At 41.1% G+C, this 72,089-nt stretch overlaps 1 protein-coding gene across 9 annotated transcripts; it reads right to left on the bottom strand.

Annotated features, from left to right (window-relative positions):
* Nucleotides 1–25,590: 25,590 nt before the first annotated feature.
* On the bottom strand, nt 25,591–69,457 carry Zfx (zinc finger protein X-linked). Of its 9 annotated transcripts, none has more exons than XM_048449791.3 (10): nt 69,314–69,453; nt 60,474–60,541; nt 56,644–56,718; nt 48,340–48,428; nt 45,976–46,545; nt 33,652–33,801; nt 33,168–33,311; nt 32,645–32,794; nt 31,817–31,957; nt 25,591–31,077 (listed from the first exon to the last, which is right to left on the bottom strand). In XM_048449791.3, exons 4-10 carry the CDS (start codon nt 48,398–48,400, stop codon nt 29,894–29,896), a joined length of 2,400 nt encoding a protein of 799 aa, XP_048305748.1. In that variant the 5' UTR covers nt 48,401–48,428; nt 56,644–56,718; nt 60,474–60,541; nt 69,314–69,453; the 3' UTR covers nt 25,591–29,893. The 9 variants fall into 9 exon arrangements, with proteins under 9 accessions (XP_048305748.1, XP_048305751.1, XP_085540741.1 ...); XM_048449794.3 differs by lacking the exon at nt 69,314–69,453 and adding an exon at nt 67,751–68,403; XM_085684615.2 differs by lacking the exon at nt 69,314–69,453 and adding an exon at nt 65,548–65,683.
* Between the last annotated feature and the right edge of the window lie 2,632 nt (nt 69,458–72,089).

Here is a 72,089-nt window from a genome sequence, read left to right as displayed (position 1 = left end):
ATGGTACATATACAAACACACAGGCAAACACACACATAAAATAATAAATAAATATTAAAATATAGGTAAATAAATAAAGTATACAGGAAGAAGTGACACATAAAATAATAAATAAATATTAAAATATAGATAACTACAATAAAGTATACAGGAAAGTGTGAATAGTGTCTTTACAAATATAGTTCCTAGGGGCTGGAGAGATGGCTCAGCAGTTAAGAGCACTGGCTGCTCTTTCAGAGGATCCAGGTTCAATTCCCACACCCACTGGGCAGTTCACAACTGTCTGTAACTCCTGTTCCCAAGAATCCGACACCCTCACACAGACACACATGCAGGTGAAACACCAATGCACATAAAGTACAAATAAACTATTTTCTAAAAAACACAAATACAGCCAGGCGGTAGTGGCGCATGCCTTTAATCCCAGCACTCGGGAGGCAGAGGCAGGTAGATCTCTGTGAGTTTGAAGCCAACCTGGTCTACAAGAGCTAGTTCCAGAACAGGCTCCAAAGCTACAGAGAAACCCTTCTCGAAAAACTATAAAAAGAAAAACAAACAAACAAAAAACACACAAATACAGTCCCATTTTCCATATGGAACTTGTGGTGATTTAAATGAGAAATGTTCCCCATAGTCTTGGCATTTGAATGCTCAGTCCCCAGTTGGTGGCACTGTTTGGGAAAGCTTAGGAAGTTGGCCTTATTAATGCAGAAATTGTGACTCTGAAGGTGGATTTTAAGAACTTAAAGATTTCAGCTGGAAATTCTGACTCACAAGGTGGATGGATAGACAGATAGATGATAGATAGATAGATGATAGATAGATAGATAGATAGATAGATAGATAGATAGATAGATAGATAAGTTTCATGCTTCCAGTTGAAGATGTGAGCTGTCAGCTTCACCATGCCTGCTGCTTACTGCCATGCCTCCCTGTCACCACAGACTCTAATTGCTGGAATCAGAAGCCTGAATGAATTCTTTCCCTTTGCTTTGGTAATGGTGTTTTATAGCAGCAATAAAAAGCGAACTCATGCAGGACTCAAGCATCCATAAATTTTGATATTCAAGTAGTCCCTGAAACCAATACCCCATGGTTACTGAAGAAAAACTGTAATAACACATTAATGCCCTATGAAGTTATTAAACTTACTAACGCATGGCTATGGAGGCATATGGAGAAATGGCTTAGCGGTTAAGAGCACTGCCTGCTCTTCCAAAGGTCCCGAGTTCAATTTCTAGCAACCACATGGTGGCTCACAACCATCTGTAATGAGATCTGATGCCCTCTTGAGGAACAGACCTGGTTAGTCATCCTCATCAACTTAGACCATGAAACCCAATATGGACAAGTTCAACAGAACCACCATATACGGGCTGCCCGTGCATGCTTCAGCATTGCAAGGACATAAATTTCATTCATTTCATGGAGGCATACAGTTCGGAGAAGGGGCTATAAATAGAGTGCTGCAGGGTCCTTGAATTGTCTGAGAAGTAGGCAAAAATGCCAGGCAACATTAAACTTGGGGGAATGAAAGGTGCACATTGTACTTTCTACTACAGCTACAAAGCAGCTCTTACTCCTGGGTGCATGCCGAAGAGACATGTGTGAACATTTGCGCCAAAGGGGAAATGCAAGAGCACTCCTAGCAGCTGTACTGGAGACAGCCCCAGAGGTCGATAACTAGCAGTGTGCTCAAGAAATGGAAGCAAACCCAGCCAAGGCCTTCCAGAGCACCTCCGCAGCTGGTAAAACTGGACAGTTGTCCCGTTCCCCAGCCCCCAGCGCTGCCTCGGGAATGAATAGACTTGCTTCACTCCATTTAGGATTAAAGGATTAAAAGTTCCAGAAGAATGAGTCACCCTCTCGTACTTTAGGCAACACGCTGGTACCTTGGCCCTATTGCAGAGATTAGAAGAAGAATCTGCCAGATGGCGTCTTCAGGGGCCTCTTTGGTTTCTGTAGTGGGAGTTCTGCCAGATTCTGGATTTATCATTCCACTGAGACTGCACACACCCTGGGAACTGCCCAGGAGCAATCATGCTTGTTCTTAGGAAGGATGAATGAACGAATGTGAAATAGTAACCCCCTCCCACAAAAGTTCCACCATTTCAGGATGGTCTTCTCATGTACATATGTCCGAGAACTCTGTTGTCTAAAGTGATGTGATTTCCCCTAGCAACATAAAATAGACTTACGTTTCTCAACATCTCCCCAGTTTCCACATCTAGCTCCAAGATAAAGATCTGTTTGGATTCGATCTGTTCTCCTAATTCCATAGCAATGCTGTAATCTAAGGTTCACCCAGCAAGTTTATATTCTCTTTATCTATATCAGGGAAAGGGAGCCAAAAAGATGAAAAAGTTTTTAAACACACAAGCATACATATTTGGGGGGAAAATTGAGGCTCAGATAGAGTCTTTATTTTTGTAGCTTGCTATCCATGATCCAATCCTTAACTGTGTTAATTTGCAGAGATGGGGTGTCAAAGAAACTAATCTCTGAAGGCCTTTGCCCGTCATGTCTGCTCAAACACCTAGTAGTTTTTCCTTTCAAGCAGAGGGACTTCCTGACTTCCAGCCCTAGCCTCGGTGTATTTTGCATCAATTAGAGACAAGCCTCTGCCTTTCACTTGGTCTTCCCCCTCTTGAATTGCTGGTCTACTGGATAAACCCAGTGACTCCCGCTGGATTAATGGTCTGTCTGAACCCAGCAGCTCCTCATCACCCCAGAGGGAGCCACAGGCTGCTCAGTCTCTTACAAGCTGTCCCGGTGCTATCAACACGAGGCAGCTGATGTTCTCAGAATGGGTATGGGACTTCCCTGAGTAGTTGGCACCAAGGCTGAAATCCCACTCCCTGCTCCCTCCCCTCCCACGTGGGCACATTAAATTCCTCGTCCCAGGCGTCCTCTAGAAAGGCAGAGGACCACCAGTAGATTTTTAAAAATTGCATTAAGAGGGGAATGCAGGCTAAAACAAGCTCTCAGTTTCACCTACTAGGAAAAACAGGACATCCCAGCTAGGCCTAAAGCTCTCAGGTACTTTCATTACTGCAGGAAGTATATATCGGCATGGCCACTATATATTGGATGAGCAACTTGACAGTTTATGTACGACTTTGGAAGGTACATACTATATGACTGAAAGTGTCTGCCGTAGAAAACCACTCTGGCACAGATAGGTGAGATGTGTTCCACTGAGGCATTGGGGAGAACGAGGAGAACCTAGAAATACCCCGACGGGTCACTAGTAGGAAACCAGCAAAATGTACGGTTCTCACTTGATAGTTAAGACAGAAGTTGTGTTTCGAGTTCCTATTTTTGGTAACCTAATCTCCAAATGGATATCTCATGATTTATGTAATATTCTGTTCAAAATTAGATGAGATGGCTACGTGGGAAAAAGCAATGAGTGAAGAAAGCGAATCTTATGGCAGGAGGGGCTCACATTTGCAAAAATAAACACAGGCATTTGCTTTGGGTATGGAAAGATTGACTCCAAATTCATACGTGCAGGCAAGGAGAGGTGGGAAGAAGAAGGCCCCAGATCAGGTTACTGTCAAAGAGGCTTCTATTTATAACATTCTTATTTCATAAAGAGAATGTGTTCGTGTTATATTCTTACAACTACGAATTAATCTAAAATTAATGTGTGCTGCTCTGGAAACAGGAAAATCCTCATTTGTACAATGTATGATAATGATTTGCCTTTTTATGTAGTGCTGTAAGAGAGTAATAGCTCACTGGCTTAATACTAATACAGCTCAGGCTGGTCTCAAATTCACAATCCTCCTGCCTCAGCCTCTCAAGTACTGATATTTCAGGTGTGTACTACCATGTTCAGCTAGACCTACCTTTTGACTCTTCCCAGGAACACAGACTGCGTGGCCCCAGAAACTTCTAGAATTACTTTTCTGGAAGTCTAGCAAGTTAAATAAGCGAGCACAGTGGAAAATCTTTCCTGAAGCTCATAAAGTCAAATTCCAGCAGGAAACGACGGGAGCGCTTGAAATCTTTTGTCTAAAAAAAAAATAAATAATAAGTGAGCTGATAGTGGTCCCTGGGTTACCTATTTATATTATCTGCACAAGAACTAATTCTAAAACGGAATAGAACAAAATGATGCAGTTTTCTCAGTTTCTGTGACTCAAGTATCAGGGTCTCGCACTGCAGAGTCACCATCAGAGTATTGGCAAGGGCTATGGTCTCATCCAAAGGCACCACGGGGGAAGGAAGGTTCCGAGTTCACTCGTGTAACTGTTGGCTGGATATTGTTTCACAGAAGCCATGGGTCCCCCAAGAGCCTCAGGTTCTCATGGACTGATGAGCACAGCTGGCTGTCCTCAGCATGGACATCTCCATAAAATAGGTGGTGGCAACAGGGAAGCTAACCCCACTCAAGACAAGCAAGCAAGCAACTCATGAGCCAGACAGAAGTTCTTGTATTTTGTAATCTAATCTCAGAAGGGACGTCTCATGACTTTTATCGTCTTGGGTTCATTAGAGTCAAATCATTAATGTCATTCACATTCCAGGGATCACTGGAATCCGGCCCAAAAACTTCCTGCCACAGCCTCGTGGGAATGCTGCCCTCTGCTTACACCATTAAAATGGAGCCTGTGGGGTAGGGAGAAGGAAATGCCCTATGAATACAGGAAATATTAGCACCCAAAAGCAACTGAAAGGGAATTCCAGGTGCTGTTAGAATACTAGCCCATCCCCTAGGAGGCATCCTTCTTGTGAGCTGATCCCTGCCTCTTCAGAAACAGCACAGGCTGGGAAGAAAATCATGTGGTGCCAAACATTCTAGTTAATGGGAATGGCTAGATCCAGTGCTGACGATTAATTTGCAAAAAGATACACTTCCACTATCATCCTGAGCAATTGGTATGATTTTCTTTTCTAACGAATCATGGATTTGGAGATGGTGACAAATTATGTCATAACAACATGTACACTCTTTTACACGATCCCGTGTGACCCAGTGAGCATCCATGTGAAAGGGAAAGCCCTCTCGGGCAGCATCACCACTGATAGACTCAAAAAGCATTGTACTATCTGTGCCTAATCAAATGCCACGCTTGCCCGTGGGTGGATCATTCACAATATTTCAGCAATCAACTTTTTAACCCTTTCTTCCTATTACAAATAAACTATTTGAGCAGTTAGAAATATTAATTACCACCTAGAGGTCCTTTTCATTTTAAAGTAGGTGTCATATTAGTGGGCCAGAAGATTAATTTGGTAAGTTGTGATAAATGCATATTTCAAGTATTATTTAACCATCGCCATTATCTGTTTAGAGAACAGATACCCAAGTATTTGGTATCTCATTAACCCAAGTAGAAACTGTAGCTTAAGCAGAAACTTCCTATTATCCCCTTACTTGGCCCCCAGCCCCTGATACCCTCCTTTTTGAGTGGAAGAGGGAGTTATTGTGAGGTTTTGTTGTAACAGGGTTTTATTCTGTACCCCAGGGCTAAATTTCTTTGTGTGGCCCAAATTAATCTTTACTAAGTCACTGCAATTCTCTTGCCTCAGGCTTCTGAGCTCCCGGTTGGTTATAGGTACACCCCACCGCCATGACTTGCAGTGATCTCTTATTCATTTTGAGTCTCTGTCTCATATAACTAAATAATGGTATTTGTCCTTCCTTACACCTGGCTTGCTTCACTTGGCAGGACATCTCAAGGTTAATTTACATTGGACAATGTACCAGAATTTCATTATTAACAATATTACAGAATATGGAAAGATCCCATCTTTCGATCCATCCATTTGCCCATCATTTGATTTTTTTTCAGCTGAGAGTATTGCTGCCATCAATGCTGGCGTACAAGTATCTATTTGGGCCCTGGCTTCAATTCTCTGGGCTATCTACCTACTAGTAGAATCACTGGATCATATGGCAATTCTATGTTTAACTTTTTAGAGCCATGGAGCTGGCTTCCACAGCAGCTGTACCGTTTTACATTCCTATCACCAAAGCCCGGGGGTTCCAATTTCTCCATGTCCTTCCAAACACTTGTTATCTCCCAGGCTTTGGATGATGGCCATCCTGGAAAGTATGAAGGAGGCTCTCACTGTGGTTTTGATTTGCATTTTCTTAATGACTAATGATGTTGAGCATCTTTCCATGCGCCTATTGGCCATTTGCATATTGCCTTCCGAAAATGACTAAGTCTTTGCCCGTTTTTAAATTGGGTTGTTGACTTGCTTATCATTGAGTTCTTAACTTTCTTTGTTTCCTTTTTTACTGAAGAAATTTTTTTTCCAGACGGTAAATCCTGACTGCAGTTTCCTCTCCCCCAACTCCTTCCAAATCATGGAAGATGAGGAGGATCTAAGAGTCTCTATTTTGTATGTTAATTCTCATCAGATCTATGATTTGCAAATACTTTTCTCATTTTGTGAGGTGTCATTTCTCTCTCTCTGATAGAGTCGGACTGACCTTGAATCTCAGTGTAACAGAATGACCTTGAACTTCTGAACTTCTTGCTTACACGTACCCAGTTTCTGTGATGAGGAGGATTGAACCCAGGACCTTGTGCATGTGAGGCAAGCATTCTACTAACTGAGCTACAACTCAGCCTTTCTGTTTCTTGATAGTGTCCTTTCCGCAATACGTTTGAATTTCTATTCAGTCCAGTTTACCTATTTCATCTTTTGTTTCCTGTGATTTTTGTGTCACATTTAGACAAATAGGTGACCTAATGAAACAATAGAAAAGTCACAGTTGGCCACACAGGATAAGCGTTAATGAAGCTCCTGTTTCAGTATATCTGATATGTGTATCATAGAATGTACTTTCACAGGGGCTGGAGAGATGGAGATGGAAAGAGGTTAAGAGCATTGCCTGCTCTTCCAAAGGTCCTGAGTTCAATTCCCAGCAACCACACAGTGGCTCACAACCATCTGTAATGAGGTCTGGTGCCCTCTTCTGGCCTGCAGGCATACAGACAGACAGAATATTGTATACATAATAAATAAATATTTTTTTAAAAAAAATAATGTATTTTCATGATAACTGCAGTTGTTTGGCTAGGCCATAGTCAAAAGTGTGTGAAGTTCATTGATGGAGAACAATTCTGTACCACACACTTGAATATTCTCCATCTCCCCTCTATTTAAACATAAAAGCTTGTATTGACAGGAGCTTATTCCCTTTCGAGGCATTCTCCTAACATTCCAATAAAAATTGCAAACTGATCAGAAGCACCTTCCAAAAGGCTGCGGTAACAGAAACAATAAATTATTTATATACGCCGCCACTAGAAAGTGAACCGTTGTGAACCAGGAATGTTGAAACACTCTTAAAGAAAAATTACAAGACAAGATCACATCCAAGTACCACATATGCAAGACAGGAAGAAGGCAGGGCTGGTCAAGTCTGAAAGCAATGGCTGTGAGGAACATAGTGGAATCATGAGCAATCTTCTAGATAGCTAATTTGAAGACTACATGCAAATTTCTCCCTGTCTTCATCTCTGTCTGTCTGTCTGTCTGAGCAGTGGACAGCAAAAAGAGTTAGGCTCTGCCTAAAACTTCCCCAGGAGCAGACAGTTCACACGAGCTCTCAGCATTGTCCACTCCAGTCCACAATCCAGACAGTCACACAGGAAGAGCTCACAGCCACCAGTGAGAGCACACGGGTGAAAATGAAGGAAGATCTGAAGATGCACAGGGCTATTTGGCAGGCACCAAGCTCAAAGAACACAAGAAACCCCAGCATTGCCTTTGGTACTCAAGGGAGGATAGCTTTGCCTGTTTTCTCCTTTGCAGCCCACCGCAGGGAGCCTGCCCCAGCTCAAGGCTGACATGACGAGAGAGGGCTTGATGTGGGATTCCCCTCTGTATGCTGTGAATTTATTTTATTACCATTGGTTAATAAAGAAGCTGTCTTTGCCTATGGCAGGGCAGAATATAGTCAGGCTGGAAGAGCTATAGAGAGAAAGTAAGTAGAGTCAGAGAGACACCAGGTAGCTGCTGAAGGAGCCAGATGCTGGAATCTTACCGATAATCCACAGTCTTGTGGCAACACATCGATTATGAGAAATGGGTTCATTTAAGTTGTAAGAGCTAATTAGGAATACGCCTAAGCCGTTGGCCAAACAGTATTGTAATTAATATAGTTTTGGGTGATTATTCTGGGCAGCAGGGAAATGAACGAGCGGTCTCAGAGTACAAGAGCTTTCTCCCCAGCATGGAAAACAGCTAAAGCTGATAGGATGGCACGTGCTTCTTGTCACAACCCTTGGAGGCTACGGCCGGCAAACTGCGCATGTGAGAGGAGCCTACACGACACAGTAAGTTCCAGACCAGCTTGCTCTATAGACTGAGACCTTGTCTCAACAACAACAACAAAACGTAAAAGATGAAAAGAAGGCATAGAATCTTTGGCCGTAACTAGGTCCCGACTCTATCTCAGTGGCAAGCAGTCTGCCGCTTCCTCTGCCTGCCCTCATACAGGAGGGGAACCAGATGGCATGCAGTGTAACTGACAGCCTGTGGCAACGGTGAGACATGAATACTGAGGCCCGGAGAAGATAAGAGTGCCAGGGAGCATAGCTGGGCATGGTGGCTGTTTTTTTAGCCAGGATTTCTACTGCTGAGCTGAAACACCATGACCAGAAGGAACCTGGGAAGGAAAGGATTTATTCGGCTTGCACCTCCATAATCACTGTTCATCACGGAAAGGAGTCAAGAACAGGAACTGAAGCAGAGACCCCAGAGGACTGTTGCATACTGTATCACTCAGCCTGTTCTGTTACAGAACTCAGGACAACCAGCCCAGGATGGAACCACCCACTAATGGGCTCTCCCACATCAATCACTAATTAAGAAAACGTCCTACAGGCTTGCCCACAGTTCAGCCTTAAAGAGGCAAATTTTTCAGTTGAGGTTCCCTCCTCCCAATGACTATAGCTTATATCAAGGTGACAAAAAAAAAAGCCAGCACAGTGGCTCCCAGAAGTCAGGAGGGTGAGGCAGGAGGATATGGGAGAGCACACACACACACACACACACACACACACACACACACACACACACACATACCGACCTGTGTATTTCCTAGGCTGAGAATTGAGTGTGCATTGGGGCCTTTTTCCCTCTCTGAATCGTCACAAAACTTTCTTTTCTCAAGTAAAAGACAGAGAGGCTGGGCGTGGTGACGCACACCTGCCTTTAATCCCAGCACTCAGGAGGCAGAGGCAGAGGGATCTCTGTGAGTTTGAGATCAGGGAGGCAGAGGCAGGTGGATCTCTGTGAGTTCAAGGTCAGCTTGGTCTACAGAGCAAGTTCCAGGTATACAGTGAAACCCTGTGTTAAAACGCCTAAAAGAAGAAGGAGGAGGAGGAGGAGGAGGAGGAGGGGGAGGAGGAAGAGGAAGAAGAAGAAGGAGGAGGAGGAGGAGGAGAAGGAGGAGGCAGATCTCTGTGAGTTCAAAGCCAGCCTGGTCTACATAGCTAGTTCCAGGACAGACAGTGCTACATAGTGAGACCTTGTCAAAAAAAAAAAAAAAAAAAAAAAAAAAAAAGCTAAAGAGAAAAAAATTGTCACACATAGAACAACTCTTGATTGTCTTGTCTTCTCTGTATATGACCTGGACTACATTTGGGCTTCTATATACAGCTGGCCTTCAGATTCAAGTTTTCACATTAAACCTAAACCAGAAAACATTCTTATTAGGAATATCAGACTATCTGAAAAAAAATGTTAAAAAACGGGAGTTGTCCAAACTCAAGTCATGACCCAGACAGCCCAAGAATTAAGACCTCCTGATGTCAGAGCGATGAAGTTGGGGGGCGGGGGTGATACGTTGTTACAACTGTACATACCAGACAGAAAATCTCATCTATGTGCACTGTGCAAGCCTGAAAATGTCAAGTTGTAAATCAGATGTCCTTTAAAACCTAACCCGCCCTGCCCCCAGCTGGGCAGTGGTGGCTCATGCCTTTTATCCCAGCACTCTGGAGGCAAAAGCAGGTGGATGTCTGTGAGTTCCAGGACAGCCAGGGATAATAATAACAGAAATTCTATCTCAAAAACAAAACAAAACTTAACCCCAAGGACTAGGATAAATCGCTCAGTGGGTAAGGGCACTTGTTCTGCAAGCAAGAAGACCCAAGTTCAAATCTCCAGCACTCAAGTAAAGTGCCAAACACATCCTTGTAACTCTAGAGGGTGGAGTCCTGGGAGGTCACTGGCCAACCCACCCAGCCCAAATAGCAAGCTTCGTTCAGTGAGAAACCAGGTCTTAAGGCAATAAGGCAGACTGTGAAAGAGAAAGACAGACAAACAGCCCACATCCGACATCCCGCTCTGTCCTCCACAGGCAAGTACAGGAGCACACACACTCACATGAATAAGGGAGAGAGGAGAGAGGAGAGAGGAGAGAGAGGAGAGAGAGAGACTAATTTTTACCCCACCAATGTCCAATTTCTTAAGAAATTGAACTGAGAGAAATTTCCAGAGACAGGAAATTTATGACCAACATTTGCCTTTGTTCAAGATGCTCCTAAAACCAACCCTCCATGGTTCCAACAGCACCATGAGCTCCCACAGTTTGGCAGCCTCTGTGAGGTTTGTGGCAACGTAGGCTTACCAGAAACCTAAGAAGTGTCTGAGAAACAGCTCTTCAAGTACCAGGTCAAAAGACTTCATTCTGTGACTAGAGAAATAGTACAGAGAACTGGGCACGCTTTAAGAGACTCTCATGAGCATGTTTCGTGGGCTCATAGGTCAGCAGAAGTAGTTTTATGGACTGCTTTCTACCCGTAGAGAGAAGAGCAACACGGACCAACACTGCGATCCACGTGCCAGGTTATCAGAGTGTCTGTCAGTGAAAAGAACAAGGACACTCGCTGTTGGCGCAGACTGCAACAACTCTCAATACACATCACCTACTGAGAAGAAGTCCACAGGTGAGAGGGGCCCGAAGCACCAACCAGGAACTAGTTCCCTACACCGCTGCTCCACTTTCTCAAAGTCTTATAGGACCAAACACAGTTGAACACTGATTTTTTTCAACCTGGCTGCACGTTGCACGTTCAATCATCTGGGGAGCGTAAAAAAAAAAAAAAAAAAAAAACCACCATACTGGTGCCTGAGCCTCTCTCCTAGAGAGTCGTGTTCTGGCCTGAGATGATTCCTGCACAGAGGGACTTTTTAGATGAGCCCAGGGGAGTCTAACGTTGAGAACCTCTACTGGGAACCGCAGACCTGTAACTGGTTTGTGATCAGGATCATTATCCACCCTAGATCTCATTCTTACTTCCACGGCTCTCGTATTGCTTCAGCTAATCTGGGATTACCATATTATTGATTTTCTTTAAAAGCTCAGACATGATTCTGGTATAAACCTGGAGTGAAGGACCAGTTCAAAGCACAAACTGGAGAGAAGCCTGGTAGTGCAGACTCATGAATCCCAGCACCTAGGAGGCCAGGGAAGGAAGATGATGTGTTTGAAACCTTGTCTCAAAACCATAGCTACAAACTGGGCTGGTGTGATGAGCAAGACTGTAGTGGTTTGCTTATGAAACCTGGATTCATGTGGACTGGTTGGTTTTGTTTGTTCGTTTTTGTCATCTTGACACAAATTAGAGTCATCTGGGAAGAGGCAACCTCAAAATGAGAAAATGCCTCCACCAGACTGGTCTGCAGGTGAGTCTGAGGGTCATTTTCTTTTGTTTTATTAAAATGTTTTATCGTTTCATTTTGTGTGTGATTGTTTGCCCACACATACGTCTGTGCCCAGTGTGCAGACCTGATTCCCATGGAGGCCAGACGATCCTCGGGAACTGGTGTTACAGATGGTTGGTTGTAAGCCACAACGAGGGTGTCCTCTGGAAGAGCAGTCTGTACTCTTAACCACTGAGCCATCTCTTACACCCCAGGGTAGTTTTCCTGATTTACAATTGATGCAGGAGGGCCCAGCCCATTTGCCACCCCTGGGCAGGTGGTCCTGAGTTCTGTAAGAAAGCAGACTGAGCAAGCCATGGGGAGCCAGCGCCCCTCCGCCTCTACATCAGCTCCTGCCTCCAGGTTCCCGCTCTGTTTGAGTTCCTGCCCTGATTTCCCTCCATGATGAACTATTAGTTACTCAAAAGTCTAAGCTGAAATAAACCCTTTCCTCCCCAAGTTGCTATTAGTCATGGTCTTTATCACAACAAGAGGAAGCAAACTAAGACACCCGGCCTCCTCCCAAGAGCCCAGTTGGACGACTGCACCCTCTAATTTGCTTCAGTTGAACAGGATGAGTTATGAAATGTTTTGAAAGCCCAGGCAAACATGAAATGAAACCTAAAACGCTGTTTCAAAGCACTGAGCAGTTCTCTCGGCCCTGGACTTGCTTCAAGTTCTCAAGAAAGGTCACTTGAGCAAGGCATGGTGGTGGCCTGCTCTTGTTAACCCATCACTCAAGGAGGCAGACCAAAGGGTGGGAACTAACTATAGGCCAGCCTGAGTTGCATGGTGAGAACCATTGTGCCAAACAACAACAACAATAACAAAGCAGAATAAGAACTTGAGAGAGAAAAGCCAAACAGCCTGAGAGTTTGTTCCCTAGGACCTAGGTGGAAGGAGAGAACCAGCTCCCAAAGGTCGGCCTCTGACCTCCACAGGCACACCCTGGCAGACCAGACACACATACACACACGCATTAATAATGATAAATAAACTAACTTAAGCCATCTGACAAGAGCCTGCAAACATGTAAATTAAGCGAGCAGAGCTTCCCCAGCCCATGGGCTGGGCAGAAAGTGTGGAATGTCTGCTGCTTCCTGGCTCTAAAGTTTGGGGCAAGAACTCCTGGTGAATTCAGTCAGGCTTAGCAGGGACTCCAGGAAATGAAAATAAATAAACAAGTATTTAAGCTCGGTCCAGAGGGAACGAGATGAGAACTCAACTGAAAAAGTGGTTGCTGGGCGCCATTATGGAATACTGCAATTAGATTTGGAGAGACTTGACTTCCTTGAAAAAGTGTCCGTGACGGAAGTGGTAGTGCAAATACTCGCGCTCTTCCTTCTCATTGCATTCAGTTTCTAAAGGAAAATACCTTCCTCCTCCTGGGTTTTCTTTATCGGAGAGACTACACAGGAAAATCTACCAAAAAAGAGGGGATTTTTTTGTTTGGTTTTTTTGTAGCTCTGTATATTCCAATAGGAAGAAGATGGACAAAGGGTAGAGTGGGGGTAACCTAGTTGCACAGATGGGATTTCTGGGGGCCTTCAGGAGGGCTGGGAAGTGATAGTGGGAGAGACTTTTCAGAGATACATTATCAGTGGTGTGACAGGCTTGAGAGAGGTGGCAGAGGTGGGAGGGGATATTTGAGAAGTCAGGTGGGAATTAAAAATGTATTTCTCCTTTGGTTCTTCTCAAGAGATTAAAGTAAAGCTAAAAATGACCTGTTAAGAATTTTAGCCGCTGACCTAGATTTCTCTGGATGGATGCCGTGCAATAAATGAATCTCATAAGGCTCTGACTTATGGGAACGTTCTAAAGGGTAGATGCAGCAAATAAAAGATGACTTAGAATTAATTCTACCTAAGATCTGGAGAAAGATTAGAGAGGCTATCTCATTCATAAAGCAGGAATTAACTGTTGAAGACAAACCTATTAAAGATACAAAATAAAGTTCGGAATATCACAAACTCTGGCTGGAGAAGTCTTTCTGAGTCACTTTCTTGGAACATCAAGCAAACAGGAAACAAAGGAGATTAAAACGTGAGAGACAAGTTGAGGGAACAAGAACAGATTGAGTAGTGATGGGACTGAATGAACGGGACTTCCAGGCGTGCTAAAGAAAATAAAGAGGAGAAAATAATTTTTAAATGAGATGAAAAACTGCTCAAGAGATTAAAAACTGAACACTGATTTTCATATTTTAGAGCCACTTGGGGGGGGGAGCTAGAGAGATGGTTCAGCAGCTAAGAGTGATTGCAACTTTTGCATAAGGCCCATGTTCGATTCCCAGCACCCATGTCTAATGGCTCCCAACTGATTGTAACTCCAGCTCCAGGAGATCCCCATGGGCATCTATAAACACACACACACACACACACACACACACACACACACACATTTTTTTGTTTATTTGTTTTGATTTTTGAGACAGGGTTTCTCTGTGTAACAGCCCTGGCTGTCCTGGAACTCACTCTGTAGACCCAGGCTGCCTGCCTCTGCCTCCAAAGTGCTGGAACTAAAGGTGTGCGGCACCACCGCCCGACTCAAACAACTTTTTTTCAAACAGCAATCAAATCCAGGAAAAATAAAACTTTTAAATATGGGGCCAGTGAGAATGGCTCATTGGGTAAAATACTTGCTGAGCAAGTCTGATGATGTTAGTTCCGTTCGCAGAACCATGGAAAGATAACAGAAGAGAACTAACCCCACAAAGTTGTCCTCTGCCCTTCCCATGTCGGTATGGTGCACGCCTCTGGCCCCACATCCGTCACCCACACACCCAGTAATAAATTTTAAAAATTAAAGATAAAAATACTTGGGCCTACTAAAGTTAAATATCAGAATGCCAAAAATAAAGAAAAGCCAAGTTTCCAAAGAAGAAAAACACATTATTTCACAGGAAGAATATGATTATCCCTCGAGGATTTCTCATCGGTGTTTCTACATGGTGGACCAAGAGCAGGATAATGCAGCTTCAACTGTCAAGGATGAGAAGAGTCTGAAGACATTTTCAGACATGCAAGGGCTTAAAATTTACCTCCCAAACCCTTTTCAGGAATTTAAAGGATCTGCTCCAGCACGCGATGGGACACGTAGCCTAGAAAGAGAAAGGTCTAAGAGTAAAGAAACTCTAATGCAAGCAGGAAGCAAGAATTCAAGGAGAGCAACTGCAGAAAGGAACTTGGAAAGAAATCAAGGCGGTTGGAAGAGGAGGGAGAGGAGCCCAGGAGGGGAAACATTTCTGTGACTACAGTCCGCCCAACCAAATATTGATTCACAATGAAGAGCTAAAAATCAGAACAAACAAGCAGAATGTGCAGTGACTGAGGAGGAACACTGTACCCATATAAATCCCACTACGTGACTGTGGAAATTAGGATTACAGAACAAATAATCTTTGATATTTGAATGCAAATATCAAAGACCCGCTGAAGTAAAAGAAACAAGGAAAAAGAACCCCAAAATGTTGATTTTTTTTTCTATTTGCGGCAAGAGTGGAGTTGAGTTCTTGCATACCAGCACCCCCACTAAGCACAACCAAAACAAACAGGCAAGCGAGTGTTTAAAAAGTCTTAAAGAGTATCAAGCAGACTATCAGTACAAAGAAGACTTGAGAGCCAAGGCGGGACCCACGGCCACTGTCACTTTTCTCCCAGAGGCATTTACTGGCTGTTAAAAGGCAGCTGAGCCGCTGGGAGCTTAGCAGAAGGTGGTGACTCATGCACAGGAACTGTGCAGCGCTTCCAATGGTCTCAGAGGGACTGGGAGGTGCTGCGGTCTGAATGTTCCCTCCAAAACTCGTGTTGAATTGAATTGCTTTTATAACCATATTAAGGAGCAGAGCCTTTGAGAGGCTGGTGACGTCACAAGGCTCTGTCCTGAGAAAGTTCGGATACCACAGGAGTAGGTAGGGAGTTCTGGCGAGTCTGTCCTTCAGGATGCTGTCTCTCTCTCCCTCAGCTCCACTCCCTCTCCCCTCCCCCCTCCTTTTCTCACCCGTTTCCAACTCTCCTTCGGGTTATACTCTCCACATGATAACACCAAGTGTGGCCCCTCTATCTTTTCTTCCCAGCCACAGGCCAAACTTCTATTGTTTATAAATTACCTGGGCTGTTCTGTTATAGTTGTGAAAAACAGACTAAGACAAAACCAAAAAAAAAAAAAAAAAACAAAAATAAAACAAAACAAAAAAACAGTTCTAAGAACCGGGCCTGATACTAGAGCAAGGGTTTTATTTTTTTATTTTCAAAAAGTAAAAACTTGACCAGGTTCGGTGGTCACAGGCCTTTAAACCAAACACTTGGGGAGACAAAAGCAGGAGGATCTCTGTGAGTTTGAAGGCAGTCTGATCTACATAACAAGTTCCAGGCCAGCCAGGGAAACAATGAGACCCTGTCTCAAAAAAAAAAAAAAAAAAACATGTAAAAAAATAGAACAAGATCAGGAGTAACAGAAATGCTTATAATATAAGTATACCAGTCAGCATTGTCTTACTGTAAATGATTCAGGATGCAAAGGGGGGAAATTAGTATATTGTATATTATTTTATTATAGTATATTATAGTACAGTATATTATTTTTAATATTTTCAATTATAGGAGGGGGTACTGCACACATGAGAGCAGGTCCTGGAAGAGACCTGCGGCTTTGGATGTCCTAGAGCTTATGTTACAGACAGTGGTGAGCTGCTGGACACGGGTGCTGGGAACTGAACTCTGGTCCTCTGAAGACCAGGAAGTGCTCTTAACCACTGAGCCCTCTCTCCAGCCCGTTAATTCACATCTTTTTCTGAGATGACTATACATAATGAAATTCAAAAGGCTTCAAAAGCACAATTAAAATGGATAAGCTACTATGGTAAAAATAAGCACGCATGTGAAAATATATATATAAATCAGGGCTGGGGAGACAATCCAGATGGCAAACACTTGCAGCCAAGCCTGACAAACTGAATTTGATCCCTGGGACCCACATAATGGAAGGAGAGAACTCACTCCCATAAGTTGCTCTCTGACCACCACATGTGTACTGTGGCACATGTATCCACGCGCGCGCGCGCACACACACACACACACACACACGCACGCACACACATGCACATGAGTCATATTGGTGGCTTTTCTCCATTCTCTAGGAGATAACTTTAAAAATTGTCACGAACTTGTGAAAAGGATATGATCTACACAATGAAGGCAAGAATATTTTATGAAAGAATTAAAACAAAACTAAAGTAGCTGGAGAAACAGATGTGAGGGCAATATGATGAACATGTCAGGCTTAATTTAATAATAAAAATTCCCAATGGGCCTTTTAAGGGAACCAGTTAATATATTTTAATGTTCCTTTGGAAGAATAAATGTCAAGAAAATGATGAAAAAGATATGAAAATTCACCATAAAGTACTATGAGTAAAACACTATGGCATAAACATAGAAAAATCAATCTGCAAAAAAATAAGAGAAAAAAATTCAAGGTTGTATATGCAGTTTTTTTTTCTGAGACAGGGTTTCTCTATAGCTTTGGAACATGTTCTGGAACTTCTATGTAGACCAGACTGGCCTCGAAACTCACAGAGATCTACCTGCCTCTGTCTCCTGAGTGCTAGGATTAAAGGTGTGTGCCACCACGGCCTGGCTTGTATCTGTACTTACTTATTACACAAGAGTCATTTCAATTCATGGGCAAAGGATGATTTACTTCTTAAGCAGCATTGAAATGATCAGCTGTTTGTCAAGAGAAAAGAGAGACAAGACTTCCCTAACTATTAAAACTAAGCAACTAACTAAACTGGAAAGAAGGATTAGTGGTTAATCAATTACACTGTTTTGTGATGAACTACAGTTCGCTTCCCAGTACCCATTTTGGGTTATTGACAGCTGGCTGTAACTCCAGTCCTAGGGCATCCAATGCCCTTTTCTGGCTTTTGTGGGCATCTTCACTCATGTGCACATAGCCACACATAGACATATACATATAATTTTTCAAAAATAACTTTAAAGTTAAAACAGCAAAAACATTAAAAGTCAGACATGGTGATATACCCTAGAAGGAGAGTCAGGAAGTTCAAGGTCATCTTTGGCTACATATTGTTGCAAGATATTTTATTACACTGTGTAAAAATATGTCACTGTGATTGTTTTTTTTTTAAAAAAAAAAAGAAAGCTGAATGGCCAATAGCCAGGCAGGATTTCCAGGCATAGAGGATGCTGGGAAGAAGGCTGGAGTCTTGTGGAGTCACCAGCCAGGCAGAGAAAAAGAAGCATGGGCTGTACAGAGTAAAGGTAATAAAGCCACGAGACAAAAAGTAGATTGATAAAAATGAGTTAATGTAAACTGTAAGAACTAGTTAGTAACAGGTGTAAGCTCTCAACCAAGCTTTTATAATTAATAATAAGTCTCTGCATGGTTATTTGATGGCTGACAAGCAGGACAGAAAAATCCACTTTCAACATATAGAATTTTAGGCCAGCTTGGAGTATATGCAACCCTGTCTCAAAAAATAGGAAATAAAATAAAATCAGAAAAAAAGAGGGATTTTTTTTGTAGAATTTTAAAAGCAGAAAAGAACCCTTTTAAGCAGGCCAAGAACCCAACGAAATAATAAAATAATAACATAGTTGAACCCACAAATATTAGATCTATACAAAATCACAGAAACAAGAAGGGTCAGCGAGGTGGCTCCTGGGTAAAGGGCTTGCTGAGCCTGATGACCTAAATTTGAACCCTGGGACCCACCCAAAGGAAGGAGAGAACTAACTCATGGAAGCTGTCCTCTGACCTCTACTCCCACACACATACTCCTTACAAGCACATCACATGCCACACACACATACACACTTAATAAGGAACTGGTTTTTTTTTTTTTTTTTTTTTGAGACAGGATCTCACTAGGTAGTCCTGGTTGGCTTGGAATTTACATTGTAAACCAGGCTAGCTTTGAACTCACAGTGATCTCACTTGCCTCTGCCTCCCAAGTGTTGAGATTTAAGGCATGAGGAGGCACCATGCCCAGCTTTAAAAAACTGAATGTACAACAAATGTATTAGAAAATTAACAGGCCATTCAAAGAACACTAAAGATTCCAAATAGAAAATAGGAACTCACAGGATTTGAACAGGCAGTTTATCAGAGAGACAAGGGAAAGGACAATTAGATATATAAAAGTATTGACCTCTGTACCATGAAAGCAGAGTTAGCTTGTGTAATGTCTGAGACTGGTTATAGCTCTCAGTAAAACAGAAGGGAACAGACTCTCCCAGCAGACGCTATGAGAGGATGAACAGTTCTAAACCTGGAAACTTCACCCAACAGATTTCCTCAGCACCTACTCCACATCACTCTATCCCACATGAACAGCAACAATCAAAACAACACACATCTCTGCATTCATAATATTTACAATCTAGAAGAAAATAACTCAGCAACATCTAGTAACATTTTAAGACAGGACACCAACCCTTTATCTGGCAGTCCCATCTTGGGGGACGCGTTCAAGTATGCATGGATCGTTTGTACATTTCAGTGTTCTTGTGAGCGTGCATGTGTGTGTGTTTTCACACGCATGCACATGTATGGAAAGGTGAGAGGAGATCAAATATCTTTATCACTCACCCACCACCTTATTTTTTTTTTTCAAGATAGGGTCTTGCACTGATCCTGAAGCATGGTGCTTCATATAGACTGGCTGGCCAGTGAGCTACCAGGATCCTAACTCTGCCTCCCCAGTGCTGGAACTATAGGCACATGTGGCTGTGTGGTGGCATTTATCATGTGTTTTAATACATAAACCTTGTCTGAAGATCAGAGAGTAAAACAGCCCCACTAGTCAGTCTTACAGACCAGGCAGTGGTGACACACGCCTTTAATCCCAGTAGCCACACTACTTTGCCATAGAAACCGGGAGGTGCACGCCTTTAATCCCAGCTCTAAAGAGGAATATAAAACGAGAGGAGACAGCTCTGTCTCAGTCTCATTCTGAGGTTCCTGGAGGCAGGATCGCCATTTTCGGACTGAGGTCGAGGTAAGAGTCAGTGGCTGGCTGTTTTGCTTTTCTGGTCTTCAGATTGAACCCCAATTTCTCTGAGTTTTTATTAATTGTGCTTCACTTTGGTGCCCAACTTTACTTTTGGGGCATGAATTTACATAAAAACTGTTCACCTGAGGCTTTTTAACCACCAGCCCAGGCCAGAGCTGGGATTAGAATTCTAGATGTAGGAACTGGAACCCAAACCTAGCCACCTGGCTTCAGAAGCACCTAGCACTTCCAGCTCCCATCCACCCCAGTTTAGCTTCCTCTCCTGCCGCACCCATCCTTGCTGTCACCCCACTGGGCACCCACACAGCTTCCCGCAAGCCCCCGCAGCTTCCTGTGGAATTTTTGTTTTGGTTTGGTTTTGGTTTGTTTTCTGAGACAGGATTTCTCGGTAGCTCTGTAGCTCAGGCTGGTCTCGAACTCACAGAGATTTCCCTACCTCTGCTTCCTAAATGCTGGGATTAAAGGCGTGTGCCACCACTACCTGGCCTCCTGTGGAATTTTCTTTAGACCACTAACCAGGTCCCAAATAAAGATTCAGAGACTTATTAATTATGAATGTTCGGCCTTAGCCTAGGCTTGTTTGTCCCACTAGCTCTTTTAACTTAATTTAACCTGTTTCTATTCATCTATGTTTTTGCCTTGGGGCTTTTTTTTTTTTTTTTTTTGGTTTTTCAAGATAGGGTTTCTCTGTAGTTTTAGAGCCAGTCCTGGAACTAGCTCTTGTAGACCAGGCTGGCCTCCAACTCACAGAGATCCACCTGCTTCTGCCTCCCAAGTGCTGGAATTAAAAGTGTGCGCCCCCACCATCTGGCTTGCCTTGGGGCTTTTTACCTTTCTTTTATTCTGCATGTCCTACTTTCTTGCTTTCTCTGTGTCTGTCTGACCCCTGGGCGTCTCCCTGGTGTCAGTTTTTCTTTCTCTAAGCCTAAATTCCTCCTCCTACTTACTTTCCCTGTCCATAAGTCCCACCTATACCTCCTCACTCACTATTGGCCATTCAGCTTTTGATTAGACCAATCAAGTGCCTCAGACAGGCAAGATAAAACAGCAACACATTTTTACATAATTAAACAACTGCAACACATCTTTGCATAGTTAAGCAAATATTCTATTCCACAACATGTGGCCATGTTCAGACTTTATGTGAGTGTCAGAAATCCAAACTTAGGTCCTCTTGCTTTCACAAGATGCAGTTTTACTTAGTGAGCCATCTCTGAAACTTGCTTCAACCTTCTTCAAGGTAGGGAAAAAAGAAAAACTGAAAACAAATGTCTATGAAAAGGTAGCTAGTCAATTAAATTATGGTGGATTCAATGGAAGGAAAGTTACTCAGCTCTTAAAGAGAATGAAACTAAGCCTGGCCAACTGCGCCAGAAGAGTGGATAAAATCTATTAAGTAATATATAAAGATGTATAATCTCGTTTTTGTCAAAAAATCTTAAACAACTGGGTGCAGTGGTACAAATCTGTTAGTTCAAGGTCTACAGAGTGAGATTGTCTAAAAAGGTAATCTATCAATAAGCCTTGAAATCACTATTACAACGGTGTCATTGGTATTCAACACAGTTAAACGCATGAATTAGCAGATGTGTCAGACAGAATCCCAGGGCTGATGTGGTGGGGTTCCCAAAGTCCCACCCCAAGCTGAGAAGCTACTGGCAATCCATGGCTGTCGGGAGAGGGAGAGTAAGCTTTTTGAGGTCCCTGAGAGCCTGCCCGTGCTCTGGTAGATGGTCTTACACTTATGCACATGATGGCAGCACTAAGCGGGCTCCATGAGTTTAAAAAAAAACAAGGCACAGTGGCACAATTTTAATCCCAGCACTCTGGAGACAGACAGGTGTATATCTGTAAGTTCATGTCTAGACTTTCTACATAGCAAATTTCAGCCCAGTCAACGCTATATAGCAAGAAGACCTTGTCCAAAAACAAAAGCAAAACAAAACAAAAAAAATTGTGACAACACACGAAATTGTAAAGGATTGTAATAGGGGAGTAGAAAGACTCCAGAAGAGAGGGAGTAGGGAGATTTGATTAAAATACATTATATGCATGAAATTATCAAGCAATTAAAACTCTTGAAATTCTGCAAGCTTTCTTTCGGTTCCCCAACTTTGTACAGGTTTGTGTGTGCATGGAGACAAAGTCTACAGGCTGTTTGTTCTGATTCCCTCGAGGAAATCAGTTTGCAGAGGGTTTGGGGGGGAAAATCATTAAGCTGTTTTTAATAGTTGTTCTGTATTGTGTAATAGCTGTTCCGATAACATTTAAAAAGTTTTTGAGAGGCCCATGCACCTCAAACTCCCTACATAGCCAAGAATGACCTTGCACTCCTGATCCTCCTGCCTCTATCTCCCCAGTGCTTGGAACAGAGCTGTGTGCCACCACATCCAGCTTGACACTCATTTTGCAATTGGAAAAAATCTGATAGGCCCTTTCTAAGGTGTGTGTGTGTGTGTGTGTGTGTGTGTGTGTGTGTGTGTGTGATGGACACAGCACCATGGCATGCATTTGGAGGTCAGAGAGTGTAAAGCACACTGTCTACTCTGTGCACTCTGTGTGCTACGTGTGTTCGCGAGCCTCGGGCACTAGGCTGGAGATTTAAACACAGACACCTGGGGGCACGGGTCATCCTTGAAACAAGAATGCCAAGAATGCCCACTTTATGTTCAGGGGCAGCTTATATATAGTGCTCTGGCCACGCCCTAGCTCTCAGGTCTTTCAGTGGCAGCCACCAGAAACCACTCCCCTGTCTCATGCTCAGAGCAGCTGCAAACACAGGAAAAACAAATTGTTTTGCTCAGAGCAGCCCCCAACAAGAGAGCAAGCTTCTCGATAGTTCTCTTCCTCCACCTTACTGAGACAGGACCTGTTTCTGCTGTCCTGTGTACATACTCCAGGCTAGCTGGCCCACAGGCGTCATGGTGTGTATAGGGGTTCTCTCCTGTCTCCACCTCTCATTTTGCTGTAGAAGCTGGGGTTACAGGTGCATGTCACTGTATCCAGATTTTTAAATTATGGACTCAGGGAACTGAACTCAGGTTACTAGGCACACATGGCAAGTGCTTTACCATGCTGAGCTGTCTACCTGGCCCAATAGGGAATTTTTTTAAAAATATTTATTTATATTTTACGTACATTGGTGTTTTGCCATGAGTGTTGGGTCTCCTGGAACTAGAATTACAGACAGTTGTGAGCTGCCATGTGGTTGCTGGGAAGTGAACCCGGGTCCTCTGGAAGAGCAGTCAGTGCTCTTAACCACTGAGCCATCTCCCCAGCCCCCAATAGGGAATTTTTAAAGGACAATTGTGTTCTGGGTATTGGAGCTAAGGAGGCAAAAGTTGTTTTGACTTTTGTTGTTTTTTTTTTGTTATATCATTCTGTATTTTTCCCCAAAAGTGCATTTTTTAAGTGTCTAAAAATTCAGAAATCTGCACTTGTTTGACAGCAACAACAACAAAACCCAGCAGTCGGGCACAGTAATACATATCTATAATCCTAGCATTTGGGAGGCTGAGGCAAGAGGAACAAGGTCTTTTTGGTTTTTTGAGAAAGGATTTCTCTATGTAGCTTTGACTGTTCTGGAACTTGCTTTGTAGACCAGGCTGGCCTCAAAGATCCACCTGCCTCTGCCTCCTGACTGTTGGGATTAAAGGTGTGCGCCACCACTGCTCAGTTTGGGATTGAGGGTTTAAAGCTAGTTTGAGAGCTACAGTGGTTTGAAGGCTAGTCTGGGTACATTAGCAAGACCTTAAGGACACAGTTCAGTGATGGAGCACCCAGTGAGCATGGGCAAGACCCCGAGTTCAAGACAAACATGGTGGTATATGCCTGTGTTCCCAGCACTTGGGAGGTTGAGGCAGGATAAATTCCGTCATCATATTTAGCCTCATACAGTTAGGCAGATGAGGCCTTAAATTCAATCTCGGCAGAAAGGAAGGGAGAGGGGAGAGGAATGGGAAAAGTTATCGAACATAAAATAGTACTAATGCTGTGGTTACAAGTTGGATAAGAGATTTATGTCATGGTCTAAAATTGGAAGAGAACAACCTCTTAATAGAGAAGCTGGTCGGGCTCACGGGTGTAGACAGTATTTGCCTAGCATACATTTGAGATGGAGCTCTGGGTTTGATACTCAGCACTGCTTAAGTGGGAGTGGTGGTCCATAGCTGTTGTTTCAGCATTCAGGAGGTGGAGGCAGGAGAACCAGTTCAGTGTCATCCTCAACTAGATAGTGAATGAGTCCTAAGAGACAGAAAGGAGGGAAGAGAAGGGGTGTGTGTGTGTGTGTGTGTGTGTGTGTGTGTGTGTGTACATGCATGCTATGTAGACCAGGCTAGCCTTGAATTCAGGGCAATTGTACTCCAGCCTCTAAATGTTGGTATTAAAAGTGTGTGTTTACACGTCCATCTTGTGTGTGTGTTGCTAGAGACTGAAATCAGGACCTTACCCATGCTATCCTCAGCTCTAAATTTGTCCTTACTTTTCTGCCAGTAACTGTACTGTATGCCTGTAATCCCTGCACTCCAGAGGCAGAGGTGGTGTGTTCTTAAATCTGAAGGCAGCCTTGGGCCAGTGGATAAAGGTACTTGCTGGAAACAAACATACATGGTCAAAAGGGAAAAGCTTACAGCTACTCATGTGCTAGTGCCAGAGGACAACCTAGGATGGCACAAGACAACCCGTTCTCCAACTTTCCAGGTCCCAGTCAGGGTGGCCAGAACATGCTCTGTAGGAAATAGATTTTGTGACGCAGAGAGTAGGCTACATTCCTTCATGTGATGGCTGCAAGCAGGGCTTCCACTGGGTGGAAATTTTAAGTAACCACTGAGTCTTCCCATTCGGCATTACTATACCGACACTCGTTTGGTTATTTTTATGTATATATATGTATGTCCATCTGTGTGAGTGGATGGCACATATGTGAGGTACCCGAAACAGGCATCAGATCCCTTGGAGCCAGAATTACAGCTGGGCACTAGGAACTGAACTCAGGTCATCTGGAAGAGCACCAAGAGTGCTTAACCACTGAGCAACATTCTCCAGCCAACAGGTGCTTCTTGTACATATTCCCAACATGATTAGAACTCAAGAGATGAGGGCAGAAACAACAGAGCCCCTCAAACCCCAAAATGTATCCCTGCTAAATTGACTCCCCATTAAGTCAAACAGAAACATGAAGCAATCAAACTACCTCCTCTTAGAAAGCAAAATAATTTACACAAGTCTAGTTCACTGCTATGTTCAGATACTTCTGTGGCAGTCCCCATAGCTGTATGCCATCTAAGATTCACACAAAGGGCCTTGGTAGTGAGGTATCCTAATGATCTTACAGTATCAGCAGGCCACTAGTGCCAAACTCTTTTCCAATACCACCAGCAAGACAGGTAAAATGAGAGGGAGCTGGTTAGGGAAAGTCAAGCAAAAGAAAATAATTCTTGATTTGTACCCTCAACTGGATCAAATATTTGCATGAGAGGTCAGAAAACAATGTTACAACCCAAGAAAGGCTGGGGAGATGGCTGCCAGTAAAGGGCTTGCTGTGCTTTCGTGAGGACAGGAACACAATCTCCAAAGCCAGTGTAAAGTCACATGATGGCACATGCCTGCACTCTCAGCAAGGGGGAAACAGTCAGGGGCACCCCTGGGCTTTGCTGGCCAGTCTGTCTAGCCAAATAAAATCCAAGTAGTTGCAGGAGCTGTGCTTTAAAGCAACAGTGGTTCCCTTGGTGGTGAGAAGGACTAAAGTAAAGGGGCTTGGAACAAGATGGGCATTCTCATGTGATTCAAGTCACGTCTCTGTGTGCATGTGTGTGATGTGCGCACAAGTGTCCATGTATGCCTTGTCTATAGCCAACACTCCACTAGGGTAACTTAAAACAAAATAGGAATTTATTTACAATAGCAAAGATGTCAAAAATAACAGGAACAATATATAACAAATCCAAGAATTATTTTATGAAAAAGGCAAACAATATATACATGAAACAAAAGATAAAACAAAATTCATAGGGCAAACTTAATTTTGACCTCCTAAAAAGCTGTAAAATGCAGCAAAATGTCTTTTTAATATGAATTACTTTAGTAACTCTGGGCCAATTAGACACACACACGAACACACAATTTTCAGTCCTCTTTACTTATCAAGTCTTCCTACCTTTGAGGAATGCAACATTGGGGGCTATGTAAGAGTAGGAGGTGCAAGCTATTCAGATGTGCACTGAAGGATATACTTAGTGACTGGCTCAGACTTTTACAGAAAGAATAAAGCAAAAGTCTCTGAGGCCTAATTTACTCTCACTGTGCCATCTCCAGCTGCTTTTTTTGAGCTTCCTGACTACTAGACAAAAACGTCACAATAAGTAATTTTTAGGTTCCTCAAGTGCTCTAAGCTCACTTTCACTAAACTTGAGCATGCAACAGAATCACTGGGACAGCTTCCTAAAACACAGGCTGCTGGGGCTTGTGCCTTGTCCCAGTTCACTGGAGACTGGCATAGGGCAGAGAACCTGCGTCTTTAGCCACATCCCAGGGGATTACCATGCTGCCAGGCTTTACTCTGACATCATTCCTCCTTAAGATGCTCACTGATCCTGCTTTTCCTGCTTTTCCTTACACAAATCTAAGATTTTGCAGGAATCTTGCAGGAAATTAAGAGCGAGATCTCAGGCAACAATAGGGCAGCATATTTTAGCAGAATGAGTGGGATCACATTTTCCAGCAAGTCCTGGTTTTGTCAGACTTAAGACTCTGACTGTGATGTCCACCATTCTCTTGGACATTTACCTCAAGTTTTGGTTATTTGATATCTCTTCTTAGGCCAACGCTGGTTCTATATTACAGAATCTCAGTGACAAAACTCAAAAGTGCTGCAAATCTTTCTCATGAATCCTAACAACTTTTACCCAACTTGCAATTTTCACTACTACAGTGACCATCCTGCAGCATATTGGGTTCTACTAGAGGCCTCCAACCTGGGCACAAATGGGCAACTCAAAGGTAGGGCTTCTGAATAGTGATAGTCTCCCTCAGACTAAGTAGGTTGCGAATTGATAATAAAACAAATTTTAAGTGCTTTCAAAACCCACTTTATGCGCAGGTAATTAATTTCTAACAGGAATCAGAGATGCTAATAAAACAATTCATTTACAAAGATAAAAGAAAAAATGAATTTCAAGGACATGCTCATCAAAGGACTCACCAATCACCTCTTAACTTCTCTGTAATGTTACTTGCAAATTCACAGGACTGAAATATCAGTATTTGCATCCAAGTCACAAAATTCAAAGCAATCAAGCATTTTGCATTCCACTGCTGCATAAAAGGAATTAAGAAATAGGGGGATGAAAATAATCCACTGCTTTTGATGTTTATTAGGTTTACAAAAACTGTACATTTTCTTTCTTAAGAAAAAGCATTAACTTAGTACTGGTATCAAATAGACTGAACATTCGTTAACAGGAAAATATTCTGATTTTTATTTTTGCACGTTATTCTCAAGTACACAATTACAATAATGTCACACATCCCCTATATGATTTTCTTTTTATGTATTTTACTTTTTTTACAAAGTATACAGAGGGAGGGACATACAATATTTAATAGGATATTTCTACAGAACAATAACTTATATTATGTCCTTGTAAAAATCTGTACCTCTTTAAAACATTTAACTGAAACATCCTTTTTTTAGCTTTGCTAATCAAAATTGTTTTAAGAATTAAAACTAGGTTGTAACTAATGTCAGTACATAACAGTGACTACTTCATTTTCTCTTTATACAGACAAACACATTTTATATTCACTTGACCAAACCCTTAAATACCTTTTAAAGGCTTCAATATTGTGCTTTAAAAAAAGAAAATAACTGTGTATGGTTCCAGATCATGTAAAGAGAAATATAAAGTGTGTAAAGTGTTGTGTTCCTTATCTTTCAGTTTATTAAAAAATATGTTAAATGATCCAATCATTTATATTTTCTGTACTGATTGTAGATGATTTTTAAATTTCATAAATTTCAATGTTAGGTGTTTAAATTACTTCTGGGGAAAATATTAAAGTAGATTTTTAAAGTTCTCACAAAAAAAGACAGAGCTTTCAAGAATAACAGGGCATAAATCAAATCATAGTTGTGATGCATTTTTAAAGCACGTTGCAGAGGCTACAAAGGCGAAAGAATTCCCTATTGGATGGAAAGGCTAGGGAATCCACGCCTTGGCTTTGACTGGCATTGAGGATGGAGTTCATACCAGCCTTAAGAATTTGATTTAGAACTAGACTAAATCAATCTAGCACTTCAGAGGTTTGCCAAACACCAAATATTCAAGACATCTAACCCCAAAAATATAAACTTTTGAATACAAATATTGATGACTAAGAGAAAGATGAAAGGTAAAAACCTAACGGCACAAAAGGGATGGAGCACCATAATGAGGCGGCAAGGCAGCTATCAAGTGGGAAGAAAACTTCTAAGTCTCCCCATGATGTGCCAGACCCGTGTGCCAACAGCCAATTCCAGGGACTCTAGAAACTGTTTTCCAAAAGACATCTTAACAAAATCTCAGTAACCAACTTCTTTTTACAAATTTATCAACGATCAGTCCTGTATGTCACAAACTGCCAGCTCTCAAAAACAAAACCGTGAAAGACTTGGTGAGGATCCACATGAGGCCTCAGACTGTTCACACACTTGGACCACACCTCTATCATGTAATCCAAGACAACCGAGTGTTAAGGTTTTTCAGGTTAACTAAGAACTAACAGAACAGGCTCAAGTTGCCAAGTCTAAGTCCTTATTAGCACCCGTTCTCTGGTCCATGGAGCCATCACTCCCTTTCTGTCCCTCTCGCTTGGTCAGACAAGAGTTCTCTCTCCGGTTTCTCAGAGAGAACTGAGGGATTCCTGTCTGGATACCCATTAGCTTTTCAGAAAAATATAAAGGCATGGAGTTGAAACTGTATGAAAACATTGTATCTATAAACATCTTAACCTCTATTTTCTCAATTATTTTTCAATTACCAAAGATATTTAAAAGAAAATACCTTTACTCTTTAAAAATACTAGTGTCCTTATTTTCCTTCTAATTCTTCACCTGAGTAGTCTCTCTGAAGAGCAAGACTTACAAAATGCTCTCTCTTGCATCCCTGGATCTTTCACGTTACTGTAAATTTAATACTTTTCATTATAGATTTTAAGCAACTACTACTGGGGGTTGTGTGTATAAGTATGTAAAATAAGCAATACACACAGATACATGTTACATATATATGTGTATATATAGATAGATATATATAATTCAGGGTACATTTACATATATAAAGTTGCAAAAGATCCTATGAGCCACAAGTTACCCCTAGGAGATTCCAAAATGCAGTCCTCAGTTAAATTTCATTTGTAGCACACAACCATTCCAAGACAAAGCAGCACAGACAGAATAATCAAAATACAACAGGATCAAGCAAAAATTTCCAACAAGGTTTTCTAAAAGTTTACTACACTGACAAAAGATGTAAATAGTCTAAAGAAAAAAGAAGTATATTTTGTCCACTAAAAAGAAAAAAAAAGAAAAGTAAACACAAACCCAGCCACTGTTCTTTTACTCAGCAATGCCAGGGACACGAAAGTTCATATGGAACTTTCACTGTCATATAGCCTGCAAATACTAAGCAAGACAAGGAAATGACTTCCATGTTATAATCATGAGACCTCACTGTAAAAATCTCCCGTTCCCATTAGATATCTCTGACAATTTTATTGTGAGAAATTTGTGAGAAAAAAATTAAGTCAACATGAAAACCTTCAGTTACCAATGCGAAGTTACCATGAGTTAAATGGTCTTAGAAGAGTACCATCAAGGTAAGCAAGGTAAATATTTTAAAATAAATATAAAACTTCTAAGATAGAAAACTTCAGTATAGAACCAGGGATTACTTTAGTAAAAGCAACTAATTTGTTGCTGCGTTTCCCCATGTATTAAACAAACTGAATAGAATTCAGAACACACTATTGAACGAAATGTAAAAACAAAAAAAAGTCAACTAGAAGCAATAATTCTATTTGTACACAGCATAAATCAATTTGATACAGTATTGTATGTGAACAAGACTGATTGGCTTTTAAATGAAATTTCTGTTTCAAGGCCAGTTTCTCTGCAAACATTGGTGAAGACCACTGTTAGGGCAGGCCAACTTCTTTATGATGCCGCATTATGTGCTGGTTCTTTTCCGAGGGTCTCCGGAATCCTTTCTTGCAGTACTCACAGCGGTGAGGGTAGTCTTTCGTATGAATGGAGATAACGTGCCGCTTAAAGCCTGAGGCATCTGTAGTGCTATATTCACAGTACTCACACTGGTACACCTTCCGGCCACTGTGTGTCTTCATATGCTTTTTAAGCTCACTCTGTTGCCGAAATCCCTTTCTACACCTCTTACACCTAAATGGAAGGTCCTTTGTATGAACCGAGAGAATATGGCGACTCAGTACAAACGGATCTGCAATCTTAAAGTCACAATGTCTACACTGGTGCATCTTTTTACCCTTGTGGGCAGCCACATGTTTCTTGAGTTCTGAAGGCCTGTGAAAACCTTTATCACACATGTCACACTTATGAGGATAGTCCTTTGTGTGAACTGAAATTATGTGTCGCTTCAAATCACTTGAGTTGGAACTCTTATGGTCGCAATGCAAACACTGGTGTGTTTTGCTCTCTTGATGGATAAGAGCATGTTGTTGCACCTCTTTGGTATCTGAGAAAGTCAGAAGACAAATGTCACACTTGAACGGCATCTCTTTACTATGCTTAGTTTTTACATGTGTTTTCAAGTTAGAAGAGTCTGCAGACCTATACTCGCAGTACTGGCATTCATAGGGCTTCTCCCCAGTATGGATTCGCATGTGCTTTTTGAGCTCTGATGGGTGACGGAAACCTTTGCCACACTCTACACAAATGTGAGGAAAGTTCTTGCTGTGGACTGCCAAAAGGTGGCGATTCAATAAGCCTTGTTCAGCTGTTTCGTATTCACAGAATTTACACTTGTGCATTTTGTTGGCTCCTTTTTCCTTATGCACCATTTTATGAGTAAACAAAGCCCCAGCATGAGAGAAGTGCTTTCCACACTCATCACACTCTATGGCCTTCTCTGCCTTGCTGGTTAGCTTGTGGCTCTCCAGGTGATTGTGTAAACTTATCTTTTTGTTGGTAGTGTAATCACAGTCAGTACATCGGTACTTCTTCTTGGCAAGGTGTTCAGGATGGTTTTTCATGTGCCTTTTCAAGAAACCTCTCGATTTAAACTTCTTCCCACAAATCATGCAAGGGTAGACAGTCAGGGGATGTCCATCTGGGCCAATAATTATTGCTATGAAAGGAAAAGAGCATAAGAGATCAAAACATGCTAGTTTGGGTTTCTTCAGAAGTCTGAATGCACAGTCAGGGGCTTCTAATTCAGGTAACAAGCTACACACTGATTTGTCATTTTCAATCTACAAGATACAGCAACCTGGCCCTAAGAACTTCGTCTACACTAACCGCTTCCATTTTAACAAAATGAATAAATTTGTAATTTCTATTGACAAGTGATGAATCCTTAAAAATTTAGAAACCCATATTCATATGAAGTTTTTAAATTAGAATTTCTGCTTTATTAAAAAACAATTTATATTAACTTACAATAGAGTCTAAATATATCAGTAAGATCCTTAATATGCAAATAGGTATAAGAAATAAATTACAACATATAAACTCAAGCATATATCCTGCTGCTCTATAAATTATGCCCATTTTTATGCTGAAATAATCATTCTTTAACTATTTTTTTCCAAAATTAACACTTGCCAACATGGTTGCCTTTTATTTTCATGCAATTTAAGCTTTAACTTTTTTCATCCTTCTTTGATCCAATTCCCATTCCATTTTAATCAAGAAAAATCATTCATGAATATCACTCAATTCTGAAAATTATATTTTAAAATTCAATATAAAAAAAGCTACATGTAGTCTAGCCACTAAGATGCCATCACGATACCCCTGTGGATGCACACTAGCATTTCCTGAGAGCTTGCGGAGCACGCTGCACCGTGGAACTCGCACGCCCTCACCTGTTTGGTACTGCCTGGAATCAGGTCTTCTCCTTTTCTTTGGTTTTTGTTTAGCCAGTCTGCCGAGGCCAGCAGACTCATCTATGTGCAAGAGGGCACTTGCAGTGCCATTCCGGTTTTCAATTCCATCAGAATTATTACCTAACAATGTGTATTAAAAAAACAAAATCATACAGTATTATAAATTATAAAGAATTATGAATTCTTTATTAATCACAACAATGAAAAGCCATGATACTCATGAATGACAGAAATACCCCACTCTAGGTAATGGAGTTTTTATGAGCACATTCATTACAGTAAAACTCAAATGTCAGTATTTTCCCCATGGGTTCCCATGCTGTTTCCCAAGATTTTAAAGTATATGGGCCTGATACCGTTAAGATGAAAAGTTCCAGCCTGAAACCTGTATACTTCATACAGTTTATTTCCTTCTACGTAATATATACAGAAAGGAAATGCCTGTTAAAAGTCAGGACAAAAAGTAGACTTTATAATCTTCCTCTACTCTCATTTAAATCAAGTAATCCTTATATAGTACTAGCATTTCAGGTTTCTGAAAACCTAAAACCACAAAACCTGTTTTGTTTTTTGATTTTGGGGTTTTTTGTTGTTGTTGTTGTTATTGTTTTTCAAGACAGGATTTCTCTGTATAACAGCTCTAGCTGTCCTGGAACTCGCTTTGTAGACCAGCCCAGTCTTAAACTCAGAGATCCGCTTGCCTATGCCTTCCAAGTGCTAGGATAAAGGAATGTGCGGACATCACCTGGCTACAAAAACTATTTTTCAATCACAAATTCATGTCTAAAGAACTGCTCTGTGACTTACCATAAGCAGCTGCCCATGCAATTGGCATGAAGGTTTTCATTTCATTGTCATCTATTTGTTGTTCGTGCACTGCGGCTGCAGCTGCGGCTGCAGCATCCTCCTCCCCAACAATCACTTCCATATAAACTTCGTCGGCAATTTCAGCAACATCTAAGTAGAAAATACATGAACTTTTCTGATCAGGCTTAGAGAAATCAAAGAAAAGATACTTTTATTTGAACTCAGCTAATATGTAAGCAGAAAGAAGTCCAAACATTACATACCTAGAACACAGCTTTTGTATAATAAACACTCAACAAATACTTGCTGAATGACTCAGTTCTTGGTTTTCACCAGTTTAGTTTTAAGTTAACAACACTTTACACACACATAAATAAAATGGGTCAGTAACAATTCCCTCAGAACATGCCAACAAAATAATTTCTAAAACAATGCTACTTATTTCCTTCAAATATTGACCATTTAAAAGAGACAGGGAAAACACTCAAACACATTTTCTCCCACAGAAAGGCCACCTACTTACTTAAATCTTCGTCTTCTTGCTGAGAGTCATTAACAGTCATATAAACCATCTTTTCCCTGGGAACCCGAATACTATTGTTTGGATCAAGTAGTTCAACTCCATGATCATTCTCAGGCTCACTTTCCACAATGTCTACAGTTCCACCTGTCAAGGAAAACAGTAGCTCCAATAATTTATTTTAAAATTTCATTTCCACTTCTTTTTAAACACTTTTTCTGACACCGTTAAAATTATTTTATCTTCATAAAAAAAAAAAACTTCACATCTAAATAAGCCAAAAACAGTTAGACTGAAGCACTGATCAGGATGTCTAAGATGCTAAGGTTAGCAGTGGTGACACACACATCTTTAATCCCAGCATTTGGAAGGTGGATCTCAAGTTCAAGGCCAGCCTGGTCTATGAGTTCCAGGACAGCCAGGGCTGTTACACAGAGAAACCCTGTCTCAGAAACAACAAAAAAAGATGCTAAGGCTTCCCTCTCACCTAAGTCATCTTCTCCAGGGTCAGCTTTAAAAATGTACACCTTGATGACTTCAGGGCAATTGCCATCCACTTTACAAGGGTCGATTTCAGTTTCCGTGTCCATGGTCAATCCAGATGAACCATCATGTTCTATTTTGCCAGCATCATCCACTAAACAAGGAGAAAAATACATCTCAAATAATAATAGAAAATGCTCAAATAGAAAGTTACTATTTTTGAGAGTCCTGTTAACAAACATTCTCTTTAACTTGAGGGAGTTAAAATTGGGTGCTTTTAACCTAGACAAGTAGAAGGTTAATAAATACACCTCTAGAGACTTTTAAACTGGGATCAGATATTAAAAGCAGTACTATAGAAAAAATGCCTGATAACATAGAAACTCTAAGTAAAAGGATATATTTAGCCTTTGCTAAACCACTGATAAAAGCAATCCTGTATTTAAAATAGTCTTTGAGTATTTAAGGCAAGAACCTTTAAATAATGTTCCAGTAGTAAAATGAAAAAGCATGGTCCTCATATGAATATTTTTTAAGCACTACTTCATGGTTACTATTCTTAAACATATTTGATGTGATCAAAAATACATCTGAATGATATGCTTAAAAAAAAACATGACTGCCAGAGAGTATACCTCCATGAGATGGGGAATGCAAATTCTAATTCAATCTGCTTAAAACTTACAAATGCTGGCTCAATGGCACATGCCTTTAATACCAGCCCTCAGGAGTCAAAGACAGGCAGATCTCTATGAGTTAAAGGCCAACTTAGTCTACATGGGAGACCTTGCCCAAGGAAGCCAAAAACAAAAAAAAAAAAAAAAAACAAAAAACCACCTTACAACATATATCTCCTGTGTAAGTAAAACATATACAACTTTAAGTTGTGACTTTAAGTCAAGGTCCTTGGTGGAAAGTAAATACAATATATAAATTCAAACAAATTGAAATGGGAATTTGTCCTGTTTTAAAGAAAAAAAGAAGGGCCATATGGAAAATGGAAGAGAGAAATGAAAAAGGGCAAAAAACAGGAAAATGTTAAAGAGCAAACACCACAGTTCTGTTTTGGTTTTTTGAGACAGGGTTTTTCTGTGTCATAGCCCTTGCTGGTCTCAAACTTATCTACCTCTGCCTCCTGAGTGCTGGAATCATCAAGGCATGGACCACCACCACCCAGTCAAACACTACAATTTTAAAAAGCTTTACAGAAATCACCAAAGTAATCAGTGTTATATATTATTTGGAAAATAAAACGCAAGAAAAATGTAATTGTTACATAAACAACCTGATAGCACACATTACTTAGGGGCATCTCCAGCAACACAGAAAGGTAAAGGTTAATGAGAACTCAGCCAGCACCTAGAACAATTTATCAGAAAAGTTGGATTCATTAATGTAAGTCTTTCAAAGAAACACGAAAATGTTCTTTTTGTTCTAAGCCCAACTAGTTCTATTTGGGTCAGCTTGCCACAAGCAGAGGAAAACAGGTCCAAGGCCTTAACAAGTTCTAGGAGCCCCAATGCTCCCAGGAAGCCTTTCCCTTTCTCCTTTTAGTTCTTTTTCTGGAAAGTGTCCTCCCACATATATTTGTTTTCCTTCTGGCTAGACATTTATGTTTTAACTACTTCATCAAACAGTGAGTTTCAATTGTATATTTTAAGACTTCATGTTAGGCTCAATCCCTAATACTGCAAACAAAAATTCTGAAGATACTCATCTAGTATCAAATATTTGCTGATTTAATTATTTATGTAAAAATAAACATCCATGTCAGTGTGCAAATTTGATTTTGTCTTTAGTAAGTGGTAAAATTATACTTAAGGAAATTTCTGAAACATATTTGACTTACTAACAGTTAAAAAAAGACTTTACATTAGATATTGGCAGATACCAGTATGACAAAGTAAGACTCTACTCCAGTGAGAACAGATGATTATTTTAAATGCAGTAACAATAAATACCATTTATTGACTAAGTATTATTTAATACATATAGCAACCCTGTGAAGAAGAGTACAGTACTGTTGACATTTTACAAGAGAGCAAATGGAAGTCTAGAAACATTGACTATTTGGAATTACATGGAATTTAAATCTCAAGCCACACAAGTCCCGGTCCAAGTTTGTTTACTTTTAGTCTCTAGAGAAGGAGACTGAGAAGGAGACAAAAGCAACTACATTATATGCAAAACTTGAGCATAGTGTAACACTTAAAGAAGCCACCAGAAAAATAAGATTTACGTATTCATGGCTCTTTAGGGAGTTAGTACTGGTGGTTCTGACCTCTGTAAGATTTTAAATTCCGGATCATCTCTTTTGTAGTTTGCAACTAATATTAAACCAAGACAGACTCAGATTGTGATGTCAAAAAGTCCTGTTACGCTCTCCCTCCATTAGGTTCAAAATTGCATTACCTAGGCAAAATTCTTATAAAGAACATAAAGATGGGCCAGTATTTCAAAGGCAACAGTAAAAAGCAAGAATTGGGCCAACAAGATGGTTATGCATGTAAAGGTACTTGCCACCAAGTCTCAAGACCTGAGTGTGATCTGTGAAACAAACAATCATGGAAGGAAAAAACCAACTCCCCAAAGTTGTCCTCTGACTTACCCAAACATATACACACCAAAAAAAAAAAAATTCAAAAAAGGCAAGAATATACTGACAATTTGTCTACCTGACTTCTGACTTACCGAGAATCTAAACTACTTTTTAATCTTTAAAAGATCTATTTATGTATTAATTTGTGTGCAGAGTTTGCCTGCACAAGTCTGTTGAGTCCCCTGGAACTGTAACTTCAGCTATGAGCTGCCATGTGGGTGCTAGGAATTGAATCAGAGTCTTCTGGAAGAGCAGCCAGTGATCTTAACTGCTGAACTCTCTCTCCAGCCCTAATCATTCAAATTCTAAATACGTCATTGCATAGATCTGCTGGCAAACAGCTTCTGCAAACTCTTTTAATCTGTCATTTACAAAAATAATAATTATAAAATTTAATCATTCAAATGCAAAGTGCCATGGATCCTAAACCATGCACAGAACACTGGAAGCAAACATTTTAAGTGATTGTTTTGGTAATGCTGGGGATCAAACCCAGGGCTTTGTGAATGATACGTAAGTGGCCTAGTACTGAAGTCGTCTACTTCTGACACTAGGGATATTATTAAATAGCGAATGATATTTTAACATACACTCAGCTTCAAAACCAAACATGTCACTTAAAAATATACTTGCTGGGAGAGAGATACAGTGGCACTGTAAATGCAGCATTCAGAAATAAAAGGCAAGAGGACTGCTGCAAATTCAAGGCCAGCCCAGTGATGGTGGCACACATCTTTAGTCTCAGTACTCTGGAGACAGAGGCAGGCGATCTGAATTCCAAGCCAGTCTCATCTACAGAATGAGTTCCGGCAACATAGTGAGACCCTGCCTCAAAAACCACCAAAAATGTTTATAAATATCTAATCTGTTGAGTTACTATTTTACTTTTCCTTGCAAAATTTAAAGTAACTGAACATAAAGGTCTCTTATATAGAAAAGGCAAATGTCTACTTAGTCACATTACAAGAACAGAGACGCTAAGCTGTCTAATGCAATCTTTAAGAGTAAGTTCATACAGAACACGAAAGAGGATTAATATCCAGAATAGTGTTTTATTGTACACTAACAGATTCTATGTATACAAAAACGATAACTCAGACTAAAAGGAAAAGAAGAGACGTTACTTCCCATTTAGGTGAAGGACAAACTATGGACACAGGTACAGAGACAAGAAATGGAATGAAGGAACTGAGCAGAAAGTGTGTCACAAGGCTTGGTGAGGAATACAGCCAACTGCTAAACTAAGTCAGATCACAAAGGGCCTCCTGCACCTGGCAGAGAGGCTCAGGCTTGATCCTGGAAAGCTGCAAGTTTCTCAATCAGGTCAGACATCAAAATTTCTTGGGGAACTTGAGGTAGGGGTGAATCTCTAGTCAAGCAGTTCTACATAATCCAAATGTAGGGAGATGGGGCCTAGAAAGTCAGAAAAAGATTTAGCAGGCCCCTAAACCCTAACCCTAACCAGAGGTGTGAGAGCATCTTCTGTAAGTGATGGGAGATCTTCAAGCAATGATGATATCACATGCCCATTTGCTGTATCATCTTGCTGGCCTTCAGAAAGTGGATGGGCTGAAATGGATCAAGACACAAAGCAGGGAGAGCCCTTATGAGTCTGCTGCAGACATGTAGCTGGCAGGTGACAGGAGACAATGCCTTCAATAAGGTCAAGAGACAGTAGGAATGAGGAAGAGAACACCTATTTAGGGATGAGCAGGACTTGGGAATTTGGGTAGTACTCTACTTAAAGAAGAATGTAACATGGAACCAAGTCAGGGGTTTGATTCTGAGTGGGCAAGAATGTAAGAGAAAGGAAGAAAAGGAAGGATCTCTTTTGTTTGAGATCTGTAGACAGATCTCACTCTTGTAGCCCAGCTTGGTATGGAATTCTCACTATAGGCCAAGCTGGCCTTGAATTTGAGGCATCCTTCCTGCTTCATCCTCAAAAATACTGGCACTAAAAGTCCATGCTAGGCTATCAAGATGACTCGACAGGTAAAAATGCTTGCCACCAAGTGTGATGAGCTGATTTTGATCACTGGGCGTCACATGGTGGAAGGAGAGAACCAACTCCTGCAAGTGTCCTCATATATTGCAGTACGTCTTGTACATGCACGCGCGTGCGCACACATGCACACACGCACACACACACACACACAGAGGGAGAGAAATATATAATTTCAAAAATCAACATAACCATGTGTCAACACACTCAGAAGTGAATGACTACTTATGATAATTCAAATATTCTCACAATCTAGATAACTGAATCAATTGTCATTTTCAAATTTCAAAGAGGGTACCACCAGAAGGATGCCAATCCCAACAATCTATGTATAAAAGAGTCTAGAATACATGGGGATTACCATTGAAGTCCTTATTTTAAAACAGTGCAAGTTTGATGAAGCTGGCCTAAACTTTGAGCAAAGTTTAACAAACTGATCCTAAGCCAGGCACTAATCCTAACACTCAGAAAGCTGAGACTACATAATGCAAAATTGTCTCAAAAATCAAAAGCAGCTGGGTGGTGGTGGCAGCACACACCTTTAATCTCAGCACTTGGGAGGCAGAGGCCAGCCTGGTCTACAGAGTGAGTTCCAGGACTGCCAGAGCTGTTACAGAGAAACCCCAACTCAAAAAATCCAAAGTCAAAAGCAAAATAACAAAACCTGGCTGGAGTAATGGTCTAGTGGTTAGGAGCAATTGCGGCTCTTTCCCAAGTCAGAAGTTTGATTCCTAGCACTCACATCAGGTAGCTCACAACTGCCTTTCACTCCAGCTCCAGAGGATCCAACACCCTCTTCTAATCTCCTAGGGTACATATATAACACACACAAACATAGAAGATATACACACACAAAACAAAACAAAAAAACATCCAAAGAAGTGCCAACACCTGACTCTAACCGGTACTAAAAAAGTCAAATATCCCTTTGGTTCCACTGAGCAAGGGCAAACTTGCTGTTCTCACATGTTAGTTTTCAGTCAGTGCCCTTATAAAACCTTCAATGACTGGAAGATCTAATCATGTTAGAACATGCAAAGTGTCATACATACACTTACCTATAATTCAGAGTTTAAAAACCTGTTCGCTTTCATATATACATGGGAAAACACATTTTAAATACACTGACTTCCCTGATACGGAGCTATTCTATTATTATACAAAAGTAGAATTCACCTTCAGATTTTCACCTTGAGATCTTGCCCCACCTACTCAACCTGTGAAATTATTCTGAATATAAAATATTACAGAAGAGATGTTTTAAAAGAACACTCTGATAGTCCTGTTAAGTACTCAGAATTTCACTATAATTTTAAAGCTACTATTAAAAATGAATTTCTAAAAACAGACAAAGAAAGCTTCAATAAATTGAGTCATCATATGTATGATTTCTGCATAAGTGCCTTCTTCTGCAGTCATGAAGAACTAGTACTTTAGAATAAGGCTTCTCCAAAATAGAAATGCATGATTTTTTAAATTAAAATTACTTCTAATAATAACTACCATTTGCATTGCATTTTGCAATTTCCTTCATGTTTCCATGTAAGTTTCTTACTTCATTTTCCAGATAAAGAAACAAAGGCACTGAGACAGTGTGTAACTTGGTCAGTCAGAGTGAAGACTGGCGACAGTGAAAGGACACGCCCATCTTTAGTACCCAGGCCTTTTTCTCATCTACTGGTTTTTAAAGAAAGAAATGTTCAGTGTCTAAAACTCGGTATCTAAAAAAAAAAAATTATCGATAATCCCAAGCAACCCAGGAATTCTCCCATTTTAGTACATTTTTCGCACTTCTTTCCACTCTAAAAAATGAAACCAGCAAGCCTCATAAAGTCATCTTCACATCTTGCCCAACATTTGACCTAAAAACTAAAGTGAGATGCCGGTGAACAATCTCATTAGTAATAACGGAGTTGCAGTAAACATAAGCACACTTTACACAGCTCTAATGAAGCTTCGGTGAACCACCTGAAGACTGAAAACTAAGAAATGATTACTTGAGGTGACAGTAAATACTATGGCATCTAAATATACATTATACTGAAGTCGTTAATCCATTCATTATTCTGGAATGCCTACACAACAGTATTTTCCTTCCCTCTCTGTGTGAGTGTGCGTGTGTATGTATTTCTTTATAGATATAACTTAAGACCAGCTCTACTCGTGAAATTTACCTATACAATTTTGGATGGAGGAGCAGAAAAATCTCTGAACAAGCTTTAAAGTTTTAAGGCAACTAAAAATCAATGTTCTGCATGCTTGAAAAATCACTAAAATGTTAAGTCTTTACAAATAAGATTTTAAGTCCTATTAACACAAAGAAAATAAACATGTAAAGCAATGCAAGTTTACTGTTCAACATGTTTCCACAGTTCTCCTATTCATTTACAACTAAACCTTTGTCAGTTTTAAAGGTTTGAAATCAATATAGGTTTTACATTAAAATATGACTTTATGAACTATCTTTGTGAATGGCAGAAATCAAGAAAACACTAATGATTTTCCAACACACTACAATGGTTTGACTCCAAAGATAATAAAGTGGTTTGTTTAAGATAATCTTTACTTAGGATAAAAAAGATGATGGCAGGGAAGGGAGAAAAAGTTCAAAAAATGTCTGTATAATAGAGAACACCATGTTCTCTAAATCTAATTCTAGAACAACCTATTTCATTATAGCAAAATAGGACAATAACATGAGCATATATACCTGTTTAAATACAACTCTGTTTTCTTTGAATTTCTCTGAACAGGAATGGAATAAATAGCACATTAAAATATATTTATTATATATAAAAAACATTGAAATATGCCAAAATATACTAAAAAGCTTACTTCTGTTCATATTTACTTTTTCAGGACCATTAAAACTGACTTAAATTGGAACCCCCAGTACCTCAAAGAAAGATAAATATAAATATTTTTAAAGTCTGGATTCTACAATACTACACTTGGTATGCTGGTGTCAATCACTACTAAATCTATCTCTATATATTTAAATGAGTCTACCAGAGAGGTGAACTTTCTAAAGAGCAATAAAGTCAAAACGCTGGTGCACAGTTAAGCCTTACTCCTTAGGAAACCCTTTGAAAGCTAGAAGGGCAGAAAGCAGAGAGAAGCCAGAGTGCTGTCCCCTTCACAGTTTGGGACAGAGCCAACTATTTCCTCTGGCCTTGGTGCTGGGCTGTCTAGTCTTATTATAGAAAAGCTGGCATTCATATTTAAAAACAGCATTTTGGGCTATAAGATGGCTTAATGAGCAAACCTTGCCACAAAGACTGACAATCGTGTTCCATCCTTGGAACCTACACAGTAGGAAAGAACAGATATCCACAAGACATCCTCTGACCTCTATACACAGGCACCATGGCACAAGCACACACATAATTTTAAAAACAAAATAAAGGAGCAGAGAGATGGCTCAGCAGTTAAGAGCACTTGCTGCTCTTGCAAAAAATTCAGGTTCAGTTCCCAGCACACTGACAATCACCCATAGCTCCAGTTCCAGGAGACTGGCACCCTCTTCTGGTGCATACCAAGTACACACCTGATGCACTATGTACATGCAGACAAAACACTCATTAAATAAAAATAAATCTACAACTTTAAAAATAAAATAAACACCATTTTTATACTAGAGTATCTTATGAATTTAAGTCTTTACTCATAGACATCCATCTATAAGTCTCTGACCCTGGCCCATCACCATCAGATCCGAGTTTTTCAACCCTTTCTCACCATCCTTTGCCTTTCCACACAACCTTATGTTTACTCTGTATTGGTATGGAAATGAAGCTGCCTCACTGGAAAAACAGTTATGACATTCAAACATTCCTCTAACCTTCTGTCTCTAGTGAGGGTCCTCATTCTACTAACATTTTATGTCCCTGCCAAGGACACAACAATCATCCACTATAACCCTAAACTTCAGTCCCTTCCTCTTCTCTGCATCTTACTCTACCTATTTCATTAGCCTTCTTTTCTCTATTGTCAGAGTGGCCCTGTCCAGTGGTTTGTCCCTGTACCCATAAGCATGTTCAACATACATCCACCATTTCGGCAGCCAGCAAAATCCATATATTACTGCTTCCTGTCTCTTGACTATAATGGCTTACACAAAGTGTTTCACCCTAATACCACTTTTACTGATTTCTCAACTCATTATAGTTCACTTCTTCCTTCTCCTAGCCACTCACGCATGTTTTTTGAAACTAATCTAACTACCAACAACATTCTAATTGCCCAACAAGAGCCTTTCTTCCCAGGGACTAACACTTTTAAAGAATTCTCTGTAACCTCAATAGTGTTGAAAAGACTTTTTGAAAGTTTGTCACTTGGTCTTCTGTAAACCTCCAATTTTCATTTCACCTTTTTTCTTCTCCTTTTTCTGATGAGACCTTGTCTCACCTTGTAGCCTAAGCTAACTTTAAATGTCTACATCATTTTATACCCAAAATATCTATACTTGACACTTTTTAAAGTTAGCACACAAACTAATGGGCTTCATTATGGTATTTTCATACATGTGCTATATACTGTTATTCAACTCACCCTCATGACCGGGTATTGTTAGCTGCCTTCCTCTCCCCACTTCTGCTTTCATGCCATATGTATTCCATTACTCCACCCCCCCCCACCTCCTCCACCCGGTCCTGCACCTTCCCTTTCCTTTAAGAGTTCCTCCTTGGGGCTGGAAAGATGGTTCAGTGCTTAATAGCTCTAGTTGCACTTGTAGAGGAACTGTTTTGTCTCAGTACACACACAATGGCTTACAACCAGCTCCAGGGGAACCAACACCTTCTTTTGACTTCTATAGGCACATGTTACACATACATACATACATACATACATGCAGGCAAAACATTCATACATGCAAAATAAATCTTAAATTTTCTTTTTCCCCCTCTCATGGTTCCATTTCTACTTTTATGACCTATAACCTACCCCCAAACACAGATTTAAATCTAGAGTCATCATGAGCTAAAACATACAGTATGTCTGAGTTTTATTTCTCATAATATGGCAGTCTCTAGTTTTATCCATTTTCCTGCAATTATTTTGTTTTTCTTTCAGCTGAAAAAGTGCTACTATATTCTACCACTTTTCTTTCCATTCATCTGCTGGTGGCTACCTAGCTAGTTTTATTCTTAGCTATTGTAATGTAGCAGTAAACTTGGGTGTGTAGGTTTCTCTGTGATATGCTGACTCAAGAGTCCTTCCTTTGGATAGATACCCAGGAGTGGGAGTGCTGAATCATGTATTCGTTCTATTACATTTCAAGGAACTCCATACTTGTTTCGTAGTAGCTACATCACATACTTGATACTGTTATTATGCAAACACTCTGGGAAATACCAGCCATTTCCATGTGAGACACTTCCTATATTGTTACTTTATCAATTTCTCCTCTTTCCAAAATAGCAAATTTACATTTTCAACTGCCAAGAAATGGAACCATCAGTCTGTTTTTAACAAGCAAACACCTCATTTTTTTTTGTTGCTTTGCTTTTCAAGACAGGGTTTCTCTATAGCTTTGGAGCCTGTCCTGAACTAGTTCTTGTAGACCAGGCTGGCCTTGAACTCAGAGATCTGCCTGCCTCTGCCTCTGTGCTAGGATTAAAGGCAAGTGCCACCACTGCCCGGCTGCAAATCAGATTTTTAACAGAGCCTACATTATCTTTACCGACCAAACCTACTCCTCCTATTGAATGATTATCATGACCAAATCTTCCAAGACAGAAATCTTAGCATCAGATGCCAGTCACCTCTGCATTATCTTTTCCCATCCAAGTCCCACCTATCTTTAATAAGAACAAATCTTATCCACTTTACTTTCTAATCTCTTGAGTTCAACTGTCTTCAATCCTCTTTATTATCAAAGTCTTTGGGATATTTATTTTTCTTGTTTTGGTTTGGTTTTTTAAGACAGGGCTTCACTGTGTAGCTTTGGCTGTCCTAGAACTCACTCTGTAGACCAGACTGGCCTTGAACTCACAGAATTCTACCTGCCAAGTTCGGAGATTAAAGACGTGTGCCACCTCCACCTGGCTTGTTTTGTTTTTGAGCCAGGTCTTACTGGCCTTAGAACTCAATCTTCCTGAGTGCTGGGGTTACAGAACTATACCACTACCACACCCCAACTTGAGGTATTTTTCCTTATACATGAACCATTTGAACTACTGTCTCTTGTTCACTTATTCTTACTCTCTACTGCTACAAGGATTAGCTTTCAAAATAAATTTAAACTTGAAATAAGCTACATCTCATATCCCCTTACAGACCAGCAGAAACTTAAAAAGGAAAATACTACTGTGTGTAGGTTAGAATCTTGGAAAATAGATAATCTCATAAACTTCATATGAGGAATTATATTATGCAAAACATTTGGAGGTATTATAACCACACATAAATATACATATTCTTTTCTAAATTTTTATTATTGTGTGTGTGTGCATGTGTGTAGCGGGCACATACGTGGAAGAAGATTTTTTGTTTTCCCTAGAAACAATGGCTTTCTTTACTTATTTAGGAGTTTTCAATAACTGGATCATCTATAGCAATGTCAAACACATAAGTTCCATAAAAACATGCTGAATGGGTGTTTTTCTTCCTTTTTACAAGGACGATTTCTTTCAAAAGTTCTATCATAACTTGTTAAGACGGTATCTTACTTTGCAGCCTAGGCTTACTTCAAACTTGCAGAAGTCCTCTTTCCTCAGCCTCCTGAGTTTTGAGATTACATGCATGCATACACCAGCACACCTAGGCTAGATACCTCAATAACTTTTAAAAGGTATTTCCTATAAAATGCTAGTGAACTCTATTACATGGCATCATATATGAAAACAACTAGGCAAGTTTATAAACAGTGTATGGAGTTAAGAACTTATACTGGGTTAGAAACAGTTCTACCCAACGCAGAATTGTGTATCTGAAGTGGAATCAAGAAATATAATGTTATAAGAAGAAACAGCTGTCCTCAGATGTCAACTGAAAACATCTGGAGGTCTATCCCCAAAACACCTTAGTTTGGTTCAGTGCTCTAATAAATTTGTCATGCTTAAAATTATGTCTCAGTACTATTCTGTTCTCATTCTGTTCCATAAACAGTATTTTACACACAATTCAAGTATGCAAGCATTATTCTACATCCAAAAACATTAAGTTCATACTTCAGATTTTCTCTCCTGTACCTATAAGCATACAAGAACATAAGTAGTTTGGTCATACATTTTTCCCCAAGTTGTTTGAGGAGGACTCCTAATGCTAAGAGTCCTAAATCACATCCTTCATGATTTTGCAAAGTCACAGCCTGTCTTTCTTTCTATAACTGAAGAAACCAACTCTTTCTATCCCACCTTTATATAGAAACAAGTCAAGCATTTTACTTTTCACAATTCCCAGTTACCTTACAGACTCCAAACTGAAAACTCATTTTACACATTTATTTTGTTTTATTTGAGACAGGGTCTCACTATGTAGCCTTAGCCGTCCTAAAACTCACTATATAGATCAGGCTGGCTTCGAACTCATAGAGATCCACCTGCCCCTGCTTCCAAAGGGCTGGGATTAAAGGTGTGCACCACCATACCTGGACAAGGTATTTTTACACATTTAATTTTAATGAACATTAAGCAATTATTATTCAATTTTCTTAACATTGTTAAGAAAATTAACATGGCTTAATTTAGAAAAGCAGCACCCCAACAGTGTACCCCAAGACTTACAGGAAATCATAAGGTAGTCCTCACAGTTGGTTTTGTCGTCATCTTGCTGACCCACAGGGATCCCATTGGCATCTATGACTGCTTCAGAGGCACAGTCTGCTACCAACACTTCTTCTGAAACAACATCGGCGGCCAAAGGATCAGTGACGATTTCTGCTTCTACTACAGTATTGTGAACCACATGTTCAACGTGACCAACGTCAGACACATGTATAGATTCACTTGTCAAGACATGTTCAGGCATAGATATCGAGGCTGAAGTAATATCAGAAGCTAAAACATCATCTGGAACTGTGCAATGTGTTAAAGAAACTTCTTCAGTTACATCTGAGTCCAGCACTTGCTCTGGGATGATGACTGTTTCTGATACATCTGCTTCGTCCATGATATCTGGACACTGGACATCTTCTATAACAACGTCCTCAATAACATCTTGGATTACAACTGAGTCTGGGTCATCAGGAACAAAGTTGTGCACGGTTATGTCTGAATCCACAACATCTGACACAAAAACCGTTTCTTGTACTTCCACAACAATTTGATCTCCATCCATGTGTGTAGCACCAGCTCCTGAAAAATAAACCAAGTCTTAGTGGTTTGAATAAAAGTGACCCCTATCAGATCGTATATTTGAATGTTTAATCATCAGGGAGTGGAACTGTTTGAAAGAATTATAAGAATTAGGAGGTGGGTACTTGTTGGAGGATGAGCTTGGAGGTTTCAAAAGCCCATGTGGTAGGCCCAGTCTCTCCCTGTCTCTCTATCTTTCCCTCCCTCCTAATCTGGATAAAACTCTGTAGTTGTCAGCAACTTCTCCAGCCATGTTCCCCACAGTTGTAACAGATTAGACCTCTGAAACTATAAGCAAGCCCCCAATTAAATGCTTTCTCTTCTAAATGGTGTCTCTTCACAGCAATACAACAGTGGCTAAGACAATAAGCATATAAAGTATGAACTTCAGGACTAAATAAATATTCCAATCAGCAAAATTATTATTCAATTTCTCCCAAAATACACTAATTTATGAGTTTTCTTAAACATTTAGATTCCCTTAGATCCTCTGCCTTGGAAAAAATAATCTATTTTTAAATAAAATTTAAAAAGACACTTTGTAGCATACTCTTTTAAGTACTTACCCCAAATCAATAGATAAGGAAAAACTATTGATAATAATATAACTGAGACAAAAAAAACCTTCAAGGCAGTAAAATTCTAAGAACACTAAAACATATTCAGTTACTTAAGGCATGGTTATAAAACTTAAGTAATTTAACTACAGGTGGCAAATGCATCAGTTTGTGCTTTTCATGCATTTTCTTTCTTGTTCTATCTCCCTTCCCACAACTTGCATTTTTTATTTTCCATCTTTCCCATGAATTTCTTTTCCACTTTCTTCACATCCTTCTCCTTTTTGTTCGGGCATCACCAACAATCTCCACCTGACTATGGAATCTTAAGACTTTGACCTTTATTCTAGAACGTAAAAGAATTGGGGTATAAGTGAAAAGGAGGACAGAAGAAATCTGCTTGAGGTTGTCTATCTCTACTGACAGACAGTGAACAGAAATGCCACTGCCAAGGGGCAGTGGGATAAGGGGAGGTAGTAGAAAGAACCTACCCTCGACTTCAGAGTACTGGATTTTATTAAGCCTCCTCCCCAGTGTCACTCCCAAAAGCAGCTCATAATACAGGAGTTCGTTTTAGTTAAAGGGGTGACAGAAGATGAAATCAATTTTTGCCCAAAGAGATCAAATGACTTAACTGAGATCACAGCTTGCACAGCATATGGTGCTCAGTAAATATTGTTCTCAACAAATGCTACAAATGGAACAAATATACATCCTTATGAGAAATACAAAACAAAATTTTTTAAAGAAAATCCAGTATCTTGGCTGCCGGTCCAGAAAAAGTAAGTTTTATGAGTTAAGTAAAGATCCAAGTCTAAACACGAAATTCATTTCTTTTATATGTGCCTTACATATACAGCCTAAAGGTCATTCTTCTTATGCATGTGTTTTTACTTCAACCCATGCCATGAAATGAGGTGTGGATTTTTCTTTCTAGTTGTGGTGTCCTGTCAGCACTCATAAGTTTTGGGGTTTGGAGCATTTGGGATTTTCAGATAGAAAGAAAATTCAACTTTCTGATAGAAAGAAAAATAATATTCAACTTGTACTGACAAGAATATTAAAGTCAGTTATGAAGAAGTCAAATTTTTGTGTAGAGGGATGATAATGTGTTCACTTTCCCATTTGTAGATTCTGAAATCCAAGAGTGATTAACTGTGAGAGTTTAACAATTGGGCCCATAACAAACTCTCAATTTGATAGATAAAAAGCACAATGCAATTACAAGTCATTATACCTGTTGCATCAAAAAATGAGTTTGGCGCCTGTTGTTGTAATTCAAGTCCATCTTCATCCATGGCCTTCAATTCTCATCAGTCACAACTCCTAAATCAAGGGGAAAAGTGAAGTCAGTGTTAGTTTTGATATCCTTTTTTAATGTCACATTTTCATTTCTAAAGCACTCAAGTTTTATGACCAACAAATATCTATCTAATATATAAACATATAAATCAAAAGGATCACCTTTACCCAGGCCCAATATTAACTGAGATACATGCCAGGTACACACCTATAATCCCAGCATTTGGGAGGCTGAGGCAGGAGACTCACAAGCTCAAGACCAATCTGGGCTACACAGTGGGTTCCAAATCAGTCTCAGCTACACAGTAAGAGTCTGTCTAGCGACGCCATGTCTCAAATCAATAAAATAAAAATAAATTCAGTGCAGGGTGGTGGTGATATACACCATTAAGCCGAGTACTTGAAAGAAAGAGGCAGGTCAATCTCTCTAAGTTCCAGGCCAGTCTGGTCTACAGAGCAAGCTCCAGAATGTCAGGGTACATGGAGGAAACCCTGTCTCAAAAACCCAAAATAAATAAACAAATTTGGTAGGTTGGGATACTGCCTATATACACATCTCTTTTAAAGATTTATTTGAGCCAGGTGGTGGTATCAGAGCACACCTTTAATGCTAGCACCTGGTAGGCAGAGTCAGGCAGATCTTTGAGTCTGAGGCCAGCCTGGTCTACAGAGTGAGTTCCAGGACTGCCAGAGCCATACAGAGAAACCCTGTCTCAAAAACAAAAAATGATTTACCTTATGTGAATACATAACACACATTTCATGCCGTTGGCTAGAAAAGGGTGCCAAGTTTCCCCTGGAAGTAGAGTTATGGACGGTTATAAGCTACCACATATGTTTTAGAATTTGAACCTGAGTCTCTGGAAAAGCAGTCAATAATCTTTTATTTTTGTTTTTGGTTGTTTGGGTTTTTTTTGTTTTGTTTTGACTTTTCAAGACAGGGTTTCTCTGTGTAGCCATGGTTGTACTAGAACTCAACTCTGTAGACCAGGTTGACCTCAAAATACCTGCCTCTGCCTTCCAAGTGATGGAATTAAAGGTGTATGCCACCACCTCCTAGCAACTAGGTTTTTTAAGATTCAACTAAAAATTCATTCTGTAATTTACTGTGGGAAATTTCTGAACAATTTTTGTATTACTTCTCTAAACTTATATACCCTCTCTTTCAACCACTATATTGAACAATCATTGAACCCCAAAGTACATAATTACAGTAAAGGTAATGTTAGTAAGAACACTCTGGAATTCCATTTTACAGTGAGTGACCCTTCTCTCTCTCTCTCTCCCTCCCCTCCCCAACTCGAGACAGGGTTTCTCTGTGTAGCTCTAGCTGTCCTGGAACTCGCTCTGTGGACCACGCCTGAAAGGTGTGTACCACCACCTTTCTTAACCCATGATTTACGCAAGTTAATTTTTCAGTGTATTTAATTCTTTTGGCCATAGTTGATTAGTACTAGCTATGAAATGTTTTTTTTAAGTTCACTTTTGAGCACAATAAAATCAACTTCCTACTCACAAATGCCTGCAATCATGAGCAAGAATGAGAATCTCCTCCATTCATCCTGCTCGCACTCTCTGCCTACCTCCATCTCTCAGTCTAGGCTGCTAGAACAGAGGAACTGAGAAGTTATTTTCCCACTTTGGTTTAGACCAGTGAAATAAAGTCCACCAACAAAAAGAATCAAGTGAATGCCCTGAGAAAGTAGACGAAGGGGGAAGAGGAGGCTTACCAACTGATTTTTGGATCCTGAGCCCAGAACTCCCTGAAGCCCCACTTTCTCTTACCTTGGGATTTTGCAAGGCATCCCAATAACCTTAATTCTATCTCGCCTACTTAGCAAAAAACGGAAACAAAAACATAACGTATCAAGTAATATATTACCAAGTACTATTTGGTTACTATTTCAAAAGATCAGACACCAAAGATTTTACTTGCCTGTTTCTAAATACTGCGTAAACCTCCTCAATGGCTTCCCTATCTCTATTTTCTCACTTTTTAATTCAATCTAAATGGAGCTATTAGATGCATCTTTCTTTGGCCTTTAATTTTGTTAGTAAATACTATATACTCATGAAAATTTTAAAAGGAATTTCTCTAAGCATCATTTCTGTTTAATCTTAAGTTCTAACTCCAAACTGTCTTTCCATCATTCTGTCTTCTACCATTCTCCCAAGTACCTCCCAGCACCGCACAGGCACACACACTTCAGTAAACAAAAAGGGCAGAGCATCTCAACCCTGGCCTGACACACTAGGGCCATATAGTTCTTAAAGAAATATCATGAGAAACTCAAAACTTATATAACAAATGTTTTTCAGTGTGTCAGTGATGGTTCTATTCACTTCTAAGAAATAGCTGTTTTGTGCTAAAAACAATTTGAAATTAAAACAAATGATGGGTAGATTAATAAACAACAAAACTGTTCAACCATGAAAAACAAAGTGTACATGCTCTAAGTTGTCACCACCCACTCCCTATTCTTTTCCCTTTTTAAAACTGCAACTATGAAATGACAAATCTAAGTTAACCCCCCCCCCCCTTTGCTTTTGGGTTTTTCAAGACAGGATTTCTCTGTAGCTTTGGAGCCTGTCCTGGAACTAGCTCTTGTAGACCAGGCTGGCCTCGAACCCACAGAGATCACCTGCCTCTGCCTCCTGAGTTCTGGGATTAAAGACGTGCACCACCACTACCCGGCTAAATTAACCTTCTAAGCATAATGAAATATTACATGAAATTAAGCCAACTAAGGGGATACATTAAGGTTCTTAGGTTCCACATACCTCAAATCTCCCTACATAAGACTAATTTCCATTAACTCTAAAGATTCTCAACTTGTTTAACAACTACTTTGCTCTACTTTTCTCTCTCTTGGCTTTTCTATTAGACTCTAACAGGTAATCAATTCCACTGATTCTGAAGTTCATTCCTGCCTGTTTTTCCAAGTGCCATCCTAAGTCTCTTCCCCTTCTCTACACAGCTAGCTGCCCTGACCCCCCTCACCACACTAAAACTGAAGCCTAATCTTAGTCTGGTACACTTAACTATTTTCTCTTACTGTTTTCTCTCTACTCCCCTGGGCTATTTGCACAGACCACCAAAATTTATATACTCAAAACAGAACCTTATGCCTCTACCAGACTGATGACTCTTGGCCACTATTCCTTTCTCCTTCCCCACTCACTGTCAGTCCGGGGTGCCAGATCTTGTCAACTACTTCTTTGCAGAACTTCTCAGTAATCCATCCCAGTTCTTATTATCTCTAGTCTTATTACTGTCTCTCAGCTTCATACTTCCTGATCCCTGAGGCATGAAAATAACCTCTCAAGTGGCCTTGCTCTTTACTGCCACTCCCGTAACAAATGACTAGGAACCCAGCACAAGTTGAATAGGTGCCAAATTCTGAGGTATTCCTGATATCTGTGGAAGACTAATCCTCCTACCACTGCTTTGATCACGGCACTCCCCTGGGCTCAGAATACTTCAGCACCCCCAACATTCAGAAGTTCTGCAATACGAACCTGACGTGCCAGGAGAGAATTATCTGCTGTTATTTTCATCTTTTAATCATATACATATTCTAACATATTCTAGCAAACATGGAAGAGGGCCATTGCAAAACTCAAATAGGTTTGGAAAAAATACACTTTGTACTTACAAGTAGAAATGACTATACTGAGGGCTTTGTAACCCCTCCGGGGTTAGACTTGTTAATTCCCTCTGACAATCAAAATGAAATTGTGTTGTTAGAATGGAAACAACTTAGAAATACTCTCTGGAGTATAATCAAGTAAGGGTCATTGCAAAAGGTGGGCCAACAATCACACGGATTTGTCTGTGGGAGTGTCTGTGTGCTGTGGAGCAGGAACCAACCTCCAAAAGTAGCCAAATAAACAGAATGGTTCAGAGCACCAAGATGAAATCCAAATGAAAAAGAAAGAATCAAATTATTACTACTTTTCTCAAGCACCCTCCAAGCACCTCTGAGATTCCTTCACCCTAGTTTGGAAAACTATTCCGTCCTGGTACAGAAGTCGTGATTCTGAAAGAAGTCACAATGGAAAAATGAAGTCTTAAGGGAAATATTGAACTGGGAGAAATCCACAAAATTCCAAAGCTTCCTTACTTCCAATCTTTAAAATAGAGCAATAAACACCCCCACCAACTCAGTAGGAAGAGCAATTTAAGAGCATTTTATCTCTTAAATTCGGAATTTAGGATAATTTGTTTATTTTATATTTCTTTAATTTCCTTTTGGGGAGGCGGAGAGGGAGACAGGGTCTTACAACGCAGTCCATGCTGGATTCAAACTTATGGCAATACAGCTGTGTTCTAGCTCTGTATACCCACACATTTCTTTGACTACTTTCTTCGGCAAATTAACAGGAGTCTTAGATATGTATATTGTCAATATACATATACAAAAACCACTTTTTTGCTTGTGGTCCCCCAGAACTCTGATTTAATAAAATGGCTACCATCATTTCTGTCACACTCAGAGAACTAATTTGTAAAATATATGGTAGATAAAATTGTTCAAACTTCCCAAGAATAACAAAAGCAAACCTGTCCAGAATTACTTTCAGAAAGTAAAAATGGTGAAAATTTACAACTATGAAAACCTAATATCTTCCCTCCAAAGTAAGCTTTCCTAATTTTTTGCCACGTTGTTCAATATTAGCTATTTCTCCAAATAATCTCAAATCCAGACTCATATTTTATTTCCCTTAGGTTAACCCTCAAAGTCAGCTATTCTTTTTATTTTTCAGGACAGGGTCTTACTATTCAGCCCTGGCTGCCTGAACTTACTATTAGATCAGGCTGTCCTCAAACTCAAGAGACCCTCCCCTCCTGTCTTTACTTCTCAAGTGCCGGTACTAAATTAGCCACTATATGCCTGGCTAAAGTCAGATATTCTTAAATCTCATCAGCTTTTCTTTATTTTTGCTGTTATCACTCTAACAACCTCTTCTCAACTCACACATATGCTCAGTGGGCCCTTCAATCAAGATTTGACCCTTTCTTAAAAGACATTTCCTTGGTTTTTTTGATACTAGACGTTTCAAGGGCCTTTGAACAAAGCAGGTAGTCTACCAAGAAGTTGAATCTCAGCCTTCTTTTTCAGTTTCTGAAGCAATTCCTGCCTCAAACTTTCCCACCGGTATTACAATATCTATGCCATAAGGTTCTTGCATACTAGACATTTTCTTAGTGTTTTTCCAGGCATTGCTAATGCATTTTTTCAGAACTAGAGATTGATTCTAGACCTAGTACATGCTAGGTTAAGTGCTCTACCACTGAGCTAAATAGAACCCTAGCCAGCTCCTTCCATTTTCTCTATTTAGTCTTCTTTTTGTTTTGCGGTCTCAGAAAAGGCTGGCTTGTACTCAACGCAGCCCCAGGCTGGTCTCAAATCGGTAACTATTCTCCTGCCTCAAACTCCTGAGTGCCACTCTACTGGCTTCTCTATTCACTCTTACTAGAGTTCCTATTACAGGATAAATACTCCTAAATCTGTCCTCTATTATCACTAACTTCTCTCTTATTTGCCTCTGAATTATGTATTTATGTGTGTGGGTATGTGCATGTGAGTGCAGGTACCCACAGAGGCAGAAGGTGTGGGATCTTCTGGAGCTGAAGTTACAGATGGTAGATCGTCCAACACAGACGCTGGTCTTCTATAAGCTCTTAACCACTGAGTTGTCTCTCCGACCCCCAACTTTCTCTTGTTGTATCTACTTTTCTACTAACTTTCTATACTAGCTACATACATGGACAATCATATATAAGATGCTTTGTTTTGTTTTAAATTTGAGACAAGGTCTGTCTATTATGTTGTCCCTGGCTGTCCCAGAGGGCCCTGGGATCTAGAGATCCATCTGCCTCTGCTGGAATTAAAGGAGTATGTCACCACGCCTAGCAAGAGTTCATAAACAAACTGAGGTGGTTCCCCCCATCTTCTAAATTTTTTGGTAGACAAACATCTTCCCAGATATTTCTGAGACCCCAATGTTTATTCTATAGCCGACATTACCCTTTCTTCTCTAGTGTTCCATTATTCAGTTGGCTCTTTTGGAAGCCCCTTCCAAATGGCTGGTTTTCTTCAAAAGCATTGTTCCTTTTGGTTGTTCACATTTATGAACAAGTTGCTAAATTAGTTACACTGACAGCTGGGAAACTTTCTCAGCCCCAATGAAAAGCTCTGCTTTGACAAGTAGTGAACTTGTGTTCTAACAGTCGCCATCTAAGTCACAAGCATCCTTTCTAATATCAGTATACAGGAGAGAAAAAACCCGTGTCATCAGTCAGGCTTTCATTCAACAGTGGCAAAGTGCAAAATTTCCCATGGCCAGTATCATAGCCTGCAGAGTAATATAAGTCAACTAAAACACTGCCCCTTAGATGGGCCTGGTGGCACAGGCCAACAATCCTACCTACTTGGGAGACTGACACTGGACTGTGCTACAGAGTGAATTCAGTCTCAAAAAAAGGGGGGCTTAGAATATAGCTCAGAAATAAAGTACCTTGCCTAGCATGCAATACAACCCCAACCTTTGTGGGTTTTGTTTAGTTTTATCTTTTATTTTTTTGAGACAGGGTATATCTCTGGCTGTCCTGGAACTTGCTTTGTAGACCAGGCTTGCCTCAAACTCACAGAGATTAGCCTGCCTCTGCCTCCCTGAGTGCTGGGATTAAAGGTGTATGCCACCCCTGTCCAGATACCCCAATCTTTCTTGCCACAGCATCCATTTTGCAAATTCATGTGTACAAACAAATGTGCAACTCAGATAATTTAATGCATTTCCTGCTGCAAAACCACCAAAGATAAGCCCTACCTACAACCCACAGGGAAATGGCTCAGCTTCTACCACCTGGCTACAGCCACGGCTTGCTTTTACAGGATACCACTTTTTAGTGTGGAGCCATAGATTCACTAAAACTCTTGGTTTTTGCCATTGATAGATTCTAAATTGCTTTATTCAAGAAGAAAATCACAGTACTCTGATGAAAAGTACATTTCAGGGTTCCCCCCACTGCTAGGTTTTTTTTATCCTCAATTCGATTTTGGCAGAAAGGAAAAGCAAAGGTATTCGATCTTTATTCTATGTTGAATTCAAAGTCATGATTTTTATTGTACAAAAAAATTAGTGTGGAAATATGTAAATAAAAAAAAAACACCACCGGGCGGTGGTGGTGCACGCCTTTAATTGCAGCACTTGGGAGACAGAGAAAGGCAGATCTCTGTGAGTTCGAGGCCAGCCTGGCCTACAAGAGCTAGTTCCAGGACAGGCTCCAAAGCTACAGAGAAACCCTGTCTCGAAAAAAACAAGAAAACCCACAAACATATATGAAACAGAAATTTTTAAAAATTAAATGTGGGGGGGCTGGAGAGATGGCTCAGTGGTTAAGAGCATTGCCTGCTCTTCCAAAGGTCCTGAGTTCAATTCCCGGCAACCACATGGTGGCTCACAACCATCTGTAATGAGGTGCCTTCTTCTGGCCTGCAGAATATTGTATACATAATAAATATTAAAAAAAATTAAACGTGGGGCTGGAGAGATGGCTCAGCAGTTAAGATCACTGACTATTCTTTCAGAGGACCCAAAGTCAATTCCCAGCACTCACACGGTGTGCACAGCTGTGAGGTCCAGGCTCCAAGTCCCTCACGCAGAGAGAATGCCTGCTGCTGTGAATGGAAGAACTTTGTCTGTCCTTCTTTGCCCTGTCCCACTTGGAACTTTTTGTATGCTTCACTCAGGAATTCAATGCCAAGTTTTTGTTAGACTAGTTTTTCCATAAAACCACTCTATGCCAATTGGTAATTTCAAGGTTTTGTTTGTTTAAAGTTTGAGTCCGAACTTTCACAATCTATTAAAAATTGGCCCTAAAATGACAAACTTAAACCCTTATGTTTTCCAAAACCCCTATTCCTGCTCAGATTAAGAACTGCCAAAAATATCCTCTAAATTTAGCTGCATTTGAAAACTAACAATACCACGCTGTGTTAAATGCTTTTAAGACTAGCTCGATGTTAGGAATGGTACAGGCTTTGCACTTGTTTTCAGACAAAGAAAGCATTAACTCTTTTATAAAACAATGTCCTTTAAATTCATGCAGTAATTTACCAATCCACTGTTGCCATATAACATTCTACTGTTTATCATAATGGAACAAACGTAACTCAACTCTGGTTCACCCTCTCCCACTTCAACTGTGACTGATTTTTAAGTTGCTTTGTACCTTTTGCTGAGATTTTCAAAGTCCTACTCGCGTCTCCTCAAGTAGAGTATTCTGTCTTTAGCTGTAGGTGCAGTACTGGAGTGGAATGTATAAAACGAGGATGAAGACCGTATTTAAACATAAAATAGAGAGATTAATTTAATTTACATTGGACAAGAATATGTGAAATAAAACCGTCCATAGGTAAAACTTTAAAAAGATCATTTCCCATCAACTGCAATGCAGGGTAAAGAAATGTTAGTATTATAAGGAAGTGCTTCCTTGTCCATTTCCTTTGTTCCTCTAATCCCTGCAGCCATCTTTTACCAAACTGGGCATTTAATTAATTGCTGGCCTAGTCATTTGATAATTTGTTAACTTAGCTGAGTGTTTTTCTTACACAGTTCTTTTCTCAATGAGTCATATATATATATATATATATATATATATATATAACCTTGCATTTAAAAAACAACAACTTAGGCTGGGCATGATAGTGCAATATCTTAAATCCCAACACTGAAGAGGCAAAGGGTCCTCCGTGAGTCTGACTGAGGCCAGTCTGGTCTAAATAGTAAGTAACTTCAAAGATAGCCAGGACTACACAAAGAGACCCTCTCTCAAAACAAAACAAAACAAAGTCTTTCTACTACATTAGAACTTAATGGGTTTTGTGTCGTTGTGTTTTTAATTTTCATTACACTTTCTTTATTTAGTGTTTTTGAGTAGATGCATGTGGATGTGTACATTTCCAAGACTCACATCGTAGCGAAGGTCAGATGACAGCCTTGAAGTCAGCCTTCCCTTTCTATCATGCGGTCTCGAAGAACTGAACCCAAGTAGTCAGGCTTAACAGCAAGCATCCTCACCTGGCGACTCACTTGCTATTGCTAGGTTTTGATTTTTTGAAAAAGAATTCTCACAATTCAATAGACCAGGCTGTCTTTGAATCACAATCTTCCTGTCTCAGCCTCCTGAGTGCTGGAATGACATGTGGAGCTACTCTATCTGCCTTCCATTTATAGTTTACTGTAGGCTCACCTTCAACTACTTTATTCAAACTAATTCTCTTCTTAATTGTCTGGTAACTACTTTAAAAAAAAATCACTTATTGCCACTTTGTACTTTTTATATAGTTCAGTGCTAAAGTGCTTGCCCAGCATTATGAATCTGGGTTCTATACAATATCACAAATATAAACTTTGAACACTTATTTATGGTTTTATTAATTGTTTTTGCTTGGGGTTGTTTGTTGAGAATTAGTCTTTCTATGTAACCCCGACTGTCATGGAACTCCTATGTAGACCAGATGGCCTTGAACTAGAGATTCTACCTGCCTCTGCCTCCCAAATGCTGGGATTAAGGGCATGGGCCACCATGGTAAACTAACTATAAACAGTTAACATCACTGTCCTACCACAATACCAACACTAAAAGTAACTACTATACCTTACCGACACAAACATGACTTCTATTACCATTTTCCCTAAATACACTATGTTAGGTCTTGCAGATTCTGCAGTTGTAGTACTAACACCAGTAATGGTCTCCACATGTCCTAAACACTGGCAAGAATATTGGGCCTTTCCATAACTAAAACAATGTTTTTAAATTGGCAGCTGCAAAACTGTAGAGTGTTTCTACACTGATCTTCTGTTAATGCAATTAGCAATTAAGTCTTGCACAAATAACTTAATAAATCCTTGAGTTGTTAAACAAAAGAACAGGCTGGGTTTGCCCTACAAGACCAGCAGTAAATATGTTCCAAGTTGACTATCAATGAGCGTTTAAACTTCAATCTTTCCCTGAAACTAAACTAAGGAACCACCTAATTTACAGAAGGAATAATCTAAAGCTGGCTTTTTTTTTAAAGAAAGTACAACAAAGACAATAAAATACTGCTAAACTAAAAACCTAATAATAAAAGTTGTGGGGGGGCTGATATAGAAAAAAATGGCAAACTTAGTTAATGCTAGCACATTGAGGGGACATGCAAATTACCAGCAGTAACTTTGTTAGACACACAACCTAGGCTGGAGAGGCAGCTCGGTGGTAACATGCTCATCTATCATGTACAAGACCCTGGGCTCAATCCTAGCACCAAAGAAAGAGGAGGAAGAAAAAAAAACGAGTGTAATCACCATAAAGATTTTTAAAATAAATACAGCTGTTAGGTATAACCCTTTCAAAAATCAAGTTTTCCCCAAACTGTATGAACTACGCCAGAAGACAAAGAAAGCTTTGTCAATTATTACAAAAGTGATTTGTCACTTAAAACAAAAACACAAAACAATTTAACCAAACTAGAAACTTAGCTATTATGAATTCCAAGTTAAATATTTATAAATAACACCTATCAGGCAGATGAATCTCTTGAGTTCAAGGCCAGCCTGGTCTACAAGAGCTAGTTCCAGGACAGCCAAGGCTACATAGAGAAACCCTCTTTCAAAAAACAAAAAATATTAATAGTACAGACCCACTCCACAAACAGAGAGAAGTTAATACAATACAATCATTGCAGTGTTAAAGGTAGGAGCCAAATAATAGTCGGAATCAAATCATTCAAAAAGGGAAGCAGGCCAGGCGTAGTGACGCATGCCTTTAGTCCAGCACTGAGAGGCAGGCCAATCTCTGAATTCTAGACCAGCTTGGCCTACAAAGCAAGTTCTAGGTCAGACAGGGCTACACAGAGAAACTCGGTCTCAAAAAACAAAAACAAAACAGCTGGGCATTGGTGGCGCACACCTTTAATCGCAGCACTTGGGAAGCAGAGGCAGGCTGATCTCTGTGAGTTTGAGGTCAGCCTGGTGTACAAGAGCTAGTTCCAGGACAGGCTCCAAAAACTACAGTGGCTAACAGCAAGTTTGAGCACCAAGTTTCAGGCCAGTTAGAGAGGGTTACATGAGACCTCATCTTTAACAAAAAAATGTGAAAAGGACAATGTATTTAGAACCACTTAATAATAAAAATAAAGAGGCATCAAAATCGTAAGACCTAGTTATCAGAGAAAAGTTTTCAAATTTCAATACATGTACCTCAAAAATAAGTTAAATAGCCAGACGGTGGTGGCGCACGCCTTTTATCCCAGCACTCGGGAGGCAGAGGCAGGTGGATCTCTATGAGTTTGAAGCCAGCCTGGTCTACAAGAGCTAGTTCCAGGACAGGCTCCAAAACTAGAGAAACCCTGCTTTGAAAAAATAAGAAAAAAATTAAGAAAAATAAGTTAAGCACTACTAGTAAGCAAGCCTCCAACTGATTTTGTTTTAATGTCAGAACACACAGAAACAAAGCAGAAGGAAAGGCAATAATAGTTCCCAGAGTAGAAACACAAAGCACCCATAAAATGAACAGCTAGAGAAGTCTGGAAAGTACAGGTTAGTTACTAACTTACGAACAACACTAAGAAAAAAATGGTAATTAAAGTTAAATTCCCTAAACATCATCAAAAAAACCCATATTTTTCAAAACAGCTGAGAATTTATACTTTTCTAAGAAGGGAAACTTTATTTTGTATAAATCACCAAAAAGAAAAGAAAAATTCAAGAAAAGCCAAAAGGCCATACCATGGGAGAGAAGAGGTTACAGCTAAATCAAGTCCAGCCGGGCGGTGGTGCCATACACCTTTTTCATCCCAGCACTTGGGAGGCAAAGGCAGAGGGATCTCTGCATGGGTTACAGAGCAAACACCAGGACAGGACAGCCAGAACTACACAGAGAAAACCTGTCTCAAAAACAAATCAATCATCGATCAAATCCAAAACCTACCAAAAAGGGAAAAAGAAACCAAGTACAGTTTTACAAATGGAGCTCTGTCTAACTTTCAATAATCAGATCACTTCTATTAAACAGACCTGTTTCATAAAAGAGGGAATGCTCCCCAATTCATCTTACAAGGTTAGCTGGGCACAGTGATACACACCTGTAGAGGAAAAAACAATCAATTAATAGAATATCCTATTCCCTTATTATCTAGGATTTTCATTTAGACTTACCAAAATTAAAAAAAAACTTTTGAAATTATTTAGGTAGGACTTTTATACTATGTTGTACATGTATGAATGTACGCGTGCATGCACATCCACACACACATCCATGGCCCTATGCATCCAAGAAATTAGCAGGGCATGCCTAATTTACATTCAGGGTTCTGTGAGTTGCTCTTCTAACTCTTCAAACCTGTTCAGTTGTTCCTAACAAAAATATTTTCTGTCAGCAAGTATTGGTGATGCAGCATTCCCTAAAACGCTTTACTATTATCTGTGGGATGTTCTTTGAAGGCAGACACCCATTTAGCAACTGCTAAATGCTTGTGTTCTGTTGCACTGTTTGACATCAAATAGTATGAAACAATGCACAGATTCTCTAAAGTGATGACAAAATTAAGAGTCCTGACCAAGCCTGTGCTTGTGCAAGCAACTGTAACTATATGGTGACACCTGCCTGGACAAGCAATTAATTATACAATACCATCAACAGGGCTCTATTTTTACTTGAAGATGTTAAAATGTAGGAAGGAAATCCATGACATATGTCACGAGAGTTCAAGCAATGTAAGATCAATTTACCACGCTGCTTATGAAAACAGAATACAAAGTTAGACTGGTACAGCTCAGTTGCAGAGCACTTGTCTAGCTATAGAGCACAAGGTCCTGGAGTCAAGCCTCAGCATGAATGGGGGAAGGGAGTTGGCAGCAGAGCCCCTAATTCCATAGGCTGTGGTAAGAAAATCTCAAATTCTAATCCAGCCTGAGCTGGACTAGAATGAATTCAAGGCCAACATAGACAAGTATGTGAAAAAATTAACAAAAAAAAGGACTGCAGGGGCTGAGGATAACATGCATGAAATCCTAGGTTCGATCCCCAGCACTGCATACACCATGCTATCTAAAAGGCTACCAAGGAACTGAGCATAGTGGTAATAAATGTCTGCAATTCCAACACTCTGGAGGAGACTGGAAGATCCAAAGTTCAAGGTTATCCTTGGCTACATACAAGTAGTAACAGTCTGGGATACATGAGGAGGAAAAGGAGAAACACAACTTGGCAGAAGAACACTGGTCTAGCATGTGTGAATCACTGAGTTTAATTCATAGTGCCACAAAAGGGGCGTCAGAGAACAAACTAAGAGAAGACCTGACTTATATCACAACCAAGATTATAAACCAAGACTAGAATTTAATAGATGTAGATGCAAATCCAATAAAAATCCAATCATTCTTCCCAGAAATTGAAAAACTAACCCTAAAGGTGACACAAAAACAGCTAAAATAATCCTTAAGATAAAAAAGAACATAAAAAGACTTATTTATAAAGCTATCATCATTAAATCAACGTGGCAGTGATAGAACTAGCCAAACAGGGCAATAAAAACAGAAAGAGAAACTAAAAACAGATGTGACGCCAATGAGATGGCTCAGAGGGTAAAAGAACGTGCAACCAAATCTGACAACCTGAATTCAACCCCCAGGACCCACATGATAGAGAACTGACTCTAGGAGGTTGTCATCTGACCCCCCCCCATGTACCTCACACCACACACACACACACACACAATGTAATTAAATTTCAACAAAATAAAAACAGATGTGCGAAATATGGTATACCTCCGGGGTTGAGGAAACAAGGCTCAACTATTTGAGAAATTCAAATGCAAACAAACATAAATGAGATCCCTATATCACACACTAGAAAAAAATTTCCAAATTGTACATAAGAGAAAGCACACCAGGCAGAGGTGGCGCACACCCTTAATCCCAGCACTAGGGAGGCAGAGGCAGGTAGATCTCTGTGAGTTTGAGGTGAGCCTGATCTACAACAGCTAGTTCCAGGACAGAGAAACCCTGTCTCGAAAAAAAATAAAAAACACACAGCCAGGTAGTGGTAACATACACATGCACACACACACACACACACACACACACACGCACGTACACACACACACAGCCAAATCTGGCTACCTTAACATTAAGACCTACACAAAGAGTAAACAAAACTACAAGGAAAGTCACAGAGCAGGAAGATATTTTCATCATATATAATCACAAATCTTTAGGATCCAGAATACAAAAATATCCACAAACCGTAAGAAAAAAGGCAACAGGCCCGGGGTGGGGGGGGGTGGCGCACACCTTTAATCCCAGCACTAGCAAGGAAGAGGCAGGCAGATCTCTGTGAGTTCAAGGTCAGCCTTGTTTACAAGAGCTAGTTCCAGGACAGGCTCCAAAACTACAGAGAAACCCTGTCTTGAAAAACAAAAAAAGGGGTGGGGGGAGCAACAGTCCAACATAAAAAAGTCAATAAAAGGATGCATGGACAAATGATTCCCAGAAAACTCAAATGGGCACTAAATTTGGAGGGGGTGGTTCAGTCAACCCCAGCAGTAACCAAAGAAATGCAAAATAACAGCAAAGAGATTGCATTTATACCCAACAGTTTCACAAAAATAGCAAAATCTAAGCTTTTGGCAATGATCTGGAGAAACAAGCTCAGAAACAACTGGCAAGATTGTCAAATGCAACTGGGTGTTTTGGCAATTCCCGGTAAAACTGAAAATGCAGACTTCTTCAATGCAGCAACTGCACCTTTACTAAAGTCTCAGGACAGAGCGCTGCTAGAGGATACTCACAGCGGCACTGTTAGAAATTGCTGAAAACTGCCAACAGCGTCACGTGCCCCCCCAGAAGGAAACAGATCACAGTGTTTTCATACATTCAAGTATAGCATGAGGAGGCCTTTCCTAGCACTCGAAGACTGGATCTGAAGCCCAGCACTGCTTGCCCCCAAACACCATGAATGAACTACAACAGTAGTTTTCATTCAAACCATTTGGTTTCAGGACTCTTTTAAGCTTTCAAAATTAAAGGACCTCAAGAAGTTTTTTTATCTCATTCATACTTAAAGAACTTGACACTACAAGTCCATCCAGCTTGGTGACATCTAAGCACTTGGGAGGTTAAAAGCAGGACTGCTAAGTTTCAGGCTCCTCTGAAACTGAAGTGAGCTTTTTGAGGTTTGGTTTGGTTTTTGGAGAGGTTTCTCTGTGTAGTCCTGGCTGTCTGGAACTCCCTTGGTAGTTCAGGCTGGCCTCTACTCAGATCTACCTGGCTCTGCCTCCTGAGCACTGGGATTAAAAGTGTGCACCACCATCGCTGAAATAGAGATTTAAAAACATTAATGCATTAAAAATCTTATTATATATAAGCATAAATAATTTTAGAATTTTTAAGTAAAAATGAAACTTTTACAATTCTGCAAATCTAATGATTCACTTCACAGAGGAAAAGATGAATGTCAACCGTTTCTGTGCTTACTCCATTATGACACTGTTGAATTCTCTAATACGTGTATAATGTACAGATTAATGTAGATGAAAAGAGCAAATAATGGTATTATGAAAATTTGAATTCATAGACCCCCCCCATAAGACTATTAGGGATCCCAGAAATCCGTGCAGCACACTGGAAAGCCAATAAATTGAATCTCAAAAATTATAATTAATAGGTAGGGCATGGCGGTACAGAGGCAGGCAGATTTCTGAGTTCAAGGGCAGTCTGGTTTACAGAATGAGTTAGAGGATAGCCAAGGCTTTACAGAGAAACCCTGTGTCAAAAAAAAGAAGAAAAAGAATGAAAACTATAGAACAATTCACAATAGAGAGCTAAAACACATATTTGATATTTTTTCATTACACACATATTAGAACAATGGTACAAGTAGAAAAGAGGAATGGGGATGAAAGGGGATACACCCTTGAATCTGTTAGACTATTCATTAAACGTGTGTATGTAACATAACACACTAAAATTTGTAAACTCTCATTAATATTTACTTTTAGTAATTTTGAAATACTTCATAATTTAAAACTTTAATTTTTAAAAGACAAATGACTACATACATCAAGGCCATGTAGTTTAAGTGTACTTCCTGCTGAGCAAAAAAAGGGGGGTTAAGATTACGTGGATTTTAAAAAATGCTGTCTGGAAAAACAATTTGGCAGGAATAAGAGCATGCTGGCCATATTCCAATCAGATATGGGATAGGGATAGAGGTTACTCAGCACCTGGGTTTGACCTGCTGTCCGAACAAGATAGGTGTGCCTTAAAATGAATATCCCTTGGTCAAAGGACACGCTAGATAGATAACTGAATTTGAATAGCTGGAAACTATTCAACGTAAACCAAATTTACTGCACCCAATAATTTAGGTAATTGTTTGGGGGAGATAATGACCATCTGCCAGGTACTGCTTAGGGATAAAGACAAATGGGAACCTGTCTCTTCTACATTCTATTTAGAAGACAAAAATACAAATATACCGCTAAAACATAAAAAATTAAATGCTAAGTTAAAGATGTCCACATTGTTCTATGGAACAAAGTGTAACAAGCCAGAAAAACTTGTGGTGCTAACAGAAAGAGTAAGAAGCCTGGTGCAGCGGCACACGCCTTTAATCCCAACACTGGGGAGGCAGAGGCAGGAGGATCTCTGTGAGTTTGAGGCCAGCCTGGTCTACCGAGTGAGTTCCAGGACAGCCAGGACACACAGAGAAATCCTGTCTTGAAAAAAATAAATTCCTATAAATGGTATTGGTCATCTTTGTGCTGGATAAGTTTGGCTTCAGCTATGTTAAGACACATTAGACACTTCAAATGCTGGATAAGAAACTAGGTATGTGGACATGGTAACAGACATTGAACTAGCAGAGAAGATTCCAGAGAGAAGCTAGCTGATAAACGTTGAGGAGACAAAGACAGCAGAGTAATGTGTGAAACAGAACCCTTTCGTGCGACAAACCCATTGGCATGCAGGAGAAATTTTCTGACTTGGGAATTACTGGATTTAGGAAAAGGTGAAGTGAAAAGTACTGCATAAAGTTGAGAAGACAGATGAGGCTTCTGTACTGTCAAGCAAAACCAAGACTACTTACTTGGAAGGACCAGGAAGGCACCAGCTAAATTGCAGGAGACTGTATCTGGAAGGCTAATCCCTGCAGGGGGAAGGAGCATCAGGTAGAGCTCTGCGATTGAGGCCAGCCTGGGCTACCATATTGAGTTCCAGGACAGACTCTGTCTCCAACAAATAGGCTAAAATAAACCAGAAAGGGACTCAATCAGCAGAGCTCCACCCTAAAGGAGGCAGGCCAAGGTGTGTGCAGGCGGCAAGGCTAGACAGAGGTAAGGCAATCCTTACAGAGACAAAGGTAAAGAGAAAAGCCTACACAGAGAAAAAAATCATGGACAGGATGTCACTCTGACAACCAGATAACTGGGTTAGCCTTTGCAGTTAGGTTAAAAAAAAAAAAAAAAAAGAATCTAAGCCAGTTGTGGCAACACACACGCCTGAATCCCTGCACTTGGGAGGCTGAGGCAGGAGAATTGGGAGATTGAAGCTAGCTAAGCTACTTAATTAGACTGGGTCTCAAAACAAACAAAAATTAAACCTTTGATGAGGGTGAAGGATTTCAGGAGCCAGTTAAGGGTTTTTTAGGTTTAAAATAAAATGAACTGCCCCTGTGCACATGTACAAACAGTGCATTATTAGTGACAGTGCAAGTCCAAATGTTGGTGACTAACACTGACAGCAGGCAATACAGGGGAATGTCTTTAAAAGGAAACTCCAGCATTTTTTTTGAAAATGGAAATCGCAAAAAAAGGAAAGAAAATAGCCATCTATCTGGAAAGTACATATAAATAAAAAAAGCAGCATCTCGTTTATCAAGGTGGGTAAGGTAGCAAGTGTCTCAGCAGGCAATTCTCTGAACTAGCAAGGGAAAAGGACTTTGTGTGGAACCATTCCTGATGAAAACTATACATTCTCAATCTTCCTAATTATACAATTTGAATTTAATTTCTTCTCAATCTTCAACACCCACTATCTAGCATTTTATAATGAACTGCTTGACTGTACTAATTAAACTGAACAACTGCACACTATATATTACATATTCTGACTGCTCTCCCCCCATACACACATACAACCAAAAACTGAATCTTAAAATGTCTTTGAAGAGAATTTTTCAAATGTGATTTTTTTTTTTTTTTGAGACAGGGCTTCACTATGTAGTTCTGGCTGTCCTGGAACTCACTATGTGGACCAAGATGGCCTCGAACTCACAAAAGTCCACCTGCCTGCCTCTGCCTCCCAGTGTCAGGACAAATGGCAAGTCAGGCTCAAGATAACTTCTATAAGTCTGCCATGGCCTCTATGGAAAAACTGTCCCAGACCTTCCACTCTCTCCAGGAGCATTATTTCCAACCTGTTGCTGTCTACCAAAAGTGGAAACACTGACAATCAATAACGATGCAACTCACAGGCTTGTATCATAAAATTCTGAAACACACTTCCCACATGTGCGTCTAGATAAGTCAAATATTAATCCAAAAAAAAAAACCCGCAGGGAGGCTTGGCTTAGCAAATAACCTTAGTTAGCCTCTCAAACAAAACGATGGTTCCTCTCAGCAGGGAGAAAAACAGATTGCAAAGGGCACCTGAAGGCCACTGGTTTTAATAATCATCCTTCCAGCTACTCTTCAAAACCGACTTCCTAAAAAAATTACCATAGAAACACTTGCAGGCTCATTTCTCATCTTCAAGTTGCACCAGTCTTAATTTTCAACGATGGTGAATGAGATTACAGGAAACCCTCCTCAGTTTACCACGGAAATATTAACAGCTTTGAGCAAAAACGATATTCACAGCGAGTAAAGAAAAGGGCAGCTGTCTGATGAAAACATCATTCAAAATGTAATAAACATCTCTTAAGAGGGTAAGAAAATCTGGCTTCTGAGCACTCTGGCACCATCATCGCCGGGAAAACACTGGTCAACCTACAACCTACTTCTCTCCAACTTCTCCTAGCCGCTGAGGGCTCCCGCTGAGGGCTCCCAAGCAGAGACCCCGCGAGGGAGGGCGCCCCTGCTGCGTCCCCCGCGGGGCACAAAACCCTTCGGCCGGGCCCGGCGCGGCCCACCTCGCCAAGCCTCAGTTCCCACCACTCCTGCCCAGGCTGTCCACCTCAGGCCAGCAGTTAAAACACTAGTCGTTCTGTGGAGAAACTTCACCCTTGAAACGCCCTTTGCCTGTCTGGGCCACAACCTAAAACCGCCCGGTTCGGAACCCCAAAGCGTCACCTGTTTCAGGCACCCGCTCCCGACGCCTCAAACGGAAGCCGTGCCTTCGGTAGGAGCCCACGGGGCTCGGACGGAGCTGCGGCGCGGCGCTCGACGCTCGCCAGTCCTCGCTCGCCTGCCTCCACCAACCTGCAGCCGGCACGTCCGTCCGTGAACCTCCCGGGGCTGCGGCCCGGGCGCCCCGTCGGAAGGCGGCCCCGCTAAGCCGGGACTCCGAGCTTCCCAGGAAAGTTGGGCGCGGTGCGAGGGAGACAACTTTCCCCGAGTCGCGTGCCGCCCGCCAACTTCGCGGGCACCCTAGCTGGCCCGGCACGTGAGGTGCGCTAGGGGGAACGGCACTCGCGGCTCCAGGAGACTCGCTCCCTTCCCGCCTAGGTCCCTCGATTAAAAGAAATAAAGGCGATACCAAAATTGCAAACGGAGCCTCCCCAGCAACTTGTTTCCACGGAAAGGAAGACCAAAACTTCCCTCCGCCACTCAGTCTTCCGCTTGCGTAGGACGCCTTTTTGCCCCTATTGGTCAAAAGGGTGGTGAGAACTTTCCCATCATTTTTCTTTCTTTATTCACGGACTCGTGAAAGCAACGATTGGCGGAGAACACCCGCATTGGGGTCACCCTAACGGCCATGGCTGACTGTCTCTGAGGGGGGGGGGGAACCCAAACAATAAAATGTCTCCCGTTCCACGACTGTCACCGCTGCAGCTCACCGGCGGCGGCGGCAAGAGCCAGGGAAAGGCTCAAAGTCCCGGAGCGAAACAGATGAGGTGGCTCCGGCGCCAAGGCGACCGCGATGGCCGCCTGCGGCTGTTGAGTCGAAATGCAGCGGAAACAGCAGCCAGTCACGGGGCTGTGGGAGGCTGGGCAGGAAGGTGGCGCTGCCGCCAAGCGCCTGGAATCCAAGTGCTCATCATGGCGGCGAGGGCAATGGCCGCCATGGGAAGCGAACACGCCCCTCCGCGCACACTCGACGCCGCGCCCGGGCTCCGGTGCCCGTCGCCAGCGCCGCCGCGGCCGCTGCCCGCTCTCCCACCCCCCCTCACGGGCTGTAGCGGAATTTTCTCCTCAGACGCCGCCTTCAAGATGGCGGCTCCCCCTCCCGGCAACCCCCTCAGTCGTCCCCTGCAGCAGGCGCCGAGCGGCCGCCATCTTGTCCCCCGTCCGTCTTTCCCCCCCCCTCGCCCATATTTACATAGCGAAAATCGGCCGGGCCGGCCTGCGGCCTTCACCTCACGCCTGCAGCCTTAGCCTCCTCGCCAGGCCTCGCCCCCGCACGGTGCCCCGGGTCGGCCGCGTCGCCCACCTAGGACCCCTCCGCCGCCTCCCCAACCTCCGGGCAACAGCGCCCCAGCCGCCGCCCGTTTACAGAGCGCGCCTCAACCGTCGCTCCCCACACCCGGGCGCCACCCCAGGCCTAACTGCGGCCTCCTCGGGGCCTGCACGGCGTCACGCGCCACGCCGCCCGGCCTAGCGCGGGAGGGCGCCTTGCGGGCCGCCGACCAGGCCGGGACCAGGCCGCCGGCGCGCGCGCTAGGCCCCACGGCCGCAGCGGCACCCCGGACTCACCGGACGGGCGTGCGGCGGTCGGCGACGGTGGCGGGTGCTGCAGGCCGGCCTTTCTCTGGAGCACTGGGCCGGGCTCCGGCTGGTGGGGCGGGCGGAGGGAGGGAGGAGGGGCCGAGCTCGGAGCTGACAAAAAGCGGCCCAGCTCCCCGGCACGGGCCCGCCGTCAGCACGTCACGTCACCGCCGGGAGAGAGACCCAGGAAAATGCGGAAGGATAGAGGGGCCCCCTCCTCCGCCCGGTGGGTCCCTCGGACACCCCGGCTCGGCGCCCTTCACGCCCCACAACCGGGGAGCCCAGTGGCCTCGCTGCGGCGGGGTCTCCGGCGGCCCGAGTTTCCGTGACAGCGCCCCCCTTCTTTCCACCTCCGCGCTCCCGCCCGCCACCGCCGCCCCACACACACCGCTGCCACCGCCGCCTCGGCTGTAAAGTCCGCACGAGGCCGTGGTCCGCCGACCCCGTCGAGAGGCGGGAGGCCCTGGCTGCCCCCCACCATGTTTGTGGGCCGCAACCACCCCCTGGGGGCCTCCAGGGAGACCTACCGCCTCTCCGCGAGGGTCCTGGCCTGAGGCGGTGGCTCGAGTTGTTTGCAGGCCCTCAGACCCCCTCCCGCCGTAAATGTGTTTTTTTTTTTCCAATCCCCGGTGCCTGGGGAAGAAGATAAATTTAGTAACCCCCGCCGTCTCCTGTCTTCCTTTTAAAAAATAACTTTGAAACAAAATGAAAATGGGATTGCCAATTTGAATGAGGGGGGGGGTCTCTAGAACAACTACCAAACCCTGTAATTTTTTTTAATAAATAAGCTTTCTGTCAGGAGGCCACATTGGTCTGGGGGGGGTGCATTTTGAAGACTTTCTCACTGCGGTGAACAGGAATTTTTAGTGGTATAGTTTCTAGGCACGTGTGTTATTGTTTGGAGTGTATAAATTTTTACTTTTATGTGGCAGTGATCATGTCATACATTCCTCCATAAATATCTAGAAAACAAGATTTTTTTAAATAAAATTCTTAAACAAGTCTCTCAAAGTTTAAGAAGAAGGTAGAGAAGGGAAAATGTATGTGATTCGACAAAAATATTTATAAAATAAGAATTTTGCAATGGTACATTTCTTTCTTTCTCCCCCCCCCCCCCATCCTTCAAGACAGGGTTTCTCTGTGTAGTCCTGGCTGTCCTGGAACTTGCTCTCTAGACCAGACTGACCTCGAACTCAGATTCGCTAACCTCTGCGTTCCTCCCGAGCACTACCACACCAACCTATGTTACAGTCCTATTCTGAAATAGGACTAAAACGACACTTAAAAGTTGCCAGGAAAACGGTGTACATCAATGTAGAATTTAACATGCTATAACTTACTGACATACTGAGATAAATGTCTTTAAACATGGAGGGCTTTATTTCACTTGGGGTTGTTTTGTTTTGTTTTTTGTTTTTTCAAGACAGGGTTTCTCTGTGTATCAGTCCTGGCTGTCCTGAAACTCACTCTGTAGACGAGGTTGAGCTCAAACTCAGAGATCTGCTTGCCTATGCCTCCCAAGTGCTGGGATTAAGGGTGTGCTCCACCACCGCCGGCGAGGTCATATATTTTAATTCCATCTTACAATCATAAAAAGCTTTAAAAAGGAAAAACATGTAGTCTAAGAACTACCGCTGAGACAGGCGTGGTAACTCAAACCTGTAATCCTCAAAATCTAGAAACCAAGGCAAGAGAATTTGGGCAAGTTCCAGGCCAGACTGGACTATTGGTGGAGGCACTCTCATAGGTAGAACTGTACTAAGACTGGACAGAAATTAGAATGGACCCTGAACAAGAATGGCATAAATTTGTGAAAGGTTCCATCAACTTTTTTTCTGAAAGTCTACTAGAATCAAGTAGATTTATCTAGTAATCATTTTCTTCTCAGGGTTTTAGCTTCCTGCCACCACACAAATTTTCTTTCAAATATAAATGACACCATCTTCATCATTTACAGAAAATTCCTTCAGGCTGTAATACAGGCTGAAGTCACATAAAAATAAAACTAAGCAAGATTACTTCAAGTAAAAAAAGTGAGAAATGATCAGGTGCGGCACACACCTTTAATCTCAGCACTCAGGAGTCTGAAGCAGGAAAATCAAAAGTTCAGGCCAGTCTGGACTACACAGGAAGACCATCTCAAAAAGTTGGGGGGAAAAAGTTGGCAGGCAAGCACTGCATTTCCAGATGTTCCGGAAACTGAAAAGGAAGGATTCTTTCAGTGTATGTCCTGGAGCCCTGCCTCACCAATAGAGAAACCTCTTTGGGGAGGGGGGGCGAGCAGACAGTAAGGTAGCTTATGGGGTCACATTAATATACTTTTTAAAAATGATAACCAGTGTTTAAAGACTTTATAAGGGCCTCCCCTTAATACTAGGTTCGCCCAGAAGGGAATCTCTACATCAGCCACACAACCATAAACATCAGGTTCAAAACAGAAAGTGTAGGGTCAGCATTCTTGTCAGGTTTGCCCTTATTACTAGCAACTACTCTCTAAGTTGCTAAGCACTTAAGAAAGGAGTGTCCAAGGAGAATAAAGAAGAGATGCCACCTTAATTTACAAGATCAAACAAGTTATTGGGTACTGACAGTGTCAAAGAGCCCTCTGATTAATTGGCATGTATAAAGAAATTTAACTTTGATGGAAAAAGGGAAAGGATAGCCTAGTTTTATTGTTTAAATTAGATATACTTCTATTAAAGTGCAATTAGAATCCTATTAATGATTGCACAAATAAAGTCAAATGTGTGTATACACACACACA

The sequence above is a fragment of the Myodes glareolus genome, chromosome X (assembly GCF_982192425.1).
Source record: "Myodes glareolus chromosome X, mMyoGla1.1, whole genome shotgun sequence".
Taxonomy (NCBI): domain Eukaryota; kingdom Metazoa; phylum Chordata; class Mammalia; order Rodentia; family Cricetidae; genus Myodes; species Myodes glareolus.
This window is presented reverse-complemented; position numbering and strand designations above follow the sequence as displayed.

Excerpts from the sequence above, each read along its gene's own strand:
- Zfx (XM_048449791.3), bottom strand. The coding sequence starts at position 48,400 with ATGGATGAAGATGGACTTGAATTACAACAACAGGCGCCAAACTCATTT. Across the intron at positions 32,795-33,167 it reads GCAAGAAGACGAAGATTTAA|ATGTTGCTGAAATTGCCGAC; the intron begins GTAAGTAGGTGG and ends TTTTCTACTTAG. Across the intron at positions 31,078-31,816 it reads TTCCAGGCAGTACCAAACAG|CAATAATTATTGGCCCAGAT; the intron begins GTGAGGGCGTGC and ends TTCCTTTCATAG.